Source organism: Gossypium raimondii, chromosome 4, assembly GCF_025698545.1.
Source record: "Gossypium raimondii isolate GPD5lz chromosome 4, ASM2569854v1, whole genome shotgun sequence".
In the NCBI taxonomy this organism is placed as follows: domain Eukaryota; kingdom Viridiplantae; phylum Streptophyta; class Magnoliopsida; order Malvales; family Malvaceae; genus Gossypium; species Gossypium raimondii.
Genome location: NC_068568.1, coordinates 21,918,897 through 21,979,844, shown reverse-complemented (window position 1 = coordinate 21,979,844; position 60,948 = coordinate 21,918,897). Strand labels below are relative to the sequence as shown.

Sequence of the window (60,948 nt, the reverse complement as noted above, 5' to 3'; positions counted from 1 at the left end):
CTCTCCCCCTCCTTACCGCCACTGCACCACCATTGGACCAACATTGTCGCATCGCCACCACCACCACCACCTGTTTTTCATCATTTTTTCTCCTCTCTTCATTTATTCGTTCATAGATGAATCCTTATCACTCTTTTTTCTATTCTTTTCAGTTTATTAAATAATATTCATACTCACTATTTATTTATTTTGATTTCTCAATAGTCGTTCCTCCTCCATCCACTCAAATTTTTATTGTGATCGTAAAATCTCATATATAGCCCGATATAGTGGAAGTGAGGATTAGTTAATCTAATCACTGTTCTTCTTTTTCTTTGTTAGAGTAAAACTTATTTTAATATATCTTATGTATATTACGTTTCCATTGAGGGATTCCTTTCGGATCGCTCAAAATTGCGATAGCACAAAAGGATTATTTGGATCTCAGTTGAAAGAGTGTTAGAGTAAGTTATTATTCTTTTGATTTCATAAGAGAATTAATTTGGACTGTAAAAATGAAAATAACATATAGGTGCGATTCCCTATATTTTAAATCCAGAATCTTCGTTAAAGGAGTGTTAGACACCAGAGTTAGTGAAATCAAAATTTCAATTGAATGTGTGGGTTCTAACCGGATTAACATGGATGTTTTATCCTTAAAGTATTATAAGTGTATATTTATCAATATTCATTCAAATCTCTAATAAATCCATGACTATACAAATATATAAGCATTATCGTTGAAGTAAAGAATGACTATAAATCCTTTAATAGGATTGTCCTCAAGTAAGTACCCCTAAACTAAGGAAATTGTGTTATCAAAAGTGGTTGAAACATCATTATAAGATTTGGTAATGTTTTTTTTGTGTTTTTTGATGTTTAAATTGATTACATGCTTAAGACATGTCAATTGATATTTGATACTGTCATTGTTTGGTTATTGCCATTGATAGCATGAGAAATCATGTTTACTGAAATCGAAAAATTTGAAAACATGTTAAACACATGTCCATTTTTTCTATTTAAATCAATTACATGATGAAATCATGTTTATTGATACTGAAGTATTGAATGCATGTTAATTCATGCCACTGGTTCTGACACTAATTGCATGTTTTAAATCATGCCTATTGTACTACTCTGTTATTCTTAAAAACATGTCATAATGCATTGGGGTTGCGGCAATTATGTAAGGAAGAAGTACTAGTGTAACAATTCGTTTTTCAGTGGTGTCAGGAACAGTGGTTCCGAGGCCACAAATTCAACAAGCGAGTTTGTAAATATGAAATTTTCGAGTCAAATATGATATTAAAATAAATTTTGAATTGGCAATTTATGCTGTTTGAACGAATAATTAGGTTTAAGTGGCATGACCCTAAAGTCAACTAGTCTTAGAAAATGAGGTATCGGGACCTCGTTTCTAGAAACCGAGCCGTAAATATTTTTATAAATATTTACGAAGTGTTATTAAGGTCATATTAAAGTTTGATTATGAAATTTTGACGTTTAAATGGTTAATTAAGTAAAAAGGACTAAACTGTAAAAGTGTGAAAGTTGAATTCTACTAACTAAAGGTGTTTAATAGCTACGAAAAAGCAAATTCATGGACTTAAATGGTAAATAAACCATTTAAGTATTTAGTGGACAAATATGGACATGGGTTTGATGTTTTGTTTAATTTGTAACCAAGGTTAAAATGGTAATTAGGTAAATTAAATTAAATTAAATAAAACATAAGCAAAAGATTAATGGTTGTCATCTTCTTTCCCACTTTTACAACTAATTCTTCCATGGAAACTAAGCTAGGTTTGGCCAAAGATTATTTCTTTATGCATGGTAAGTAATTCTTACCCGTTTTTCATAAATTTGATGTTTTGGTTATCATATTATCTTAATCTAGCTAACCCGGGGGTCAATTTGATAAATTGATAAATTTTTAGAATTTTACCATGGATGAATTTGAGATGTTTTGAAAGTTTATGGTAGAATATTAAGCTTGGTTGCTAGATAAGACTATTTTGTAAAGTGATTTTGGTAATTTTAATGTTTAAGGACTAAAATGTGAAAATAGTAAAAGTACAAGGATTTAATGTGCAATAACAAAAATATGAGTTTTAGTAAGGTTCTAATAAATTGCTAAGCTTAAATTTGAGTAAAATGGTCAATTTGTATGTTTTAAGTTTAGGGACTAAATTAAATAAAAGTATAATGCTGGAAGTAATTTTGTAAAAATGTCAAATAGGACTTAATTGTATAAAATGGAATGGTTTTGCTATCTGAAATAATGAATTGAATGAAATTATTAATTTAGATCAATAACGAGTGAAAAATCGAGGAGAAGAGAAAATTACCAAATAGCCCCTGTACTTAGTCATTGCTGCAATTTAGCCAGGTAAGTTCATATGAACCGTAATCATTTTAATATTATATACATTGAATGCTTGTTATGTCATTTTAATGCAATTCAATTATTTTATAAATGTACTAATGCTATGATGAATTGACGGCTATTAAGTCTCATTGAACCTTAGGAATTCGTAGGATGCAAATGATATGTCATTAGGGTTTTCATGTTTCGAGTGTTGGTCTTGAATGTCCTACCAATGACTGAGGTCCTGTATTTGTTGTGGATACTCCACAGCTCGTGTGAGTAGCATCATGTAGCTTACATTTCGACGCACAGCTCGTGTGAGCAGGCCCATTTCACAGTTCACGTGAGCAACAATGTAAAGGAAATGTTACAGTTATATGTTTAAGCACACTTTGTGTGAGCTTTCTCGAGTATCGATGATATTCTAAGTTGTTCAATGGGCATGAAAAGGAAAGGAATGGTAAGTGTTCAAATGAACTATATCATGTATTAATGAAAAGGATTGAAATGGTAATCTTTAATGAAAATATGCTTATGTTCATGAAAAGGTTGTATGAATAAAATGATGTATTTTCTCATGTAATGGCTTCTCATGTGGTTGATCCCAAAAAGGGTTACGTATAAATGCACTAACTTGTGTATAGATGATGATGTTTAGGCTTGTGTCAAGCTTTTGGTTATGGTTGATGTTTATGCTTATGCTTTGTACTATGCAAATGAAACAGGTAAGAAAAGGGAATGAAACGGTAAGTTCATAACTGGGATATAATATAATGATATAAAAGAATTGATGAGTTAAATGATGTACTTATATGTGAGCAATATGCTTATGCTATGGATGAATCTACCTATATCATGGATAAATACACTAACTCGTGAATTGATAATGTTTTCTAGGCTTATGTTAAACATTTGGAATGGAATGGAAAGTAAGTAAAGAGAACGGTTCATAATCTTATAAAAAGTTGATGATTGTGTATTATGTCTAATAAAATCTTATTATGTTATGAATGAAAAACATATCTGAGTTGATGGTTATATAGATTTATAAATCTTATGGCATTTGTATAGGTTTATATTTATTCTATAAAGTTCATCATTGAAATGGAATATGATGTTTAAAGTTTATATGAACTTACTAAGCATTATGTGCTTACGTAGTTTTCTTTCCTATGTTTTATAGATAATATGAAACTTGATCGGTTTGGAAGCTCGTCAGAGATTTATCACACTATCTAGCATAAATTTCGATAGTTTTTGAAGTTTTGGCCAAGGTTATAATGGCATGTATAGGTGGACTTGTGTTTAATGTTAGTTAAATGTTAGTTGATGATTCTGGCATGTATAAGTTATTTTGGCACCATGTGATGTTAGTTGGTTTGTATCATCTTGGTACTTTGATGCCTATTTAAGTATGGTTAATGTAGCAATGGTTTGATGCATGTTTCAATGGCCAATATGGTATGTGATGAATTAGTTTTAATATGGTCAAGATAGGGTATGTTTTGAAAAGGTATTGGACTTGATGTGCATGATTGAAATGTGGTATGTATACATGTTTAGGTAAGATTTGAATGAATGCATTTGAGGTGTCTTGTTTGGCATATTGGTTGAATGAATTTGGTCTATTGAGTTGGTCATTTCATGCATGTTTTGGTAAGGTTTTGATGCATTAAGTATGTACACAAAATGCTTCTAGGTACATGTTTGATTTAGGGATGGCAATGGCTTGAATTTGGTCAATTTCATGTCCACACGGCCTGGCGACACGACCGTGTGTTCCCTATAGGTTTTAATGCATACAAGTCAGGCTATTACACGACCTATCACACGACTTGGTACATAGGTGTATGAGGCTATTTCGAGAGTTACACGGCCTGGCACACGAGCATGTGACTTGGCCGTGTGACCCAACTCAGAGAGTTAAATGGGTGTGGACACGACCTAAGATACAGACGTGTGTCTCAGTCGTGTGAGTCACACGGTCGTCTAACCCCTACAGTCTAAATTTTCTAACTTTTTCTTAAACTTTCCAAATGTTTCCAATTTAGTCTCGGATTGTTTCTATAGTTTTTTAAGGCCTCGAGGGTTCGATTAAGGGACGATAGGTATGTGGATGAATGGTTTATATCATGTTTATGTCAATGTTTGAAATGTATATATAATTTTCAGTTTGTACGGTAATGCTCTGTAACCCTATTTTGGCGACGGATACGGGTTAGGGGTGTTACAACTAGTAGTTTGTCTGTAATACTGGGTATTTATTTACATTACAGGTGGCATGTCCACATTAATTGTAGCTTGTCTTCAATTCTGGTGGCTTGTCCACATTTCTGGTGGTTTATCAGCATTACTGGTGGCTTGTCCACAAACTATTGTGTTATTAGCAAGTTGAGTTCTTGCGAACTCTTATTATTGTGTGTAGCGGAGTTGGGTAGGACCTTTTTCTGAAAGCTATGCATTGAAATGTTCATGCATACTAATATTGAGATTTTTTACTATTTTAAAATTCTCTATTATTGAATACTGTTATTTTCACTGTTTATTATTGTATATTTTAGTTTACACTCATACTGACCTTTTTAGTTCACCCCCTTAGTTTACTGTCTTTACTAATCTCGGATGTTTTTATTTTTAAGTTCTTTAAACTTTATTTTAATAATTGTCTATAGATTGTAATAATTTTTATATGGATTGTGGCATGGGACTTTAGTTTGAGGATTTTATTTTGATTTGCATGACTTTAAATTTTAAACTATTTATTTGATATTTAAATGGTTATGCATGAAAATGGTTCTTTAACTAAAATCATTATTAGCACTAATTTTCGTTGCAATGTTGAAAATATTTTTTAATAAAATACAACTTACTTTTTGAAATGATTAATCTTTACAAATGAAATTCTAAAGACAATTGATTTTTTTGAAATTATCATGTTTTCCCGAAATTATGACAAATAACCAAGTTCGCTAGTTTTGAATGAAAAGGAATATGGTATAAAAAACGTTTGAAATTTTAAAAAAATATATTTGTGTCATTCCGCTGGCTAATGTAGCCTTCAGAATTTGGCCATAATGTCTAGGCCGAATTTGAAAGGTTATAGTTGGTAAGTTGCCTGAACATTCAGACAATCCTCCTTATGATTCGTATGAGATGCCTTCATGTGAAACCATTAAGATGTCCAACTCTGAGGTAAACATGTCAGACATTATGGTACAAATGATGAAAGCGCTTCAAGAAATATCTGAAATGCTATCCCCAAGGGAAGAGATTGTGCCTAATGTTCACAACTTTGATCATAAGGACCCCTATACTATCATCCACCATGATAAGATTAATGGTGAAATTCAACGAGAGCTTGAAACCGGAGACCATGGGGATAAGTTGAATCTAGTTGAAGCGGTTTCTAATCCAATTGACATAGCAACAGATGTAACCGAAGATGTAGAAGTGAAAGATGATCTAACAACCGACATAGAGCTTCAACTTAAGTGAAAGTGTAAAAGAGCCGATACACTTTCTGGCCATAGCTGAGAAGGTGACAACTAAAAAGGTCGAAGAGTTCGTCTCATTCTCATTCAACGATAGTGGCAAAGCTTGAGTAACCAAAGCTTCACGCGACATGGAGGTGAGGAAGCTCGAGGCAATAATACCTCTGAAAATGATTTGATCTTGGTTTAGATTTGGTACCAAATGGTTTGTAATGTGGATGTCGCATTGGTAGAAAATATGGCAACATCATTGGGATCGACTGAAGAGGCTAGTTCATATACATGGATAGAAGAACAAACATTGGATCAAAGTGTCAGAAACCATTTGGAAGTTCTTCTATGGTGGTGACATGGACCATCCTAGTTTCTTTTAAGAACAACTATAATTTTCTTTACTTTCTGGTTGTTTTTTAATTTCTAGTGTTTGTTTATTTCGTCTTTATTTTTAGCATTACCCTTATTTGTGTTTAGTTTTTTCTCTTTCAATCCCATAGTAGGTGTAGATACCAGGGAGTAACAAAGCCAAAAATTGAGTAAGCAAGAAACTGAGCTCAATATCGCGACATCGCACCTTAATGTCACGACATCTGAGACAACATGCCACATTGCACTCTAAAGATGATCGAGCCGATAGCTGGTATGTTGGATACATGACTTGTGTATGGCATGGTTTTACTAGCAATAATGTAATCCATAGCTCAATTAAAGAGTTAATTATATCCTCTTATTGGCATTGTGCAGATTGATAAATATGGAACGTGGCCACGGGTTGCTTGTTCTCGAACGAACAATTTATCACAGTCATTTGTTGACAATGATCATATTAATCATTAAGAAGACACAATGGTGACAATTAGATAAAATAGGATTGTATTGAGTGAATAAATTTAACTCAGAGGAATCAAGGATATCATATGAGGGTAACACACACATGACGAGGTCATTGGACAAAGCAGTTGGATGAATTGCTTTCGTAAAGAGTATATAATAAAGAGTTTTCTATCATGGTACTTCTTGTGAACTGACTCTATGATTAAGTATTTACAAATTATCGAAAAAATTCTTCTCGACATAATTGTAATTACTAGAGCCTAATTGTATATGTCTGATTGGTCTCTCTGCTAGCTTAACAAAAGCTCGATTTGACTACTTTTGAATTAGAAGAAAATTCTACGATTTTGGAAATAATTCAATTGAGTTGATTTATTCGATGTGGAATCAAATTGGGCAGTCGTAAGAATTGTTCAACTAGAGAATTTGATTAAAGAATTTTCTTGAAAATTTAATTTGGAAAATCTAATTGATTTTTTGGAAATTTAATTTTGATCAAGTAAAATTAAATTAATTAAGATTAATATGATATTTTTGAAAATTAAATTTCAAGTCAGATAATTGGCCCAATGGATAACTGAACTTGAAAATTGGACCTGATATCGTAAATTGAGCCCTAGAGCCCAAAACCGAGACCAAGACCCAAAAACTAGTCAAACCGGGCCTAGTATGTGAAATCAAGCTAATAGTCCAACCGGTGGCTAGACTGGACCAGTCAGGGCGGCAGAAATCAAACTAGCTCGGGGTGCCAATGGCTACGATGACAGCATTTTGGTGACCCACAAATGGTCGGTAGCAGTGGTTCTTCGGTGATTGAGCAATGGAAGAATTACACTCATACTCAGACTCTACTAGAAAATTTGATTTCAAATTAACTATTCTAAAAATAATATTATTTTAATAGATTTAATATTTAATTTAATTTAATACTTATCTGAATAGTATTTTATTAATTTAATATTAAAATGATTGTCTTAATATATTATTTAATTTAATGTTTATCTTGTAGATAAATATTCTATTAATTTAATATGATTGAATATTAAATTTAATCTAATATTTATCAATTAAAGTGATTAAGTTTAATCATAGTTGAACACTCTAAACTCTTATAAAGAGTGCATTGGGTCATTATTTACACAAACTTGAATTCAAGAGAACGTTGTACAGAGAAATTCTCTCAAGAAATTATTTTAGAAAATTTCTTGAGATATTTTTCTTATTTACGACTTGGCCCAAAATTTTAGAGAAATTACGAAATTACCCCATTGGTAATTTTCGTGCAAAATTTTCTGATTCGAAGCGAGCCCACACTCGGCAAACGTGAGCTTGAGGATAGCGGAGAAGAATACTCGGTCTAAGCATTCATCCTAGACGAATAAGAAATGTGCAATTTTGATTAAGTGTTTATTAATTTAGATATCACAACAAAGTTATTGTTTTGGAAAAAAAATTTAAAACTCCAGTTTTTCCCTAAATTTATTTTTCATTGCATTTTCCAAACCCAATTTTCCAATAATAGCTAATGTGACGCATAAGTTATAACCTTTCCCTTCTGCGTGAACACACATCCTAACCCATTCAAAGATGATCAATGTAAATTCTATACTCTGTCCCAGACTCTGGTTGTGCTAACATTGGAGATTCAGTCAAAACTGTCTTTAATTTCTCAAAATTCTGCTCAAACTTTTCTTTCGTTTTCAATAACCGAGTTAGAGGTGATGCTATTATAGGAAAACTCATCACAAATCCCAGAAACTTGCGAAGTTTAGATATTTTTTTTGGGGGCATTTCATTTGAGCATTGATTTTATCTTTGTAGGGTCAAATTTAATACCACCAGTAGAGATAAAATGCCCCAGAAAATGTACCTCTCTAAACCAAAACTCGCATTATGACTCAAAGTTCTTAGCACAATTCTCAAATGTTCTTCATCATCAGTCTCATTCTTAGAGTAAACTAATATTTCATCGATAAAAACTACAACAAACTAATCTAAATATAGTTGAAATACCTTGTTCATCAAATCCATAAATATAGTAGGCGCATTTCCCAATCCAAAAGGCATTACCAAAAATTAATAGTTACCATTCCTTGATCGAAAAGTTGTCTTAGGTACATCATCACACTTAATCCTTACTTGGTAATATCCAAACCTCAAATCAATTTTGGAGAAAATAATAGCCCCACTTAACTATTCAAATAAATCTTCAATCTTTGGCAGAGGATACTTATACTTTATTGTGACTTTGTTCAACTGATGGTAATCTATACATAGGTGCATAGTTCCATCTTTCTTCTTTACAAACAGAATTGACGCACCCACAGTGACACACTTGGTCTAATAAAACCCTTAGTCAATATATCTTGCAACTGTTCTTTTAACTCATTAATCTCTAATGGTGTCATCCTATATGGAGTATAAGAAATAGGTGGTATTCTAGGTTCTAGTTCAATCGAAAACTCCACCTCTCTTTCAGAAGGCATTCCAAGAAGTTCCCTAGGAAACACATCTACAAATTCTCTTACTACATGAACTTGGCTAACCTCTTTTCTTGATTAAAATGAATCCGTGATATAAGCTAGATAAGCATCTACACTTTGAATAATTCGTTTTTTGGCAGACACTGCAGTAATTATCCTGCTCGCTAATCTAGTTTATAAACCAGGCATAATCACCTTTTTACCATAGGGATTTCTCAGACATACACTTCTAGCTCGACAATCAACCATAGCATTGTGTCTTGTCAACCAATCTAACCCTAAAATTGCACCAAACTTATGAAAACTTAACAACAACAAATCTTTTATAAATGTATGCTTGTCAAAAACTAATGGTCAAATCTAGCACATTCGTTTTAGAGTATACTACCTCAAGATCAAGACCCTCTATAACCTTAGTACAAATATATAAATGAGTAGACCCTAAATCAATCAAAGCATAAATATTTTTTCCAAGAAAAGAAAATTTACCAATTCTTACTTCAGGCAGATCAACATCCTTTATAGCTTTCATCACATAAGCTCTTGTTGATGCTCCAAAACTTGGCTTACTAAGATTTTTTCCTCTATGCTCCCTTTACTAACCAAATTTAGCTTTCATTCCAGATCCACTCTCATGCTAAATCTTTTGAGGACTTCTGACTAATTATTTTGTGCTTACTTTGATCTTAGGTGGGCAATCTTTAACTATATGATCTCTTGACCCACATCCAAAACATGCCCCTAAGTGCTTCCTATATTCACCACCATGATTCGTACCATAATATTCATATTCACTTTTCATCACTCAAGAACCATTAGAAATTTCCATAGAAGCAATTGGTCTACTAAATCCTTTGCGTTTGAAACTTGTGAACTATGAATCTTTTCTCGAAGCTAAAAAAGATTGATCTCTAGGTTTCTTAAAACTTGTTGGTAGTGGAGGACTTGACCTACCTCCCTTCATCCTTTCTCTTTCAAAATTATTGCTTCTATCTCTAATCATCCATTCCATCTTATGGGCTTTTGAAGTCATTGTTACACAATTTTTACGTTCAACTGCTGCAACAATGCACGAATCTCATCCCTTAGTCCCCATTAAAATTTATCCACATTTCTTTTTCAGTCTGAAACTTCTTTTCATAGTGACTAAGTTTGAGAAATCCCTCTTATATTCCATAAATGTCATTCTCCCTTGCCTCAGATATAGGAAATCCTTCTTCATCTGTTCAACTTACATCTGATTAACATATTTTTCTTTAAACTTTTGTAGAAAGAAGTCGCAGCCAATCATTTTCTCTGGAGTCACACTAACCAAGGCTTCCCACCATTGGTAAGCTTCTCCTTCTAACAACGATATAGCACATCGAAGACTATCCTCAGAATTACATTTCAGTTCTTTTATTACCCTATACATACGAGGTAACTACTGCTCAGCCATAGTGGGATCATCACCTTTTTCACTAAAACTCTCCTTGGCACCTCTTTTCTAGATTTCTCTTACAGGGTCAACCTAAGGTGGAGTCACAGTAGGTACTGAAGGAGCAGTGTGTGCTGGATGAACCACCTCAGGCTGTGGTTGTTGTGGCTATTGTGGTTGAGGCTCTTGATTACTTCCCATAAACTGATCGAATAGTTATGTCATCATAATGAAAAACACATACCTAAATGTATTCCTTGCATTTCCCATATTAGTAGCAATAGTAGTTGTTTTTGTGTAGGCATATGACTTTCCATTTCCTCAGCTGTGGCTTCCCAAAAACCGTCAGACATTTTCTTATCTCACTACAAAAGAAAATTTAACTTAGTTAAAAACACTAAAGACTAAACCAGAGGCGTACAATGCATGATGGGGTGTGACATAGCCATTGGTTTTTTGAGAATCAGCTAAACCTTGACTCTTATACCAACTTGTAACACACCAAACCTGATCCTTTCGGAGGATCCGAGTATGTCATGTCACTACATAGAAATATTTATCTTAAAATATTTTTGGCGTATAATTTATAAAACCATAGCTTGAATTATAGCTAATACAGTAAAAGAAGTAAAGTACCAACCAATTGGCATACAAAAAGCAATAACAAAATACACTCTAAACCCTTTGAAACTTTATTGTAACTTTATTAGAAATGTAGTTTATCAAACATAAGTTTTATATACAAATTCTTTCTAAAAAATAAACATCTTGACATCACCCCCTCATGTCATGCATAGTATAAAATAATAAAAGTCTCACAGCAGTAGAGGTCCTCTAGCGTAGTCTAACAGAATTTCTCTTTTTTTTTTTCAATAGCAAGCCTGAGAAAGAAAGGTAACTAAGTAATTCCAAAAGGACTTAGTGAGTTCCAGAAGAAAACATATCAATAGTTACTAGCACTTCAAGCAGATCTTTTCAAAGATTCAAGAACAATCACAAATTCGCCAAATGGCAAGTACCATACACAGAAATCTATACATCGATTTACTTTTTCTTTGGCAAGTACAATACACCCATATGACCATACAGACAAACCTTCTTCATTCAACCACGTACCCAAATCCTTAGCCAAATTCATATCATACATTCCATTCATATTCCTTTGGTTTGTATCCTTTGTCGTGTTCTGCCTGTAACCCCTAATTTTGGCGAATCTTAAGTTCTGGTGAGTAAATTGAAAGTAGTCTGTGAGATGCAGTTCTATCTGCCTAATAGTTATTTTTGGTGTGTATATCGAGCACATAGCAGACGTCATGATATTAAGTAAGGATTTAACTCTGAATATGCGGAGTTGTAAAAAAAAAGAGTTAGGTAAGGGTTTTGAGAGTTTAGAAAAATAGGGTTATCGCTGAAGGTATTGTTCGCCAAGTTCATTGAGTTACTATGCTAGTTACATTATAAATGATTTGGTTAGGAATTAATGGAAAAGATGAACCAAGTATATAAATTTATAGGATTTTTTATTTATGTTCTCTCCACAGTTGTAAACCAGTTATAAAGGTAATTTTGAATGTTTGTGACACGTGTCAAGTTCCAATGGGAACTTAGGTTATATTATTCAGGCTTGAGAAAGAGAGAGTTTTCTTCTTTTGTCTTCAAAAGTGTTGTTATTTAAATTTTAAGGAACCAACAGTATTTCTTTCTCTTTAAAGCTGAAGTTAAAATTCTAGATTTTATCAATGATTACTCCATGTCAAAGTAATTTTTATGACTTTGCATGTTAAATTTATGAAAGATTAAGTTTGTAAGAGTGCATGAATAGTAAAATGAAGAAGTAGTACTTTGCATGAGGGTTATCTAAGTTTGAGATGATAGTAAAGGTTATACAAATGAGTTTTAATAATGTTATTCTATTTTATAAGTAGTGGTTGTTGCAGTTTCTTGTTGGATTTAAATTTGGTGTTCAAGATGCTATCCATGGTTGTCAGGTGAGTCTATATGTTGACTCTTGCATTTTGTTCATACTAGAAGATCTATAGGAAATTGGTTGAAAGGTAATGCTGAGATCTGAAATATTATAGTATGTTATGTATGTGACTATATGAGTTATTACTAAAGGATATTTGTGATTGTGTGAATGTTTGTTAAGGATGGTATATATATTCAGTATAGAGTCTGATGAGTTTGATTTTGTGATGAGTGATGCATGAGTAATGTGATATGTTGTACGATTTTATTTGAAGGTCTAGAATGTTTAGTATATGATGATTGATGTACAAGTATTGAAATATTGAAGTATGGCTGAGTATGTATATGTCTAAAATGTATGTTTTGAGATTTGTGTTCTGCTTGGGTGTATGTTAGTGAAGTAAAAGGTTGAATTTAGATTGTGTCAATGTATGAAGAGACTGTCAAGATAATCTATGTGTGTTCACCGCAGTGGTGTCTAGTAGAGTTCGTTGGGACTGGAAACACAAATTTTGATATGAAATTTGAATGAAAAGTACATGGCCATGGCATCCTCTAAAAAGAACTAAGGAATGGTGGTTACTCAATGGGGTCCTCTGCGTGTCCCAAGAAGATGTTGGGAAAACCTCACGTACTGTGAGTTTAGGAAAATCCATATCGTAAGCGCAACAGGAAAGAATAGTGATAACTGTTGAAAAGAGTTATATTTTCTGCCTTTCAACCTAGCTAATTGTTTGTACTTAGGTATATTTTGTTGCATTTTACGAAATTTTAATTAGCATTTTTTATATTTCATTCGGACTAGGACTATCTTGAGTTATTTGGTTCTTTTAATTAGTTTTTGTGGAAGTTTACTGTGGTGATAGGAAAGGAATAGGTTTTCGAATAAAGGAAATAAATGAGTGAAGTTTTGCTGAGGCAAACTGTAAATGATATGCCAACATGAGTGCCGCAGCAATGTCAGGAAGATTGAGTCAAACATTTCATGCTCAACTGTTTCAGTTTGAAATTTAAACTCGTACCAGATATATCACCCTAGAAAAGAGAAGATTAACATAAATTGATTGGCTAAACTCTATCTATAAAAGGACAATGAAGGAAACCTCAAAAGTCATCCCCGAGAAAAGTAAAACAGTAAGAAAAGAGGAAGTCATCCTCCCAGTCAACATAGGACTATGTTGCTAAAGTGTGGACCAGCAGAAGTTGTTTTCCCAACGTTCTTCCATTATTTCCTTAGTGCTCACTTGTGAACTTATTTGGTTGTAAACGATAGTGATGGTTTGGAAATATATTTTCCAACCGATGAGTTAAATCTCATCACGTTGGGGTTATTTTGATGATACTTAACTATTTTAAGTTTCCATTGTATAAATAAGATTATTTTACTGCCCATTTAATTATTTAAGTGCAATCCTTAAGAATAGTCAATGGCATATTATTCTTGCTAAGTTGATTTAATGTGGAAAAGGTTAGATTACTTAACTAATATTGAATGGCATGAGCAACATTCGAATGATTCTTGCGTTATAAAGAAAGAATTACATAGGTTACTATAATAATACCCTGTATGAGTAGGGACATTGACTTGAGGATTTGTCCTTGAAAGAGGCAGGCCACTCTAGGACTCTTCTACTCAATAAGTTAATCAAGATTTTTCCACAGCATTATTGCCAGTAAGGTCGGTACTGAGTAATCCCAACCTTCCACATAAATATCGTAGACACTATACTTGATTCTCTGCTGAAATATCTTCGCCTTAGCATTCTTAGTTGATTATTTGTTCATTTATATATTATTCATGCAATAGTTCCCATATTTACATTTATGTTATCACCTTTGCCATGGAAATTCTAGTTATTTACCCCTCACAGCATATTTACCATAGTTTTTGCCATAACATTTTATTCAATCATTTTACTATAGCATTAACTTGACCCTACTAAGAAAACTTGACAAATTTTGTACCTCAATTCAATCCTTATGGGAACGATACTTACTTACCTCTTTATTACTTGAATCGATATGTATACATGCACAAAATCACACAACATTTTACACGCGATAAGTTTTTTGCGTCGTTGCCGAGGATTGACAATTTGATGAAATTTGGTTTGGTTATTTTACTTAGTAGTTTTATTTAATGTAGTTTAATTTAATTTTTACAGGTTTGCCATCAGTGCATGAGAAGAGGCATTACTGCTGACACAAAATACTGTTTTGATCCAAAAATTGACAGAACTTTACGAAGGAAGAGAAAAGAATTGAGTAAAATGGCTGGAAACAAGAATGATCACAATGAGAATCCTCACATGGGACATGTGTTGGATGATCGAGACAGGCCAATCAGAAAGCATGTTGTCCCGATGCTAGATCACAATAGTCTAACTGACTATACAAGCACAGCAATCCGAGTTGAACTCGGTAATGTCCTCAATGTTACGAACTATAGGGCAATTTGGTGGTTTACCCAGTGAAGACCCACAACAACATTTAAGAATTTTTCTAGAAGTCTGTGACTCATTCAAACAGCAGGGTGTTCTTGAAGACTCCTTGAAACTTAAGTTATTCCCGTATTCCTTAAGAGATCGTGCCAGGCCATGGTTAAATGCTTTGCTGTCAAGAATAGTTGCATCATGGAATGAACTTTGCCAGATATTTTTGTTAAGGTATAAATCTCCCACCAGAATGCAAGTTAAGAAATGATATTACATCCTTTTGGCAATTTGAAGATGAAACACTATATAAAGCGTGGGAGCGATTTAAGGAGTTAATTAGGAAATGTTCGATGTATGGATTCTAGCACTGGACTCAAATAGAGATGTTTTATAATGGGCTAAATGTGCATACACGAATGGTAGTTGATGCCTCAGCAAATGGTACTTTGTTAGATAAGACATATAATGAAACATACAGAATTTTTGAAAAAATTGCCAGCAATGATTACCAGTATTCGACTACACGAGTTGGGACAAGTAAGAGAGCTAATAGTACCATCGAGCTCGATGCAATCACTTCATTGATGGCCCGGGTATCTTCTCTAGCTAATATAATTAAAATCATGACACCTTCAACTATTGTGCAAGAAATAAAAGCAGTTGAATCATCATGTGTTTATTATGGTAAAAGTCACATGTTTGATGAATGTCCATCCAATCCAGTGTCAATATACTATATGGGGAACTCTAACTAAAACAATAATCCATCCAGTGTCAACATACTATATAGGGAACTCTAACTAAAACAATAATCCATACTGCAATACCTACAATTCGGGGTGGAGACAACATCTGGGTTTTAGTTGCAATAATCAAAGTGCAGGAAATTTCAATACTATCGCAAGGATATGTTCAACCAATGCCCCGACAAAATAATTAGTATGGTCAAGCATCATCATCTACTTCTATGGAAGCTTTGTTAAAGGAGTATATGGCTAAGAATGGTGTTGTGCTCCAGAGTTAGACTGCATCCCTCCTAGTGTTTGATAATCAAGAGGGGCAAATAGCCAACACTTTGAACATAAGATCGTAGCGAGTATTACCCAGCGACACCAAAAATTCGAGGACACAAGGTAAAGAGCAATGGAAGGCTATTACTCTTAGAAGCGAGACTTAGATAGATGATGTTGTTGAAAATGTCACGGATGAAGAGGACGACTCAAGAGGTGACAGGTAAAGATCCCAGAGCCATCTAAAAAAACATATTGCACTTGAAAAGGTTAAGTAGAAGAATGTTGTGGTAGAACAAGATCAGGATACCAACAAAAAAGCCACAGCAAAATTGTATCAGCAACCTGAAGGATGACCACCTCTACCATTTCCTCACCGATTTCATAATTCTAGGCAAGATGCTCAGTTTAAAAGATTTTTAGATGTCTTGAAACAACTACATATCAACATACCGCTAATCGAAGCATTACAGAAAATGCCCAACTACGTAAAATTCATAAAGGATATATTGTCGATGAAATACAGATTGGGAGAATTTAAGACTGTTGCTCTCAGTGAAGTGTGCACAACAATGTCGATTAATAAGTTACCTCTAAATTTAAAGATCCAGGGAGTTTTAGTATCCCATGTTCAATTGGAAATCGCTATGTAGGTAAGGCATTATGTGATTTAGACGCAAGTATAAATCTAATGCCTATGTCTATTTTAAGGAAGCTAAGAATTGGGAAGGCAAAACCTACCATAGTGACGTTGCATTTAGCTGATAGATCTCATCCACATCCGGAAGGTAAAATTGAAAACGTATTGGTAAGGGTAGATAAATTTATCTTTCTCGCATATTTTCTTATTTTAGAATGTGAAGCTAACCATGATGCTCAATTATTCTTAGAAGATCATTTCTTACTACTGGTAGGACTCTAATTGATCTGCAGAAAGGTGAGCTAACTATGAGACTGAATGATCAGTAGGTCACTTTTAATGTGTTTAATGCATTGATGTGTGCGGATGAGAAGGAATGTCACATAGTTGATGTGATAGAAATAACAGTAGATGAATTTCCTAAATTTTTCTACAGTAGTGTTGACTGTGAATATTACTTGATGGAGCTAGGGAAGAAATTTGAGACCCTGGATTTATCCAGAAAATCCTTTAAGCCTCCTAAACCTTTTATAGAGGAATCACCTGTACTAGAGTTAAGGCATCTACCACAACATCTGACATATGCATACTTGGGGAAAAACAGTACTTTGCCAGTTGTAATTTCTACAAAGTTAACACCTAAGCAAGAGAATAGGTTGTTGGAAGTGTTATGACGATCTAAAAGGGCATTGGGATGGACCCATGCTGATATAAAAGGAATTAGCCCAAAATTATGTATGCACAAGATTTTGTTGCAAGATTGCCATAGCAATACCATTGAACAGCAGAGACGACTAAATCCAATTATGAAAGAAGTTGTCAAAAGGGAGATTATCAAGAGTCTTGACGCTGACATTATTTATCCCATTTCTAACAACTCGTAGTTAAGCGTTGTGTAATGCGTACCCTAGAAATGAGGTGTCCTAGTGGTAAGTAATGACAATGATGAGCTCATACCCACTCGCACAGTTACAATAGGGAGGGTGTGTATGGACTATCGCAAGCTTAACAAGGCAACAAGGAAGAAACATTTTCGTTTACCATTCATTGATCAAATGTTGGATAGATTAGCTGGCAAGGCTTTTTATTGTTTTCTAAATGGTTATTTCAATTACAAACAGATTGCCATACCACCAAAATACCAAGAGAAGACCACCTTCACCTGTCCATATGGCACTTTTGCATTTAGACGGATGCCGTTTGAGTTATGTAATGCCCTAACAACTTTCCAACACTGCATGATGGCTATAATTTAAGACATGGTGGAGAATTTCCTTAGAGTTTTTATGAACAACTTCTCCATGTTTGGGAATGATTTTGAGGATTATTTAAAGAAATTAGAGATGATATTATTGTTGTGTCTAAATAACTAATGCAATTGTTCAAGTGTACACGTCATTCAAGTAATAAAGTGATATGTAAGTATGTCTCCACAGGGATCAGAAATTGGTAAGAGATTGATTAAGTTATTACAATCCTATTAACTATACTAAATTGAATAATATGTTGGTATAATGAACTAATGTAATTTAATGCTAAAAACAGAGAATTGATATGGAAAATAAAATGTAGTATCAAATTACAGAGAAAAACAAGAGTAATTCTGTTGTTGAATGAACAGGGGTAGAATTAGTCAGGTGAAATGTTCATATCAAAATAATTTCATTGCAAAATATTGTCTAATCAACTGCTCAGAGAGTTACTACTGAGCCTCTTTCGATAGCTAGATTTGAAGCAAAAAATCTAAGTTATTGCATGTCTACAGAACTCTGGATTAATAACTGCAATGAACGTTCTTCTCTGTACAACTCGCAACATCTATGTCTAGAGTGCTACGAATATTCTGTAAAATATTCGCTTACATCAAACGATTCTAGATTTAGTATATTTAACCCTCTCAAAAATAAAAATACATCTATGAAACAGTGAAACAGTGATATAGACATGATAAATCAAATGAAACAGTGATATAGACAATCTCAAATCATGAGCATTAAAGATGATAAACATCTACCCAAATAACTCCAACCCAAAAAATATTTAGCTCATGGGTGGAAAAGTGAACACCAATTTATACATTTAAAAAAGTTTAAATCACAAAAATCATGAAAACTAAAGGCAAAACTGCAAGATTTCTCACCACACTCCAGCTTTTCTTTTATCTTCCGATCATACGTGAATCCAGGATAGATGTCTCTTCCCCTTCTTCACGTTTGTATTATACTCTATATCGCTGTCGCCCTTTCTTTCTCTAAAATTTTCCGATGGAGTTTTTCTTTGTGCATTGAGAGGATTGCTGTCAATAGTCTCTTTCTCACACAAATTTTCCTCTCTTTTTCTTCTTCTCTATCCTTATTTTATTAGGTAGATCCGTCCCACCTCAGTAGAAATTTTTCATTCCTCTTTTCAGGTTGGTTTTTCTGGTACACGTCTAGCTGGCTGAAAGTGACGTGGATATAGTGTTGAGTCATTTTCCCAGAATTACCATGGCAATTATGTTGGCAGTCAATCTTACAAATGCCATGATAATGTTTCACTTCCCTTATTTTCCCTCTTCATATTCTTGCTCTTCCTACACCTGTATTCACACAAAATCACACATTTCCTCCCCAAGTGCTAAAAGTAACAAATAATGACCATTATATCACAATCCAAGCTTTGTCATGCATTGTTCTAAAAATATCCTAAAAATGCAAATGTATTCACTTAATTACAAAAAATTAATTCTATTTAGAGGCCTTAAATATAACTCTTTTCAAGAGTTATCACACCTCCAAACTTCAATTATTGTTTGTCCTCAAGCAAATGATGTTTGAATATGCATGAATGCATGAAATTACCAAAACAATCAGTCACCAAATGCACTACCCAATCATAATAAGCATATTGTGTACCTCTATTCTCAGCAATCTTCTACTGAAACAAAGAAAAATGCTTACAATTCTTGTAAAACTATTTAGCAAATGCAATGCAGAAAATGGTTCCTAAAGGTAAAATTTTCTAAATATTTCAGCAATTAAAACTATAGCATATCTCTCTAAATAAACTTAGGTTTTCTCTTTCCTAAACTCAATTTTTTTAGGCAATTATTCAATTTTCAACACAAAATTTCTGAGGGAATTCATGTTCTCATATGATTATATACTTGACGACCTTAATGGAGCATACACTAGATTTTCATGTTTTATATCATGTCACAATTTGAATATATATCACTCATGAAACAAAAGCTTTTAACTAAAAAGATGGATGGAGCAAAAAACTACCTTCTTAGCAATTTAGCCTCAAGATTAAGTGGACTGTGCCTAGAATATGTACATATATATATCTTTTAGCCAAACACGCATATTTGAACTCATTTTTCTAGTCAACAATATAATGGAGCAAACAAATATTACTGACCTACTCAACAAGTTCAAACATTAGAGTATTCATATTATTTTACCATGACAAAAATTATACCCTATTACTATACTAAAATTAAGTCAAGAAATCCTAAATTTATTCAAAGAATGCTACTCTAGCCTAATTGCATTTTTATTTCAATTATTCTACTTTTAGAAATCTCATTTCAACCACTGTCCTATATTAAACATGCCTAAACCACTATCTCCATATTTTCTAAATTTACAAAGAAGAGTTATTTTCCTCATTGAACATCATTGATAACCATACCCAAAGGATGTTTTGTCCTCAATGCATGAACATGACAAAATAAAATGAATAAAAGCTACATGAATGCATGAAACAGATAAAAACTAAAATGAAGGATCGTAAAAATATAAAAATCAAAGCTCGGAGGGGAAAGAAATTGTTTCACTTGGGTTGCGTGGATTTCTTTGCAGTTTTGTTGTAACGTTACGACCTGTCCTGGTCATCACTATCAGCTTGAACGATTTTACCAGCAGCTTTCTTAAATCTTTTTCTCTTAAGTTGGTTGATGGAAACCTCATTGGCATCATCAGTATCTGACATCGTGAGTTCATGTTCTTGGTCAATCATTGGTGCCTTGGATTGTGGTGCTTTGGCAGTGGTGGTTGATGTAAAGGTGTGTTGTCGGTCATTTTCCTCCTTGTTAGAGTCAAGGTGTACAAACTTTGTCGATTCTTCATCTCTCCTGGGCTCTTTGGTATGCTTGTGTGTAGTGGCAGGTTCTTCATCGTCTTCTTCATCATCAAATAAAATTTCTTCAAGAAACAAAAGAAAAATACACTGCCTAGGTGAAGTTGTTTTGAAGAGCTTTATTGAGTGCAGCATCGCGTTTCTTTACATATTCCCAATATCAAGTCGTTTTGGCTTTTGCTATGGTAAAATCAATTGAGATTCAGTTTTTCTGCTTTGCCACCATATCTAACTGATGTTAGATTTGCTTGAGAATATTTATTACTTGTTGTTCCAACATATCAGGAAAAGTGTTTGGGGCTTTAGGTAGGAGTGATGATGTAGATGTTGGCCCAGATGGTCGTGGCATATCCTTGCCCAATAAACATAGGATAATTGATTTTGTTATAACACATTTGTTGCTTATGGTCTCCTCATTGTTATGGACAGGGATGTTGGCGTGCTGACAAAGGGTTGTGAGAAGAGACAGGAAATTTAAACTGTCGGCATTCATTTGCGTGCAACGATAAACTTCTTGGAAAATTATTCTTCCAACATTGATTCTTCTACCACACATTATAGGAGCTCCAAAATAACGTGTTATGCGCTAACCATTGACTTTGAAAGTGGATCTTGTTTTTCCATCTTTAACGTCGACAACTCCATGAGGGTATATACACTTGACTTCAAATGGTCCAAACCATCTTGACTTTAAGTCTGGAATTGAAAAGTAAGACTTGTTGTTTAGGTACAAATTGTCCTGGCAAGATTTTCTTATCATGTCAGTGCTGTCTTTTCTTTGTACAGTCTCGCATTCTCATAAGCTTGAGTTTGAAATTCATCCATCTTATTAAGCTCCAGTATGCGATGAGTAGCAGTAACACGCCAATCCATGTTTATTTTCTTGACTGCCCAAAATGCTTTGTGTCCTAGCTCAACTAGCAAATGACATAGTTTACAATAAACAAGCTTGAAAGGACATTCCCAACAGTGTCTTAAAAGCTGTGCGATAAGCCCACAAGGCTTCATCTAACCTTACTAACCAATCCCTACGGTTGGGATTGACAACTTTGTCCAGAATTTGCTTGATTTCTCTATTGGAAATTTTCGCTTTTCTATTTATTTAGGGGTGATATGCCGTGGCAATTTCATGTTTAACCCCATATCTATTCAAAATGTTGGCAACTAATCTGCAATCAAAATGTGAGCCTTCATTACTAGTTAAAGCACGATGGGTACCAAACCTGGTAAAAATATTTGTATGCAAGAATCTCAAAACTGATTTGGCATCATTTGTAGGTAAAGCCACAGCTTCAACCCATTTGGAGACATAATCCATAGCGACAAGAATATAGATTTTTTCCCAGGATGGTGGAAATAGACCCACGAAATCAATTCCCCAAACATCAAATAATTTCACCTCTAAAATATTTTACAGCGGCATCTTGTGTCTTCTTGATAAGTTACCAGTTCTTTGATAGCAATCACAGTTTTTGCAGAACTAATTAGTATCTTTAAACATGGTTTGCTAATAAATACCAGATTGAAGAACCTTTGCAACAATTCTCATGCTTCCAAAATGTCCACCATAAGGTGCGGAATGACAGTGATGCAGGATATTTTAAAATTCATCATCTGGAATACATCTTTGAATTACTTGATCTGCATAATACTTGAATAGAAATGGTTCGTCCTAGTAATATTGCTTAACGTCATGATGATTGAGCACAGGTGGCAGCAACCCGCTGACTAGAAAGTTAACAATATCAGCATACCATGGCAATGCCATAGCCAACAATATCTGCTCACCAGGGAATTCGTCTTTAATTATTTGACTCTCACCATACTCATTCCCTGCTTACAATCGTGTTAAGTGATCAACAACTTGATTTTCAGTGTCTTTCCTATCTTTGATTTCCAAATCAAATTTATGCAGCAGCAATATCCATCTAATGAGTCTAGGTTTGGCCTCTTTTTTTGTCACCAAGTATTTGATGGCAGAATGGTCTGTATGACTTTGGTGCCCATTAAATAAGCTTTAAATTTTTCAAAGGCTAACATCACTGCTAACAATTATTTCTCAATGGTGGTGTAATTGAGCTGTGAATCTATCAATGTGCAACTGGTATAATATATAGCGTGAAACATCTTGGCTTTTCTTTTCCCTAGCACTGCTCTGACAAAAAAGTCACTTGCATCACACATTAGTTCAAATGGTAGAGTCTAGTCTGGTGTAGTAACTATAGGTGTTGTAGTTAATTGTTCCTTAACTCTTCGAATGCCTTTGAGCATAACTCATCAAAATGAAATGGTCTAATTTGAGCCAAAAATTGGCATAGAGGCTTTGATATCTTAGAAAATCCTTGATGAAGCGACTCTAAAATCTAGCATTCCCAAGAAAGCTTCTAATTCCTTTCACTGAAGTGGGTGGTGGCAACTTTTCAATGACTTCTATTTTATCTTTGTTGACGGCAATTCCTTGCTGTGAAATTTTGTGGCCCAAAACAATGCCTTCACAAACCATAAAGTGGCACTTTTTCCAATTCAGCATGTAACACCGCAAGCTCATGTCCGTCGACGAATTAGAGTTACAAGGCATTACCGATCAAAATTTAATATCATAAATCAAGCAATTATCCAAACATTTATTTCATTTCAATTTACTAACTATACTACATATAATACAAATATTATTTTCAAATTAGGCTTAACTATAACTAATTTATACAACTATTAACAAATAAGCTAAACACATCACACTTCCATATAAATAACCGAAATTTTTGCATAACTTTAAACTTCATATAAATATAAATATATATATACCAAATAGATCAAAAACATAAAACCAAACTTAACCAAAATGAATAAGCCATTTTCGCATGGCTCATATTTACACATCCCAAAATTAAACATATTAACTAGACTATACAGGCCATAGGTTCGAATTCAAAATTTATAAAATACCAAAGACAATCGATAGTGTGATAGACTATGCTGGCGATCCCCGAGCTCGTAACGTGACTCCACAATCTATAAAACAGAGGTAAACAAATACAAACACACATTAAGCTATTAAAGCTTAGTAAGTTATAAGCAAAAATTCATTTATATATATATATATACTAATACTTATTCCATCATTAAGATAAAATAAACAAAATATCCTAATATTTGTACCATATAACACTTTAATAAAAATCACCTTGTATTTTCACATAAACAAACCATGTGGCCAAATACACATAAATATTTAGCAAAGCCAAATATTCAATAAATCATTATGCCAAAAATGCTTATACTCAAATGGTAAACTCATACTCTATATTTCATTTGAAACTATTATCAAATTATAACAATCAACTTACCTTAACACTAATTAAGCAAATGGCTAACACATACCGGATAATTTAACTTTCTTAACACATTATTTGCTTTTACTATTGCTCACATAAGATTTATATAACATAGAGCCTTGTATAAAACACCGGCATAAAGCCTGCTAGGCACAAAGCCCGATACATTTCACCAAGACAAAGCCCGCTAGACATAAAGTCAAGTAATTCACCCAAGATCAAGCCTCGCTAGACATAAAGTCTGAAACATTTCATCAAGATCAAGCCTCTTGGTCGTAAAGTCCGAAACATCTTATTTTCAAACTATATATATTATATAAAATCCATGCATAGAGATTCAGCTCAAAATTCATAACTTATATTTTTAAAAGACATGGATATATAAATCTCCATCACCAAATCTAACTTGATAATTCAATAATTCAACCAAAACATATTTATATATATATAACCTCATACTTTTGATTCTACTACTAATATCGTAAGATTGAACTTATAATATACTATGTGCCTTTAGCATTCAAACATATTAAAATAATCTAAGCTAATAATTTCATACCATTTATTCAATACAAAACTTATACATTTGCATATACGTTCACATTTGATTTCATGTATACATATATAATTCCAAACCTAATTTCAATTCAAGAAATTATACATGTACATTTATACATATTCGAATCTACCATATAAATATATAAATTCATACTCAATTTCAAAACAAGAACTTATACATATATATATATATATATATGACATATCTAAATTCAATACACAACACATATATGTGTATTTATATGCTTGTTCAATCTATATATATATACAATTATAACATACATATATCACAAATCAAATCCAAGAGTTTATATATAAATATACTTATATAATCATTCTAACCTTATATATATATATACATATATCTTATCCATATCTTTGATTAATCCAATAATTTATACATGTATATACTTATATCCGGTTATACTTTAACTAAATTTAAAGGTTTATATAAGTATAAACCTATATACATATATTCGAACATTAATAATACATGTATATCATTCATACTATTTTATTTCAATCAATATGCTTTTAAATTAAAGTTCAACAAAAATACAATACATTTACATACCTATATACCGATTTAATAACATTAAATAACTAATAGACTTACCTCGGATATCAGCGGACACAATCGACTACTCGACTACTCGACTACTTTCGTTTTCCCCCGATCCAATTCTGTTTTCTTCGTTTCTTGATCTAAACATATTCAAATTTAACCTTTTTATTCATCAAAATATTCAATTAAATCCAAAAATACATAAATAGACAAATTACCAGTTTGCCCCTGACATTTTACACTTTTTGCAATTTAGTCCTTTTTGCGCCAAAACACAAAATACACAAAATTTGCCCACACTATGCTAGGGCCAAATGTTCCTTGTCTTCATACAAGTCCACACATTTCATTTATTTCACATTTTAGTCCCTCAAAAATTTATTTTCACAATTTAACTCTAATTACTCAAATTCACTAAAAATTCAAAGACAAAACATGTTAATCTAACACATATATTTCATATTTCATCAACTAACATCACAAAAATCAAACAATTCATCAATGAAACATTTCAAAATCATCAACAATTCACAAAATTAATACATGGGTTTTGAAGTATTCGAAGCAACGATCTCAAAAACGTAAAAATTATCAAAAACCGAACAAAGAACTAATCTTAAATTTAAGCACAACAATGGCCGAACCTAGCTAGCTTTCTTCCTTTTTTTTCTTTTGTTCAAATTCGGCTAAAAAAGATGATAAAAATGGCTTTCTTTTTTTTGTGTTTTATTTAGCATATATTATCATTTATTTTAGTTTACTAAAATAACCTTTAATAATTAATAAACAAAACATATATAATAAGGTTATATTAGTCATTTGCCACCCACTATCTATGTTTTAGTCTAATTGCATCATAAATCCCCCATTTTAAAAAGACAACAACAATTAGGTACTTTTAGATTTAACCCCTAAATTTTCATTTTACGTAATTAAACCCTTTTTATCGAATTGAACCTTCAAACGATTAAATTTCCACACGAATTTTTCACACCTATAACTTAACATATAATAAACACTAAAATTAATATTAAAATATTTTTTTCTGACTCGGATTTGTGGTCTCAAAACCACTATTCCAATTAGGGTCAAAATCGGGTTGTTACACAGCATTAGATTTGTTTCTTGACATCGATAAAGTACCGACTCTAAATTTTTTAAGCAATCTTCGAAACTGTCGTCAAACACTGAGAAATCATCCATAAATACTTCAAAGAATTTCTCCACCATGTTAGAAAATATTGCCATCATGCAACTCTGGAATGTTGTTGGGTCATTACATAAACCAAATAGCATTCTTCTGAAAGCAAATGTTCCATAAGGACAGGTGGATGTAGTCTTTTCTTGATCAGTAGAAGATATGGCAATTTGGTTGTACCCTGAGTAGCCATCTAAAAATAGTACAAGGCTTTCCCTGCTAGTTTGTCCAGCATCTGATCTATAAAAGGAAAAGGGAAATAATCCTTCTTCGTTGCTTTTTTGAGCTTTTGATAATCCATACAAACCCTCTAACTTGTGACAGTGCATGTCGAAATGAGTTCGTTGTTAACATTGTTGACTATGGTGCCTCCTCCTTAACACTGAACAGAGCTCACCCAAGAGCTATCAAAAGTTGGGTATATAATCCCAACATCCAGCCATTTGATAATCTCCTTCTTAACTACTTCCTTCATGACAGGATTCAGTATCCTTTGTTGTTCAATAGATTTGCCATGACAATATTCAAGTATTATTTTGTGCATTTAGATTGTTGGGCTAATTCCTTTGATATCCACAATTGCAATCCTAAAGCTTTCTTGGATTTCTTTAAAACCTCTAGTAATTTCATCTCCTAGTCTGTTGTATTCTCAACAGAAATAACTACAAGCAATGTATCATTTTCTCCCAAATAAGTGTACTTCAAATGCACTGGTAATAGCTTCAAATCTAACACCAGTGGATCTTCTATTGATGAGCAATGAGGGTTAAAAGACCAACCTGATAAATCTAATAATTCAAAGCTATTTTTGTATCCATTTTCAAATTGTTGAGTTTCCATCAGTTCTTCAAATTCTTTAGTCACATTTGTTTCATATAATTTGACAGAGTCTGCATTAGAATTTTTATACATATGTCTTGTAAATTCTTCCTGAATTACGATGTCAACAAATTCTATAGCATGGCATTCTTCATCTGGGTCTGCACACTTTAAAGCATCAAACACATTAAAAGTCAACTGTTGATCATTAATTCTCATGGTTAAGTCACCTTTCTATACATCAATCAATGTTTTACCAATTACTAAGAAAGGTTGTCCAAGTATTATAGGTACCTCTTTATCTTCTTCACATTCCAGAATAATAAAATCTGCTGGAAAGATGAACTTGTCGACTCTTACCATTACATCTTCAATTTTACCTTCTAGATGGACATATGATCTATCAACTAGTTGTAGTGTGACTGTACTAGGTCTTGCCTTTCCTATCCCAAGTTTCTTGAAAATAAACATAGACATTATATTGATACTTGCACCTAAATCGCATAATATTTTACCTACATAATGGTTTCCAATCAAACAACGTATAGTGAAACACCCTGGATCTTTTAATTTTGCTGACAGTTTTTTCTTCAACATTGTTGTGCAAATTCCAATAAGTGCAACAGTTTCGAACTCCCCTAACCTTCTCTTCTTGGGTAGGATATCTTTCATGAATTTCACATAGTTAGGCATTTGTTGTAATGCTTCTACTAAAGGCATATTGATGTGTAATTACTTCAAAACCTCCAGAAATTTCTTGAATTAAGCATCTTATTTTGACTTTTGGAAACGTTGGGGAAAAGGTGGCGGTGTCCTTCCTTCCATTTGTTAAGGTTGCCTTGCCATGGCATTTGCATTGGCTCAGCAAGATGAATTTGCTTCTGTATGGTTTTTTCTACTCCCATCTTTTGTAGTTTGTTCCACTTCTATTTTGAAAGTTGTGGTTCTAGGAACTTCGGAACTTTCCTCAAACATGGCATCATTCACAACTCCTGGCAACTGAGTGCCACTCCAAAGTGTTATGGCTTTACATTTTTCTCTTCCTTGAGATCTAGAACTTTCTGTGTCACTAGACAATGCTCCTTATTGTCTGGAACTTAATGTAGTGGCAATTTGTCCCACTTGATTCTCCAAAGCTTTTAAAGAAGTTGCATGGCTTTGAATAATTGCATCATTCTTAGCCATATACTCTTTTAATAACGCTTCCATAGCTGATGTTGAAGATGACGAACTTTGTTGCACATTTTATCGCGGCATTGGTTGACTATGTCCAGGTGCTACACCAGCCACATCCTATCTATTAATAGTGTTGGTATTTCCCATTCCTTGATTACTCCAGCTGAAATTTAGGTGTTGCTTCCACCCTAGATTGTAGGTGTCGGAGTAGGGATTGTTAATGCTATGATTAAAATTTCACATGTAATACGCAGAGGCTGGATTGGATGGGCATTCATCAAAAACATGATCTTCTCCACAGTATACACATGCTAGTTCTACAGCCTTCATCTCTTGCACTACAGAGGGTCTTTTTAGAGTTTTAATCATATTCATTAAATATGATACCTAAGCTGTTAACAATATAATCGCATCAAGTTTCATTGCTCCAGAAACTCTTCTACCAGTACCAACTCTTGTAGTGGGGTACTGATAATCATTATTTTCTATTCTTTTTAGAATTTCGTATGCTTCATTGTAGGATTTTTCAAGCAACGCCCCATTAGCAGATGCATCCACCACCTTTCGTGTATGTGCATTTAATCCATTGCAGAACATTTCTATTTGTGTCTAATTCTGGAAACCATACATTGGGAATTTTCTAATTAATTCCTTGAAACACTCCCATGCTTCATATAAAGTCTCATCTTCAGATTACCTGAACGATGTAATGTTATTCCTCAACTTGGCATTCATGTTGGGAGGATTGTACCTAAGCAAAAATATCTGACATAGTTCATTCCAAGATGCCACCATACCTGATGGTAATGCATTCAACCATTATCTCACATGATCTAGCAATGAATAAGGGAATATTTTTAATTTAAGGGCATCTTCAGGAACACCCTGTTGCTTGAATGAGTCACGGACTTCAAGAAAAAGTCTCAAGTGCAATATGGGATCTTCAGTTAGTAAACCACTAAGCTTCCCTACCGTTTGCAGATTTTGAAACATTACCGGTTTAAATTCAAAGTGTTGAGCTTTAATATGTGGCCTAACAATTCCCAGACTTAGATCACTCAAAGTAGACACTACATGTTCTATGATTGGTCTATCTCTGTCATCTAAGGTTCAAGGAATATCAGCATTCGTTTCACTCTAGAGTACCTAACCTTCTCTGATTGGATCATTTATCATCCTCTCCATTTCTCTTAATGCTTTCCTTCTTCACCTTAGTGTCCTTTCAATCTCAGGATCAAAATAGTATTTTGTATCCTCTTGAATACTTCTTCTAATTCACTAGTGTAAAACCTGAAAAATCAAATAAAATACTAATTAATTATCCTAAAAAAATAAAAAGAATAATAACAAATCAACTTTTCACCAATGTTGTCGATCCCCGGCAACGGCGCTAAAAACTTGTTGCGTGTAAATAACTAATACAATTGTGCAAGTGTACACGTCATTCAAGTAATAAAGTGATAAGTAAGTATCGTCTCCACAGATATCGGAAATTGGTAAGAGATTGATTAAGTTATTATAATCCTATTAACTATACTAAATAGCAAGAAATACTCTTAAATTGAATAAGACGTTGGTATAATGAATTAGTGTAATTTAATACTAGAAACAGAGAATTGATATGGAAAATAAAATATAGTGGCAAATTACAGAGAAAAGCAAGAGTAATTCTGTTGTTGAATGAATAGGGCTGAAATTGTTCAGCTGAAATGCTCATACCAAAATAATGTCATGGCAAAATATTGTCTAATTAACTGCTCAGACAGTTACTATTGTAACCTACCTATTTTGATAGCTAGATTTTCAGCTAAAAAATCTAAGTTACTGTATGTCTTCAAAACTTTGGATTAATAACTGCAATGAACATTCTTCTCTTCACAACTCGCAACATCTATGTCTAGAATGCTACGAATATTCTATCAAATAATGATTCTAGAGCCAGTATATTTAACCTTTCCAGAAATAAAAATACATCTATGAACACAACATACAATCAGCTATGTCTAGAGCTTGCATGCATGTATTTAAAATAGGCATAAATTGAATGAAATAGTGATATTTTAACACCCCTAACCCGTAACCATCGCCGGATTGGGGCTACAGAGTATTACCAGAAGACAACATCATACAACGAATATTTTATTACCATAAATAAATCACAACATAAATCATAACAATATCATCCAAAATCATACATAAGGTCCCTTTTGTGAATCCTCAATGCCCTAAAAAGACATTAGAAACGAATCGAGAATAAATCAAAAACTTATGGAATTTTTCGAAAAAAGATAAAATTTTTCAAACTGCAAGGGTCACACGGCCAAGAGACACACCTGTGTCTGAGGCCGTGTGGACATTCGAAGTAGGGACACATGCCCATGTCTGTGCCCGTGTAACTCCTTGACTTGGGTCACGCATCCAAGCCACACGCTCGTGTGCCAGGCAATGTGCTAGGTCGTGTAATAGCCTAACTTGCAACCCTTTTAAAGCTACAGGGGACACATGGTCGTGTCACCTGGCCGTGTGTCACACACGGCTGAGACACACCCTCGTGTCACTGGCCGTGTGGATGAAAAATAGGTCATTTCCAAGCCATTTTTCTCTCCCAAAAACTAGCCACTTGTACAACCCAATTGCACCTATCATCATGCACTCAAAACACACCTAATATATGCATATACAAGCTTTAACAATTATAAAAACTAACCATTCAACCAATATGCCAATATGGAACCTTAATCTCAACAATCAAACTTGACTAAATACCTACCAAATTCATTCATGATACAACCAACCAATTATACACTTCAATGTCACATTTGCCATAATGTTCATATACCAAATGTATGCACAACAAATACCATTAAGACCATTTCCACATATACCATTAATCTTAATAACTATATCAAATGCCAATATACATTCAAGGCTACCTAAACTAACCATTAACACTCCAAGGCACTATCTGCATCATACCAAAAACAACATCTCATAGCATACCTTAATATTCATCCATTCAACTACCATCATTATGTACTTAGATGCCAAAATGACAACCACTTTAAAAACCATATATGTACATGATATCATATCAACTATATCATTAACCAAAATAACATATATACAAGTCACACATAATGGCTAATGTCATCAAACAAAAACATCTATACATGTAATTATAACCATGACTCAAAATTAACAAAATCTACTGATATAGCCAATGGATAGTGTGATGGATCTCCGACAAGCTTCCAAACTGAATGAACTTCCGATTATCTAAAAGCATAAGAGAAATAACACGAAGTAAGCTCATAATGCTTAGTAAGTTCGTAATTCAAAAACAAAGCTTACCATTTCAATATAAAAAACCTTAAAAGAAATTTATGAGATAATCCAACCTAGCTTGGCACCAGCCTAAGAAACAACAACCTTTCAAGTTAGATAATCACATAACTTAGCAACTCATAACAAAACATAATAGCTTTTATCCACATAACTTATAAGCATTCATACTTTCATGAATATGGCTAAGCATATTTAAAGCATCATCATTTAATACTTGTTTCATACTTTTATAACATTACTTAACAAAATATCAGTTGATTCTTCCCTTTTGTATACCCATTTAACCACTAGAATAATATCGAATACATGAGAATCTCGTACACTATGTGCTGACATATGGTTGAAACCATTACTTTCTCTTATCTCATATAAATGCTCTCTCTCGAGCCATAAGTGGGTCTGCTAACACAAGCTATCAGTCAGGACATAGCTACGCGGTACTACTCACACAAGCTATCAAGTAACCGCAACACATGCTAAAAACTTAGCCACTAGTAGGACATACAAGATCAGCACCCGAAACACGGTAACCCATAATGACATGTCATTTGTATCCTATATATTCCTAAGGTTCAAACGAGATCCAAAAGTCGACGAAACTTCGTTGGATATTTCGTAGAGACATAATACCATAATATAATTTAAAAGCATGTAAATCGAGCATAATAATCGCAAACGAAGAAATAAGATCGATGAATCCAACATTTTTTCCTTTCCCCGATCTAAATCCGTATGTTGCTTTTCTTGATCTAAATAATCAAACTTAACACATTCAAATTTAATTCTATTCAATTCAATCCAAAAATCATGTTTTGGTAAAATTATGCTTTTGCCCTTATAATTTTGAATTTATTACAATTTAGTCCTTAAGCTTGTAAAATGAAATTCATGTAATTTGGTACCAACCCACTATAGCCGAATTTTACTTACACCCCTAGGAAGCCCTACATTCTATTTATTTCACAATTCACAATGAGAATTTTTATATTTTTCAATCTAATCCCTAATTGACAAATTCATCAAAATTCTCTTTACAAAAGTTGTTCCACTATCATCAAACATTCATTTTCATCCATTAAACATAAAAAAACTAATATACATTCATGGTAAAACCTTATACTTTTAACAGTTTTGTAAATTAGTCCTCAGTCTAGCTAGATTAAACTACAATGACACCAAAAACATAGAAACCATTAAAAACGGGACAAAAATGCACTTACATGCACACACCAAGGTTGGTCGAATGCTTCAAGCCCTAACTATGGCTTCCTATCTTCAATTTTCGATGGTGTTTCACATTAAGGAAGATGACACCTTTATTTTCTTTTTTTTATTTTACTTATTAACTTAATTACTAATTTAACCTTGATTTTAGCCTTTACAAATTACATTAATGATGTCCACCTTTGTCCACAAAATATATTAATGGTCTAATTACCATTTAAGGCCACTCATATTCAAATTTCATAGCAATCTGACACTTTTACTTGTAGAACTCTAATTTTGTACCTCATGCAATTTAGTCTTTTTTATCAAATTAAGCATGTTAACGATAAAATTTCTTAACGAAATTTTTATAAGGTTCTACTATCATGCTGTAGACAATAAAATAATAATAAAATAAATATTTCAATTCCAGATTTGTGGTCACAAAACCACTATTTCGATTTCACTGAAAACGGGCTATTACAAATATAGGCAATCTCAAATCATGGGCATTAAAGATGATAAACATCCACCCAAATAATCCCAACCTAGAAAAGATTTAGTTCATAGGTGGAAAAGAAAACACCAAATTTAAATCATTCATCAAAATTTAAAGAAGATTGAATCACAGAAATCAAGAAAACTAAAGGCAGAACTGTAGGATTTCTCGCCACACTCCAGCTTCTCTTTTATCTTTCGATCGTACATGAATCCAAGATAGATGTCTCTTTCCTTTCTTCACATCTATATTCTGCTCTCTATAGTTACTACCCTTTTTTTCTCTAAAATTCTCTAATGGAGTTTTTCTCTATCCAGAGAGATGATTGTTGTCACCAGTCTTTTTCTCACACAAATTCTCCTCTCTCTTTTTCTTCTTCTCTCTCCTTCTTTTATTGGGTAGATCTGTCCCACCTCAGCATACATTTTTCGTTCCTCGTTTCAGGTTGGTTTTTCTGGTACACGTCCAGCTCACTAAAAGTGACATGGATAAAGTGCTGCGTCATCTTCCCGAAATTACCATAGCAATTTTGTTGGCAACCAACCTTACCAATTGCCATGGCAATGTTTCACTTCCCTTATTTTCCCTCTTCATCTTCTTGCTCTTCCTACACTTGTATTCATGCAAAACTGCACCTTTCCTCCTCAAGTAATAAAAGTAACAAATAATAACCATTATATCACATCCCAAGCTTTGTTATGCAATGTTCTAAAAATATCCTAAAAATTCAAATGTATTCACTTAATTACAACCAATTAATTCTATTTAGAGGCCTTAAATATAACTCTTTTCAAGAGTATCAAATATGCCGCTGTGAAGAAACAAATCTTGTGTTAAATTAGGAGAAATGCCACTTCATGGGCTGTGAAGGCATTGTCTTGGGGAATAAGGTGCCAGAGAGAGAGATTGAGGTGGACCGATCAAAAATAGAAGTGATTGAAAAACCGTCATCTCCCAAGGGTATTCGAAGTTTCCTACGACATGCAAGATTTTACAGAAGATTTATCAAGGACTTCTCAAAAATATCTAAATCCTTATGTACTCTACTAGAAACAAATAAACCTTTTAATTTTGATGATCAATGTTTACAGGCTTTCGAGGTACTCAAGGAGCGACTAGTGTCACGGGCCGCAGTTCAAAGTTGTGACCATCGCACCAAATGCATCCAATGGAGTTCTATTGTTTAAATGGGGATCATTTGGGCCGCAAGAACGCCCGATTCAAGAAGTTGTTGGAGAAGCCTGTCAGATTTAAGCCTGGTTGGCCCGATAATAATGATATGGCAACTTAGGCTAATTGGGTAACTAATCTTCGAAGATTGAGGGAATCATATCTTGTAAAGATTAGATTAAATTTGATATGGCATATCTTGTAAATCCCTAAAATTAAGGGATATGGTTAATCTCGTCGTCGATGTAAACGTATCTTGACTGTCGATTTTGGGAGAGCTCAACTATCAATAGGGACCCTCCCCCTCATTTGTACTCACTCCATTCATTATTTCATTATTCTTTGTGAATAAGAGAATATTGAGAGCATTTACTCCAACACTTTGTGTGCGCCTTTTTTGTTGTTCATTGTACCTTCTTTTGGCATAAATCGCTTCCGCTCTTTAACTTGGTGCCTTGGAGGAGTTCTTAAGGAATCCTCATTTGAGTAAAGGCTGACATAGGTGAGTTTGGATGAACGGGTCACCTAAGGCCATACGGATCGCGAGACGAAAGATCTAGCCCCATGACACTAGTAGCAGCACCAATTGTAGTTACTCCAGAATGGTCATTTCCCTTTAAACTCATGTGCAACACCAGTGATTTTACCGTGGGAGCAGTGTTGGGGAAAAGAAAGGACAAGGTATTACATGCAATAAACTATGCTAGTAGGACGCTGATAAAAGCTTAGCTTAATTGCACCGCCACAGAGAAATAATTGTTGGCAGTAGTCTTTACGTTCGACAAATTTTGATCTTACTTAGTGGGGACAAAAGCTATAGTTTACATAGATCGTTCGACAATCAAATATTTGATACGGAAGAAAGATGTCAAGCCGAGATTAATTAGTTGGATACTTTTACTACAAGAGTTTGATTTGGAAATTAGAGATAGGAAGGGAACTGAAAATCAAGTGGCTGATCATTTATTAATGATAGAATCTGGAAATGAAGATGGTCGCACAAAATGCATTAAGGAGGATTTCCCAAATGAATAGTTACTCATTTCTAACGTACTACCTTCGTATACAAACAGAGTAAACTTTTTGGTGAGTGGTGTAATGCCACCTAACTTTAATACGCACAAGAAAAAGAAATTTCTTCATGATGTAAAACAGTACTATTGGGATTAACCTTTCCTATTTAAGCATTGTGCAAACCAGATAATTCGGAAGTGTGTCCCTAATAAGGAGATGTTTAGCATTTTACAACATTTCCATTTAGATCCTTATGAAGGATATTTTGGAGGAATGAAGACAACTGCCAAGGTACTCTAGTCAGGATTCTATAGGCCGACCCTATTTAAAGACACTCATGAATTTTACAAGTCATGTGGACATTTTCAGAGAACAGGAAATGTCTCAAGAAGACAGGAAACGTCGTTGCATAGTATCTTAGAAATTGAGTTATTTGATGTATGGGGAATAGACTTTATGGGTCCATTTCCACCATCCGCAGGCAAGCTATACATACTTTTGGCAGTAGAATATGTCTCTAAATGGGTAGAACCAGTAGCTTTAGCCCCTAATAATGCTAAGTCGGTATTGAAACTTTTACATATGAACATTTTCACAAGATTTGGGACATTGAAAGCAATCATCAGTAACGAAGAATCTCATTTTTATTGCAAATTAATGGCCAACGCTTATCACAGATATGGGGTGAAACACAGAATTGCCACGTCATATCATCCCCAGACCAATGGCCAAGTCGAAAACTCTAATAGAGAAATTAAGTAAATTTTGGAAAATGTAGTAAATCCTTTTCAAGAATGCTAGTCTACCAGATTAGATAAAGCTCTATGGGCATACTGAGCAACATTTAAAATACCATTAGGGATGTCACCTTTAAGGCTTGTTTATGGTAAGCCATGTCATTTGCCTGTTGAACTTGAGCATAAGGCATTTTGGGCAATGAAGAGGTTGAATATGGACTGGGCCGCTACTGGCAGCAAAAGATTATTAGAGTTGAATAAGATGGAAGAATTTTCGGTTCAAGAATATGAAAATGCTTGTTTATATAAAGAAAAGACCAAGCGATGGCATGATAGCAAAAATTTATCAAGGCAACTTGAACTTGGACAACATGTGATGTTGTTTAAATCTAGGTTCAAGTTATTCCCTGGTAAATTAAGATCTCAATGGTTAGGACCTTTTAAAGTATTTCAAGTGTTTTCGCAAGGAGTTGTTACTGTTAAAAATTTAAAAACAGGAGCAACATTCAAAGTTAACGGACAACGCCTGAAGCATTATTGGGGTGCTCATGTTGAACGTGATAAGCAAACCATTAATCTTCGTAACATTTAATTTAGCAATTTTTCTTTTAATTTCTGTATTTTAAATAATAATAAAATTTTTCATTATTTTCTTGTTATTAATATTTAATTATTTAATTTTAAATCAAAACAAAATAAAAGGATCAGGATTTGCTAGTAAGCGCTGAGCAGTAATGTCGCATCATTAGAGAGGAGTATGATACCACAACAAACTGGGTAATGAGGTGTCAATACTTGATCAGTTGGAAAACTTCAAAAGTAAGATTTGTTGGCAAACCCTTTTGGGAAACTCAAATAAAAGCCCTAAATAGAGGGCCCGAATATTTCATTTCCCCCTAAAACTTCGTTTCTTTTTTATTTTTCCCCACGTCATAACCCCTTTCCTCACGTTTCCCATTACCTAAAAACCGCCATCACTATCCCCTTTTAATTCCTTTTTCTTCCAACTGCTCATGTCTCTTACCTCTCATAAAGTTTTCATTTTTACACTAATTCATTCTTTAACTCCTCTGTTACTCTCTTCACATTCGGGTACTTTTCCCTAATTTCTTTTCAAAATTCCTTTATGGCCCATGCGAATAGTACTTCAAAGATGGTAGAATCTCCTTATGCTAAGGGTTCTCAACTGAAGATATTCTTCAATGTTGTTGTCACTACGAGGTACACATCTAACATTCTCAAACGATCATTTTGCTTTGAGTAGGGATTTCTATTGAAAGATAAACCCCATTTTGGATATGATGAATCGGTGGCGTCAGTTATCAGAAAACACAACTGGAGTAAGCTTTGTTTGAATCCAGGAGATGTTTTGGGCAAAGTGGTGCAAGATTTTTATGCTCATGTTAACTCCCTAGATTCCCCATTCATCTACATGAGGGGTAAATCTATTTCGTTTTATGAAGACCAAATAAATACCCATTTCGGTCTCAGGGAGGTTGAAGATGAACATTCAGAGTTTTTTGACAATATTACACTAGCGAAATTATCACGAGTTTTGAATGATTTGTATGTTGAAGGAACACAATGGACAATTCAAGCCACGACTATTACACCGTTAAGCATGCTACGTTGAAGCCAGTAGGGAAGGTCTAGTATCACTTCCTGAGAAGTAGACTAATGCCATCAACACATAATACGACGGTGTCAAAGGAGAAAATGTTGTTGTTGCATTCTATTATTCAAGGCTGAAGGATAAATATTGGGAGAATTATATTCCAAGAAGTTCACAAGTGTGTAGAGAAGAATGCTGGAAGTTTAAACTTCCCCTCTCTTATCTTGGCCCTGTGTGAAGCAGCAAATGTAGCATTGAGTGATGCTGAGGATGTTATCCCTACTAAGGGTGGGATAACATGAGTTATTTTTGTCAAACTTAGAGGATCTGAGTTTGCTGCGGCATCACAACACCATCAAGCTTCACCTGCCAAGTAAATTACCACAGCAACATCTCTTGACTCTCGTGATTCCCTTAACTAGAAAATCTTACATTCTTTGACACAACTAGATCAAAGGTTGTCCCTTTTTAAGTCTAGTAGTACCACCTCATTGAAGAGTTGGGACAACTCAATGCATGCCAGGCTCAGTATTTGGCGTATGCTAAAAATCGAGACTTGGCCTTATGAAGATCCCTTTAGAAGAATTTTTCAAAACCCATACCACCATTTCCTGTGTTTCTATCGACCTTGCTGTCACCTGATGACTCTGAAGAGAAGCCAAATCAGCCTGCTACTAGAAGTGATTCCATGGAAGAAGAAGCCACTCCTAAGGAGAAAGCTGCTGAGGATAAGTTGGGAAAATTTGCATTTAAAGGCCCTAGAGAAGAATGATAGAAAGATGAGCAAGTCACTACCATTGCTGCTGCCACTACCACTACCACTTATGCTGATAAGGGTAAAAAAATTTTACCCATGTCTTCACTGACTTCAGCAACTGAGCAAGACAAAGCAATCGATCAATTGATAGATGATCTTATGAAAACCGATAAGGAAGGTGGAGAGAGAGCACTACTTTGAAACAAAAAATGAGGTACAAAGTCAAAGCCCGCAAGATCATAAGACGACTTGGATGATGCACCTACAGTCCAGTCTAAGTTCGATAAGTTTTTTCTTTCCTTATTTCTTTACTCGATGCCTTCCATATTATTTTTTTCTATATCCATGCATATACTTATGTTTGTGTTGTTTCATGCATTGGGGACAAGGCATCCCTTAGATTTAGGGGTGTATTGGGCCTCTAGGTTGCGTTTTGTATTTAGGATATATCCATATTGTTGCATATCAAAGTATTTTGACATGCAATTATGACTATTGATATATTGTTTGTCTATACGAACTACAGATTTTATTCATGATGTTCAATGATAATTATAAATATTATTTTTTGATTTTCCTGAATTTGTAAAAATGGATTTGGTAAGTTTTGTTGAGGCCAAATTGCCTGGAAATTAATTTCTAAAAATAGGAACACTTTAGTTTTTTGAATTATAGTGAGTATCTTTTAATGTCTTAAGGATTCTACAACCTAGTATTATTAACAATGCTACGACATATTATTGAAATAAAAGATAGTAGACATTCTAATGATTCAGCATCATTAAGTAGGTTAGCACCACTTTGTTTACTACATCATGTTGTTGATTAGAAAGGTAAGTCCAAGTATAAGTGTGTAAAAAAAATTGTTAGGGACATTCCACTGTAGCTAAAGACTGAGTAGCTAAGGAGGTAGTTGTATTCTCCATCCATCTTTTTAGTCAAACACCCTAGCTTCATGAATGCTTCGTTGTTTAAATTGTGACATATGTAATGCCTCGACAATTCGGTGTACGATCCACTGTAATTGTCAGGGCAGAAAAATGTTGTGATATGCCAAATTCCCTAACCCATTCCAAAAAAATAGAGAAAATCTAGAATAATAATAATAATAAATTGATGTTAGGTGGCAAATGAAGTAAGTGGGTTAGAAGATATTTGTTATACGACGGAAGGAGAGAGTGGATGAGTATTTAGGAGTTTTTTGTTTTTAGGAGATATTTCTGCACTACCTTCGCTAGATAAACCTTAGCCATCTGAATAGACTTTAGGACAGAGAAAATTTCTGAAAACTGAGATAGACATTGTTTTTCAAACAGATAAGCAGTATGAAAAGGTTTCACACCAGGGAAAAATATTTGCATTAGTTCATATAGGAAACTTTTACTTGCGGACAAGCAATAGCTTAGGTTTGGGGGTGTGATAACTCTTGAAAAGAGTTATATTTTCTGCCTTTTGACCTATCTAATTGTTTGTACTTAGGTATATTTTATTGCATTTTATGGCATTTTAATTAGCATTTGTTATATTGCATTCAGACTTGGACTATGTTGAGTTACTTTGTGCTTTTAATTGGTTTTTGTGGAAGTTTTGTATGATAGTAGGAAAGGAACAGATTTTCGAAGAAAGAAAATAAAAGAGTGAAGTTTTGCTGGGTGATAGCACTAGAAAGAACATAGGTTTTCCCCCTTACTTATTAGTTAAATTGTTCCCATTTAGTTATCCTTAGCGTACATTTTAGCTTTTTCAGTTTAGCAAATTGCATTTTATAACTCAGTGAATCCTACCCTATTTTATCTTTAATTTTGCTATCTTATTGGATTAATGTTGCTGCATGAGTTAATTCCAGATTGCATCTAGAATTTTCGCCGCACTTGACAGCTACTCGGATAAGAACTAAAATTGCACGAGCTATCCAGTCTAGTATAACCAACCTATACATAAAAGGACAGAATAATTCTGGGGAAAGGACACATGTACTGTGAAAGATGACATAAAAGGTAGACGTGAGAAGAAAAAGAAGCTACTTGAGTTTCTTTTCCATTATCATCTTCATCATCCTACCTTGAAGCTTGTAGCCATGGCAGCTTAAGCCTCTCATGGGTGAGCCAACATGAAAACCAGATGCAGACTAGCTCCTGATGAGGAGATCTAAGTGTGTGACAAGAGGGAATAGAGAGATTCAGTGAACTTGTCTAGGGATAGTATTATTCATTCGATTCTTTCTTATTTCTCTCTAAATTCTGGTGATTACTCTCTGATTTCTGATTGTATCGAAGAACTGATTAATTTTTGGTGAAATGTTATCTTCTTTAATCTTGTTTTTATTGTTTAATATAGGGTTTGAATTTTTTTAACACAAATGTGTTATTACAGTCATTGACACTGGAAAATACAGTGACAGTTTGAGCCAACAAGCATTTCAATGGAAGTTGAGTGAGGATTAGAGGAATTTAGTTCACTTGTTCTTAATAGTGTCGTATTGTCCTCATCGGAAGGTGAGGTTAATATGCATGTCTAAGTCTTAGATTAAATAGAGGAGTAACACTGAGTAAGATATACATTGAATTTTATTGCCTTGACAATCACCTACACTTTTGTACCTTGTGAGCACTTAGTATTCTGCTGAAGATTCATGTTGGGGATCCCAGTTTATCATCATAATATTTTATTTTATTTTTTTTAAAATTTACTGCATTGAGAACTATCCTCACAATTTATCTCGTTTATATCCAGTTATTGCACTAACATTAATAGACAAAATACTACCATCCCTGTGGGATCGATATTCGATAGACTCACATCTATCTATTATACTTACATCGACAGTGTACGCTTGCACATTATAACTGTGACGTTAACAGCCGATCACTGGGGGAAAGTGCAGATATATGCCAATAGGAGTTCCGCAACAATGTTGTGAAGACTGAGTCAAACATTTCACGTACAACTGTTTCAGTTTGAAATTTAAACTCGTACCAGATAAATCACCCTAGAAAAGAGGAGAAGATTAACGCAAATTGATTGGCTGAACTCTATCTATAAAAAGATGATGAAAGGAACCTCAAAAGGCATCCCGAAGAGAAGTAGAAGAGTAAAAGATATCAAGTGGAAGAGGAAGTCATCCTCTCGATCAACATAGGACTGTGCTGCTAAATTCTGGACTTGTAGAAACTATTTTCCCAACGTTCTTCCGTTATTTTCTTAGTTCTCTCTTGTGAATTTATTTCGTTATAAATGATGGTGATGGTTTGGAATTATATTTTCCAACCGATGAGTTAAATCTCATCGGGTTAGGGTTATTTTGATGATACTTAACTTTTTAAGTTTCCATGGTATAAATCTAATTATTTTACTGCCCATTCAATTATTTAAGTGCAATCCCTAGGAATAGTCGGTGGCATATTATTCTTGTTAAGTTGATTTAATGTGGAAAAGGTTAGATTTCTTAGCTAATATTGGATGGCATGAGCAACATTCGAATGATGTTTGCATCATAAAGAAGGAATTACATAGGTTACTATAATAATACCCTTTATGAGCAGGGACATTGACTTGAGGTTTTTCCCCTGAAAGAGTCGGGCCACCCTAGGACTCTTCTGCACAATAAGTTAATTAAGATTTTGCCAGACATTATTGCCAGTAAGGTTGATTCTGAGTAATCCCTACCTTCCACATAAATATTGTAGACATTATACTTGATTCTCTGCCAAAATATCTTCACCTTAGCATTCTTAGTTGATTATTTGATCATTTATATATTATTCACGCAATAGCTCCCATACTTACATTTCTATTATCACCTTTGCCATAGCAATTCTAGTAATTTACCCATCATCGCATATTTACCTTAGTTTTTGCCATATCGTTTCCTTCAATCATTTTACTATAGCATTAACTTAACCCTATTAAGATAACTTGACCAATTTGTGCCTCAGTCTGATCCGTGGGAACAATACTCAGTTACCTCTTTATTACTTAAACTGATGTGTATACTTGCACAAATATTGCACCCCATTTTACACGCGACAAATAGCCTTTTTGGTAAATAATGAAAGAATAACCTTTATGATGGTATTGATACCGTTTTGAGGTTCGGTGTTTTAAAAATTCAAGAAAATTTCAAAAGTATCGATACCCAACCCCATGGTATCAATACCTCCTGTTAAATTTGTAGAAATCTTCATTTCTGTACGTATTTCATACCAACTAAAATTTATACAATTAGTGTATAAATGCACACTTATACTTGCACCAAACTAATCCAAAAACATACCTAAACAATCAATTTGAATCATTTAACCCAAAATGCCAAAATTTGGCACCAAAACAAACCATTCAACATATGCCAATTCTAGCTATACAATTTCAACTAAGTCAATCATACATTTAATCATTAAATACCATCATTCCACCATACCATTTCAAGTTCAAACATACCCTTTGAGAGTCATTCAAAATCACAACAATTTACCAAATACATATACACATAAGCACTAGCCTTTCCAAAATCAAGCATTAAGTAAGGTTCAACTAAGTTAACATTCCAAGCTAACACATATAAATACATATGTACATGCCACATAACCAACTTAAAATTATCAACAGACTATTGAGTTAGAGCTAGATAGTGTGAGCTTTGAGGCGATCCAATTGACACATTCCGCAAATCAACAATCTATAAGAAAGAGGGAAAACATCGAAAAGCATAACGAAAATGCTTAGTAAGTCCATATGAAATTTACTCAACTTACCTTGATAATTCAACGATTAAACAACTAAACAAATCAGAAATAAGCATGGCAATCCTTTGGCATCCTATTATTCTCATATGCACATCAACAAATACTTTCACTAGTTAGTTCATTTACAAGATATTAACTTATAACACAATCATATGGGTATATATAACAATCTATCTTATAGCATATACAATCCCAATCATTTTCACATTTACAAACATGTATAATTCCATTCACAAGTGTTCTCTTCAATAGTTTATTTACCATTTAATATCGTTTTACCATTTAATATTGTTTTCATTTTTGTTTTTGCCTAAAGAACCCTAGTAAATTAAACTTAGATACACGGGACTAATTTGCTCTCACAAACTGACATATTCGGGCTACTAACACTAGCTTTAGACAGGGTTGCTATCATGAGCTTAGTTCAATGTTGCTAACACCAGCTTTAGAGAATTCGCAACATATTTTGGATCTCAATCCATCACATTAATCCTGATCAAACACCCTTTTTCATTCTTATTGATTGAACCATTTCCTTCTTCCGTTTGGACCCTAATGACATGTCATTCATATCCTAATCGTTTACTAAGTTCACACAGGCACTGTTATCGTTTCTGTATCATTTCAAACTTTGTAAAATCATCATATACATATCATTCAATCATATAATAATTCCACATCCATCCAATACATTGCATCTATTCATAATAAACATATTTCCTATATTTTATGATTTAGTCCTTTAGATGCTAACATTATAAAATTACAATTAACTTAAGCTAATATTATAATATATTTCAAACATAATACAAAAAACATACACTACACCAAAACAGGCTTTTAGCGGCGTTTTTAGTGGCCTTCGGATAAAAAACGCAGCTAAAAATCAGGCATTACCGGCGCTTCTAAGAAAACGCCGCTAAAGATCGAGTATTAGCGGCGCTTTTAAGAAAACGCCGCTAAAAAGGAGCATTAGCGGCGTTTTCCAAAAGGCGCCGCAAAAAACCTAAGCCCAACGACGTCGTTTTTTGAGTTTTCGGGGCTTTAGCGGTGTTTTTAAGAAGCGCTGCTAATGCTCAAGTCTTTAGCGGCATTTTTGAAGAAGTGCCGCTAATGCTCAGGTCTTTAGCGGCATTTTTGAAGAAGCGCCGCTAATGCTCTGGTCTTTAGCGTCGTTTTTGAAGAAGCGTTGCTAATGCTCGGGTCTTTAGCGGTGTTTTTGAAGTAGCGCCGTGAATGCTCGTGTCTTTAGCAGCGTTTTTGAAGAAGCACTGCTAATGCCTGGGTCTTTAGCGGTATTTTTTAAGAAGCACCGCTAATTCTCGTGTATTTAGCAGCGTTTTTGAAGAAGCGCCGCTAATTCTCGGGTCTTTAGCAGCGTTTTTTAAAAAACACCGTAAAAATATTTTATTATTTATTATTTTTCCCCTTTCTTTTCCCAAAATCGATTCCCCCTACTCTTTTTCCCCCCAATTCCTTTCTCCCTACCCCGATTCCCTTTATTTTTCCCCCTAATTTCCCCAAATCGGCAGCCCTCTGCATCTCCTCATCTTCTTCTTCACATTTCATTCGTCCCAAAAAACATTCCTATTCCTCTTTTATACAAACAAAAAACAATGGCTACACCGTTGCTTCATCTTCTTCCTTTATCATGCTTCATTTAGCTTCATTGTTCTCCATTTTCGTATTAGTTAACGCAAGAATCCCTGGTGTTTACACTGGTGGATCCTGGGAAACTGCTCATGTCACTTTCTATGGAGGCATTTTCACATCTAGGGAAAATCAAAATCAAAGAACCTAGAACCAGGAAACCAAGGAAACGATGAGAAAAAGAGCAAAAAAGGATTGGAAATTGAAGGGTACCGAGTGGAAGGGTTGTCAATAGGAGGGCATGAAACTTTTAGCTCAATCGAAATGTTTCTGAAATATTCCTTGTTTTGTGCATAATCTTAAATAATACTTCTAAATTGTGGAAGTTCATGAAAAACAGTTCTGTTTTAGTTGTTCTGAAATATTCCTTGTTTTGTGCATAATCTGTTTTTTTTTACACTTTTAGCTCAGTCGAAATGTTTCTAATATGTGCTTGAAGTTGCTGTGTATTCCAGCGGCTTTGGGATGTAGAAAGTGACAATGATGGCCAACAATTAATGGTCTTTATCATCATTTGTCTGAGGTAATTCTTCTTATTCTGTATTGATGAACAAAGTTCTGAGGCAGATTATGAGGTGAATAATAAATTGTGAATATATAATATGCATTTGTTTTACTTAAATCAAGTTATGCTCCATAGTTTATCATTGTTTCTTTTGCTTTGCTCTTTCTTTATTTTCTTTTCCATGCTGTTGAACTAATAGAAAAACATATTTATGTCTGCAGATTGTGGTATTTTTAACACGTGGAGTTGGTATGTTTATGATTTCTTTAAAATCTTATGAATATGATTTTGTTTTAATTACTTGTATTTGCAACAAGGGATTTTTACAATATGTTAGAATCTCTTCTCTTCTTTTCTTTTCTTTAAAAAATCAATATATTTTCAAGTGTCAAAAGAAATGTGATAGCTTCCTTCTCCGGAAAATGGAAACCTTCTAGTCAAAAAGCAACAGATAAGTTGGAGTGTGTTTCAAATAATTCAAATATCAAATTCTTTAGGATTGATCTACAAAATAGTTCTCGTGTCACCTTATATCCTGGATTCCAAAAGTGTTAACATGGATTTTCTTTCTTGATGTTATAAATATATATTTTATTCAATAATTTTTAAAGGACTGGATTTATGGTATATCTTTCCTTTCCAATCGTTCTCATTTTCAATACTGGATTTATGATATATTTATTTATGTTATAAATATATATGTTATTCAATAATTTTTACGTTCTTCAACTGTTCGATTAAATGTGTCTTAGAACCCCTGTCTTCTAAAGTTACATATGTTTCCTTACACATCTATTGTTTCATTTAAAAGCAATACATGCATATATATCCTAGTTCGTCTATTTTTCTTAGTTTGGAGTTATTTTAACAAAAAGGGAAATGGAAATTTAACATAGTTTTTTGTCATTAAGTGCGCAGTAGCAAAAGTTTATAGCTATTGCTGGTATAAATTGAATGTATGATCTAGATTCCTTTAATGGATAGGTACGTAGATGAGCAGCCTTTGTCTGGTTAAAAGGATGGTGAAGTTTTCAGCTTATTCTTTGATGATATCGTCATTTACACCTTTTCATTCTATTATCCTGAAAAACCCTCGCAGATTTTCTAGAAATATACCTATCAACCATTCAACTAAATCAAGGGTCACTTCTTATGCCCAAAACGTTCAATTACATACAGAAGACATGATGGGTGATAGTCACTATCTTCCTCCCCTATTTAGGTACGTAATAACATCTATGGCTTCCCCCCACCTTGTTTTCTTTTCTTCTTTTTTTTTTGCTTCAAACACCCTACGAATGAGAATGTATTTTTATTGCACGTTTGCAGCGTAGCTCCCATGATGGAATGGACTGATAATCATTATAGGACTCTTGCGCTTTATCTCCAAACATGCGTGGCTTTACGAGAGATGCTTGTCTTTGAAACTATTGTTTATCAACAAGGAATCCGTAAGTTAGTGAAAGAACATTTACATTTGGTAAGAGTATTATTTTTTAACCATGTTTTCATATATCAGTTAACAATCAAATGATAATTGGTAAATTTTAGCCACTCACATGACTTGTTTTGGGGAACGAGAAGGAAAATATTTTACTTATTTGAAGAGGTATTACTTTTTACAAGTGTTTTTACTCATTTTTATAATTTCAAGTTTAGATTTGTACTAAATATGCTTTATTTTATGTCTAACTATTGTAATAGATGTGTATTAAATAAACTTTTTTCTCATGCTATTACACTAGTAACCACACGAGGCATTCATGTCAGTAGTTGCAAACCTGGCATTGGCGAATCTTGAATCGAAAGCCCTTAGATAAAATTAGAACACCAATAAAGATGGAAAGAAAGCAGTGGAAATCTTAGATGTATATTGGAAATCTTAGATGTATATTAAAAGAAGCTAGAAATCAACGATAACGACAAACTGAAAGTTTTCTTGCTTATCTCTTTATATATTATATGCTTATCTTTCAATTTTCTTTAGCTTTATTTTGGAACTTGAAGTTGGCATGCTTTAAGTGAAGGTATGTGTTGAACCAATAAAGATAATAAAGACCTTTTGTAACATATTGATATGGTTTATATTGCTTAAACTTTTTTTGCATAGGCATTTCTTTCCTGGATAATTGAAATGTTTTATTCCAAAAATAATCAGCATTTGTAGCCAATTTTTTAGCATACTAGTGTGTTAGGCTATTTCTGTAACTGACACAAAGAACCCCCTTTTTTTCCATTTGATTTAATTACTATATGAGGAGAACTAGCTTGAACAGTAGAACCAATTTGCCTAAGAAGCTCATTTGTGTTTCTTTATGCTTTCTAAAGTTCAATAGGTGGTGTAGCTAATAGTTGTAACTCATGATTTGTTAATTACAATGTTTGAGTTTGAGCTGGGCAATGACGTTTTGAATATAATTTATTATGAACTTGTAATTTGTGTTTAATGTGGTGTAATGGAAAAAATTTCTTCTTATATTTTTCTATGATTTTTTTGTGTTTTTTGTTTAGAAGGAAAAAGTTAGTTTGTCCCTTATTTGCATTGCAAGTATGTGCTGGTCTATATAGTAAAAATATGTAAAAAAAATTATGATTAGATTTGTAAAAATATATAAATATAAAAAATACATTAAATTTAAATTATAAAATTATAAAAAATTTGAAGGTAATCCATTGAAAGGGGTGGAGTCCCTGTATTTCGTGAAATACAAATTGGGCATCCATGTATGTATTGGTGTTTATTACTTGAAAAGCAAGGTGTTTAGAAGGGTTAGTTTATTTATTAATACAAATTTATTCAATTACAGGATGGTACTGAAGGAATAAATCTCAGAATTTGTGCTGCTAATGCTCTATAATTTCTTAATAATATTTCAGGAAATGGTACTTAGAATAATAGTGCATAATGGTCACGTTCTGTCTTTTCTAGGTTACTTGTGTTGAAGAAGAAGCTGTGTTGTCCCAGGAAGCCTTTAGATTCATGGAAAAACTTGGAAAAATTGAATCTCTTCAAACTGGAAAAGCCAAGGCTTAGCACTTTTTCAAGTAGAGTGTTATTTAATGTTGTATTCCATGGTCGTTTATCTTAGTCGGAACTTGAATTAGGTGTTATTGAAACAGGATTTTGTAGCTACCTTATGTACTAGCTTCTTTAATCATGATTGTTAATTATTACGTGTTTTGTAGCTTCTTTTATATTTGTCCGAGTTAATATAGATCAGATGAGCTGTGAGGTAGATTGCTCATTTATTTAAATATAATATTTTAATTCTAAATTTAAATTCATTAATTTTTATATTTACCTTTAAAGTTAAAATTTTAATAGAAAATTTAATTTAATTACATTTTTATCCTTAAAATTATATAGTTTAAAGTTTAAATTTCAAAAATAAAATATAATAAAATATTTATTATAGAAATAGTCAATTATTTAATTAATTTTTTTAAAAGTTATGTTTTTAGTGGCATTTGTGAAAAAGCATCGCTAAAAGTCAATGTTATAGCGGCATTTTTAATAGAAGCGTCGCTAAAGGTCATGATCTTTAGCGGCGTTTGTGGGGAAAGAGCCGCTATAGGTCATGTTCTTTAGCGGCGTTTTTGAGAAAAGCGCCGCTAAAGGTCCTGGTCTTTAGCGGCATTTGTGGGAGAAACGCCGCTAAAGGTCCTGGTCTTTAGCGGCGTTTGTGGGAAAAGCGCCGCTAAAGGTCTTGTTAGCGACGCAGTCTTTAGCGGCAGTATTTGCGGCGCAAAAAAGTGCCGCTAAATGCCTAAAAAAGCGCCGCTAAAAGTCTGTTTTGGTGTAGTGATAGTAAGTTCTATATGAACTTTTCTAACAAAAACAATAACAAACAAGACGTCGAGGACTAATCTGAAATTTTGTCTTTTCCTCAATTATTCTCCAATTGATTCAATTCCGATTTAAAGCTTGATTTTACTCTTTAGCTTCCTAGATAAGGAGAAATGATGGAGGAAGAATAAATGGGAAATGTTTTCTCTTTCTTTCCATGTTCTCCACTTTATTTGTTTGTTTATTTTACTTTATTTTCATTTTATAACTTTAATTGTAATATAAATTTTATAAAATCCATGCTAATTATCGTACTAACCATCCACCATACTTAAAATGGTTTATTTATCACTTTTAACTTTGATTTAATTACTATCTAATCCCTTTAGTAAATAAAATCTATAGCAATTAACTTTTACCACTTTCATGATTTAATCCTTGTATCGTAATTAATTATCGATTCTAAAAATTACTGACCACAATTTAATATAATACTAGATTATATTCATAAATATTATTATAATATTAAATAATAATATTTGAGGACTCGGTTATCAAAAACGGGATTTCGAAACCACCGTTTTTTAGCACCATTTCCAGCATCACTAAAAAATAGGCTATTACAATTCACGCCATTTTCATAATTGCTATCTAGGTCCCCAAGCATTTTCTCAATTAAAACTCAATAGCGATTAAACTTTTACAATTTAGTCCCTAAGCTTTAATTAACAATTTTCTTGGAAAATTACTTAACCGATCTTTAATATATTTTTCATATTAACTCCAATAATCTTTCTATTTTATCCTTACAAATTCAATTTACAGAAATGAGATTCGAAAACCAAATTTTTCGACACCTACAAAAATTAGTCATTACAATCTCTATATTTAATACAATGAAAAAAATGAACAACAAGGGAAAACAAAACAACCCAGATTTTGAAATATAGCCAATCCAATTACTTGAAAATAAGAATACTCATTTCGTTAATTCAATCCAATTGTAAGTCTAACAACTTAAAATTATTTTTTTAGCTTTGATTTGCTTCATCAATAGTTGCCATTTCAAGTTATCAAAAATTGAATTACTTATCATTGAGAGATATCATGTTCTTAAGTCATTTGAAGTATAAGGAAAACAATATATTTTAGGATTGTGTAGTTTAATAATAAACGGAAACTTTTTTAAAATATATTTTGCTTTTACTTCTAATTTTGAAATTAAGTATTAAATTATATTTTCATGTAAAAGATAGGACAAAATTAGGTCAAGAGCTAAAATTTTTAATTTTAAGACTAAATTAAGACAATGTATAAAAAAAATTATTATTATGCTAATTTGAAAATTATCAAGTCATCTTTCCGTTAACCATTTAACATCTTGTAACTAAAAATGAAAAGACTTTAAAGGACAAAGAAAAAATTTAGTGACAATTGGATGGCTACCAATGTAATTTAGAGTTGAATTGATTTTTTAAATGAATGGGACATCTTTCCCTAAGAATGCAGATATTTTGATAGAAACAGATAATTAATCAGAAATATTTTACATAAATCACTCATGGAACCAAAAATAGCACCAAAATTTCCGAAAAATCATTCTCAATTCACTACACCAAAACAAGTTTTTAGCGGCATTTTTTTAGGCCTTTAGCGGCGCTTTTTAGCGCCACTAAAAGCGCTGCAAAAAATGCCGTTATCGACAATGTTGCTAACGTTTGCAGCGTTTACAGAAATAAACGCTGCTAAAGGTTATATTCTTTAGCGGCGCTGAAAAAAACGCCGCTAAAGATCATGTTCTGTAGCGGCGCTTCAAAAAAAAGTCGCTAAAGGTCATGTTCTTTAGCAGCGCTTTTACAAAAAACGCTGCTAAAGAACATGACCTATAGCGGCGCCTACCAACAAACGCCACTAAAGCTCATGTTCTTTAGTGACGCTTTATTCACAAATGCCGCTCAAAGTAATGTTCTTTAGCGGCGTTTTTTTTCCACAAACGCCGCTAAAGGTCATGCTCTTTAGCGGCGATTTTCCACAAACGCCGCTAATTTTGGGATTTTTGTAAAATAAAATTTCCCATTTTTTCAGCCCTCCTGTAGCAACAAATCAAAAGCAACCAAATCTAAACCAGCCAAAAGTAATAAATTTATATAATATTTCAAATTAAACGAATAAAATAATATTAATATAAATAAATAAAATAGAATTCATATTATTTTTACAAAAATGTTAAAAGTTAAAATGATAAAAATATTTATGCAATACACTATGACGGCGGAAGTTATGATCTTGAAACATCTTCATCATATTCTCAAGTCATGTTGGAGTTCGTTTTTTTTACTCTACTTCTTTCGATGCCGCATCTGCTTTAAGTTGTAGCTGGAGTTCTTCATATTTCTTTTGAACCTCTGCTTCTCTTGCTGCAGCCTCTGCTTCCCTCGCTGCCGCCTCTGCTTTAAGTTGTAGCTGGAGTTCTTCATATTTCCTTTGAACCTCAACTGTGGTCGCTTGCATTGAGCCATCTAGTCTTTTAACCTCTGAACTTCAGCTTGAGCCTGACTCCCCGAAGGCATGTATTGCTGCGAGCTGGATCCAAAATATTGGGTTGGGCTAACAAAAGATCCTTGAAATCGAAACCGACCATACCTTTCAGGACCCAAAACTTCAGTAATAATCCGGTTATCAATGTCTTCAAGATGAACAGAACTATCACTAGAAGCAATTGCTTCGTACTCCACCTTTTTATCCTTTAGTTTTTCCTAATAAATAAATCACATAGTTAGGAACGCAATATATATTAAAAAAAACAAATGCAACATAACAATAGTCGCATTACAAGCAATGAATTAAACCATTAGAAAATAAACACTATAAATAACTAAAACAAGTCAAATCGTATTAAGTAAGCGTACCATAATTTCACCAGCTTCAGGAGTCATAGAAGATCCATCTTTCTTCCTATGTGTAATTTCAAAAAGCTGAAGGCGTCCAACTTTTTGACTGGACGATAGTTCTTACAATATAGTAGTAAAAATATTATTTAATGGAAAGTTATACATATTTGACAGTATTAAAAAATTAAAAATACCTCCGCTTGGTACACATGCAAAACTTTTCAATCTTACCGTGTGAGTGAATTTTTGTTTCGTCACGCTTTTTCCAACTCGTTCACGATCCTACGTTATGAAATTTTTAGTACGTAAATAGTAAATACTATAAACCAAAATAATTACAAGAGTTTGGAAGTACGTCATACCTCGCCTTTCTTCGAATGCCAAAATCTAACTGTATCTTCCTATTGGAACCTCAGCATACCTGGCGGGACATTTTGCAATTTCTCATCGAGGGTTGTTTTTGTCTTATAATAATATTTCTTCAAAGTACTTTTATGGTCTCTCCATCTTTTCCCCAATGCCTTCTTTACATAAGTATCCGAGACCTCTAAAGCAAACCTCGCCTACAAAAACACAAGTTAAGAAAGTAAATATAAATGAAACTAATTCCTAAGTATTACAGATGACATTAACATTTTGTTACCTTAATATTATCGAGGGCTTGGTTTTTGTTACTATCGGGCATTTGATGCCATGACTCATAGTTGATAGGCAACATATTCGCATTTCGTGCTAAAATGCCTATGTATCCTGCTAAAAGTCGAGCTTCTGATCCAACAGGCTGACCAAAATTGTTTCTGCATACCTTGACACGCTCGACTGGATCTAACTCGTATAAATCTCTAAGTAGCGTACATCCTCAACCTTTACGCGTCCCACCATTTTCAGCTGAAAAATGGTATATTATAATATAAGAATTTGAAAAATAAATCAATTATAAGTCAACACGCATGTAAATTAAATGTAAAATTATTTTCAACTTCCGTAGGATCCTCAGGTGTAATCGAAACATTCGAAGATCCAATTACTGTCTGTTGTTCACTATTTGTTTCTGCCGAGTTTGGATCATTTTGAACAATGCTTAGAACTCGCATTTTTCTTCTAGGCATTTTATCTGCAATACACATAAAATAGTTGAAAACTTGATAACTAATTACAATAATAACATCACATATAAAATAGTTGAAATATATAATAAGACCAAGATTTAAATTATGATATTACATATAATTAAACAATTGTAAAATCTTACTACATCATTATTCGTAAATATCTTCATCCGTATCCTGACGAACCTATTGAAATTGTGTACTAGTACTAGGGATATTATCGTTTAAGTTTTGTTCTGGAAAGGGCAAAGTTTCTGATCTGTCGTCGATGTTATCTCTACTTCCAGTGCTCATGTCAAACAAGTCTCTAGGGATGTTACAGAGTACAACGTATCAACCCTCATCAGTTGGATCTTTTGAGTAAAAACCTTGTTTGACTTGAGATGAGAATACATACGGCTCATCTATCAGTTGTTGTCCTGTGTGAATCAATCGAGCGAAGTTCACCATTGTAAAACCAAATTGATCTTGCTTAATTCCACGAGCAGTATTAACATCGGCCCAATCACCTCGAAATAAGAAAACTTTCCATTTGCCGTAGTAATCCAACTCAATTATGTCAGTGAGAAGTCTGAAATATTCCACATTTCCCTCGACAGGATTATTGTCCCTAGCACTAGCATAACTTGTAATTGAGGAATTAACAACTATTCCACAATTTTGCGTTCTCCTCAATCTCTCGCGATATTTTGTATGAAATCTGAATCCGTTGATGAGGAACGCACTATATCTTTTAACCACTCGATTTGGACCTTGGGAAAGCCATTTAACTTCGTTGTTGACGTTTTTCCCACTCCAAACCTATTGAATGGAAAGTAAACTGAGTAATTAAAAATTTTATGAGAAAACATTATTATTTGTCGATGAAAGCTCCAATTGCATACCCTTTGGCTTAACAATTCATGAAAAGATTCTGTGAACAACTTATTGATATCTCGATGTTGTGTTCTTCGGGAGCGCGAACGAGATCTCAATATTTGTTTGTACTCACTATGTTAAAAAAATGTTCACTTTGTTAGAAGATAAACAATTTTTAATTTGATAAATATTTATCAAATTTGTAGAATTTACTTCCGTAAAGGTTCCATTGATTCGTGGTGAAACAAAACATATCGATGTGCTTGTACCCATGATAAATGATCTAATTCTGCAATTTCAACTTTGCTGATTGGTTCTCCAAAACTTTGGAACAAATAAGTATCGGCGAAGTTATGGTCTGTGAGTCCAGCATTTCTATTTGGTCTGGTCAACCTTGTTTCAACATCTTCCAAATATCTTGAACAGAAGGTCATACATTCCTCTGCCAAGTAGCATTCAGCAATTGATCCTTCTGGATAACGCTTGTTGCAGCAGTAAGACTTTAATTTGGATAGGAACCTAAACACGATATACAACATTATCAAAAGTTGTAACTAAAGGCATAAAGGTGAATGAAGGAAAATTTTAAAAATTTTAATTAACACCTTTCTATGGGATACATCCATCGATAGAAAACGGGTCCGCCAAGAATTTCTTCATGCGGGAGATGGATTATCAAGTGAACCATAATGGTGAAGAAGGAAGGTGGGAAGATTTTCTCCATGTTGCATAAAGTCAAAGCGGCTCGATCCTGTACCTTCTGAAGTTCTTGAACATCCAAAACTTTGCTACAAATGGCTTTCATTATATTGGATAGTTCAATTATACAAGATGTCACCTTTTTGGACATACAACATCGTAGAGCAACTGGCAGTAAATTTTGCATCAAGATGTGATAGTCATGTGATTTTAGCGAATATAATCTTCGATCTTTAACACTAACACATCGAGATATATTTGATGCATATGCATCTGGAACCTTTATATCCTTCAACACCGTGTAGAACACTTCTTTCTCCGTCTTCGACATTGAAAAAATAGAAGGCGGCAACCGATATTTCCCATTCGAAAGTGGATTGGGATGAAGATCAGGCCGAATTCCCATTTGGACTAAATCAAGTCGACTCTGAAGATTGTCTTTTGATTTTTCGTCGACATTCAAAATTGTACCCACAATGTTCTCGCAGACATTTTTCTCAATGTGCATAACATCAAGATTGTGTCGTAAAAGGTGATGCTCCCAATAAGGCAACTCAAAAAAAATACTTTTTTTCCACCAGTCTGCCTCATTAGGATCGTCCTCTTCATCAGAGTCACCATCAGCTTCATCATTTGATCTTCTATTTCTTTGCGTGTTTGGCAGTTGGTTATTTCCTTTTTAATTAATTTAATGTCATAAGCAAATGTTAATTGCCTCTAAATCCACGCCCTTACCAATAAATCCACAAAATTTAGTCTCTGAATTAAACAAAATTTCCTTGAATTTTAGTTTCTTTAATAATGTATCACTTTGATATTATCTCATTTCATCACTTATATATATATATATATCTATAAGACAGTAAATGACAGTTCCCAATCCAATCTACTTTATATAATCCAACATGACAACCAAAAAATGGATGAAAGACAATTATAACAAACAAACAAAGGGTATATATATCGAACTTAAAAATAATACTTAAAAACAACATGGCGTAATAGAAATAAACTTCAAAATCCAATTCATTACCTGGAAACGTATTCGGCTGCACCACATGTAACAGAACATTCTTATCAATTAATAAATTAAACCCTAAACTACACATCAAAATTTCATACTAAAAAAAAGTACCAGATGATTTCACCGACACCAACAGAGAATAAAATTTCACTTAACATTTAGTCCAAGCCATTTAACCCATTACAGTGATAATGAAAGCAATGAAATTAAATGAAAGCATGAGTTCTGTACCTTCAGAACGATGAAGAAAACAGGCTGACCAAATCAATGAAATGGATTGAAATGAAAACCTATACAGAAACAACATAAAATCAGTTCCTAACCACTAAACCATACACAAAATAAATGAACAATCGAAGCAGTAAAGTACCTTCAGGAGGACTCACAAAATAGTAGAAGACCGAAAACCCTAAACACAGAGAATAATTTTTTTTTTAATTCTAGTATCACCAACCAATAACAAAACAACATCAAATTAACAAATACCACAAAACCCAATGTATAAATACGCAGAATCGGACATTCGAACATTAAATGATGTTCCTCAACGTTCTCCGTCTTCTTTGCCGCAAATAATGTTAAAACGTACCAACAAATCGAATGTATGAAGCTTTTTTTATTGGTTTTTTTTGCAAGAAATCGAAAGAAACAAACAGAAATATGAAAGACATGAAAAAATTGGATGAGGGGAATTCGGAGACCATTCATGAAACACTTAGGAATTTGAGTGGAGAAGGGATTTGAAATGGGTCAAAAGGGATATACCCCAAAATTGATATACATACAAAACGACGCCGTTTAATTTTAATATTTTTGTGGCGCTTAAAGGAAAACGCCACTAATGTTACAGATTTTGCGGCGTTTTGAGAAAAAACGCCATTACCCAATAAACTCGTCAACAATACGGCGCCGTTTTGTTCAATTTTAATTGTGTAATTGCGGCGTTTTGCGTAGAAACGCCACTAGATATTTTGATTTCTAATAGATTTTTAAATTGGATAAATGTTATGACATTATTTTAAATTTTAATATTTTATAATGAAATTATCCATTTTATTTTAATAATATTATTTAAAAATATGATACAGATTTAAGATATTATTTTTAATTATACAAATTTAATAAATTTCTAAATATTCAAATTTATAAATACTATCAATTTAAATACTATCAATATTCAAATTTATAAATATGTTTGCGGCGTTTATCTAAAAGCGCCACTAAAGCAATATACTGAAAGAAAAATGAGCTTTTTCGGCTAAGGGTTGGGATGAAATACAGGAATTAAAAAACGACAGCGTCTTACCAGAATGCAAACTTGCAGCGTTTTTACCCTAGCACCACTAATGCCGTTAATAGATAAGATAAAACGAAACCGTTTTGTTTATACCAGAAAGAAACTTTGCAGCGCTTCTACCACAGTGCCGCTAATGCCTAGCTTTAGTGGCATTTTTAAAAAACGCCACAACTTATATATAAAAAACGGCACCGTTTTGTGTAAAACTTAAAACATATTTGCGGCGCTTTAAGGAAAGCGCCACTATAGACAATGCCAAACGACGCAGTTTCTTAACTCATAATACACTTTTTGCGGCGTTTACAAAAAAGCGCCACCAAAAGCAAAGAACAAAACAGCCATGTTTTGCTAACATTTGAATAAAATTTGTGGCGTTTTTATAAAAACGCCGCTAATGCCTCACTTTTTGCGGCGTTTTCATATAAACGCCGCTAATGTTTATAATTTCTTTTAAATTAGAGAGAAAATAGTAACTAATAAAAAATGAGAGTAACGCATTTTTAAAAAATAATTACACATTTTAAAAAATAAATACATCAATATATTTATATATTGAATAAATTTAAATATTTATGTATACAATATAAATAAAAATTATTTTAATTATATCAATATTTATGTTACTATTTTACAATATATGGATCAAACTAATTAAAAGTTAATGTATACAATTGAACAATAAAACATTGTTCATGTGTGCTTTTGGATTTAACCCATTTTAATATATTTTTAAATATTAATTTATATTTATATTATTTACATTTATATTCTAAAATATCCAAGATTAAACACAAAGCCCCAAACCCCAAAGTACAAACCCTAAAACCGTCAACCATATAAAATATTAAACCATCAAACCCCAAAATCTAATCCCCACTATACTGTAAGCCTTAACTGTAAATCTTAAACCCTAAACTATAAACCCTAAACCTCAAACCCCAACCCGTAAACCCTAAATCTTCCAATTAACCATGAAACCCCAAACCACCAAACACCAAAATCCAATCCACACTATATCGTAAACATTAACCGTGAATCTTAAACCCTAAACCATAAATATTAAACCCGTAAACCACAAACAATCACCACCAAATCATAAAATTTAAACCCTAAAACTAGCCAAACCCTAAACTCAAAACCGTAAATCCTAAACCATATCTTTGGGAATTCGGGTGGCCAATGTTAGTTTAGTACAAAACATATATTTTATATTATTAATTATATTATAATAATATAGGTGTGCTACAAAGTGGCATGAATCCCAGTAAAATTCAAATGTTATTCTTTAATTAGTTTTCAAATAGTATCTTTAAACCTTGAACATCAAACCTTCAATCCCTAACCCAAAATAAAAAATAGTATACCATAAACCCTAAAACTCTATACCATTAACATTAATTCTTAAATTCTAAATCCTAAAATGGAAAAATAAATTAATTTTATTGCGGCATTTTTACCTAAAACGCCACTGAAGTACTAAAAACGGCGCGGTTTTGGTTAACAATTTAGCGGCGCTTTCCCTAAAGCACCACTAAAAATTGTTCTATAGCGGCGTTTTCAAATAAGCGCCACTAGTGCATCTATAGGTCAAGCCAGAACGATGCGTTTTGGTCAAAACTTTTGCGGCGCTTCAGTAGAAGCGCCACTAATAGCTGATATATAGTGGCGTTTTCTGGTAAGCGCCGCTAACGGAGCTATAGCTCAAGATGAAACGTTGCGTTTCGGTTTAAAATTTTTCGGTGTTTTTTAGTTAATCGCCGCTAATTTCGGTAAATAGCGGCGTTTTCAACAACCGCTGCTATTGGCTCTATACCTCAAGACCAAACGCTACGTTTTGGTTAAGATATTTTGTGGCGCTTTTTATAATGTGCCGCTAATTATGTGCTTTAGCGGCGTTTCTTCATAAGCGTCACTAATTCTAATATACCTCAAGACCAAACGCTGCGTTTTGGTTAAGATATTTTGGGGCGCTTTTTATAATGTGCCGCTAATTCTGTGATTTAGCGGCGTTTTTTCATAAGCACCACTAATTCTAATATACCTCAAGACCAAATGCTGCGTTTTGGTTAAGATATTTTGCGACGCTTACAAATAAACGCCGTTAATTGTGCTATTTAATGGCGTTTTTATAGTGCGCCGCTACTGCCGCTATTCCTGAAGATTAAACGATGCGTTTTGTCAGCATTTTTACGGCGTTTTTGTTTAAAAACACCACTAATGATGTTTTTTTACGGCGTTTTTTAAAAAACGCCACTACAGGTTCGACTTTTTGCGGCGTTTTACAAAGAGCGCCGCTAATGCTCGATTATTAGCGGCGTTTGTTGTTCAAACGCCACAAAAGATGCCGCTAAAAGCCTGTTTTGGTGTAGTGATTACTATTGTAATTGTAAATGTAATTGATAATTTTTTTGGCATAAAAAAAAAAAACCCTTAGATTGGCGAACTTGGCATGCGCAAATGAGGACAAGACAAACATAGCAACAATTAAGAAACCAAACTGCTTATTTCCTAGAGGGTCAATGGCAGCTCTCGACTTAAAATGAAGCTAGGGAGGAGAATTGGGCCACGCCACACTACTTGTAAGCCGAAGAGCCAACAGACAAAGACCAGACTGGCTCCTTAACTCTCAGTTTCATCAGCAACATTCTTCCCTGCATCCACAAGTATGCACTTCATATTATCAACCAGCTCCTGCATTTGTTCCCTTGAATGCAACGGCGAAGGATAAACGCAAATGCAATCCAGTCGCCCATCTCGTATGGTGTCGAATATCGCGATGGACGGCGCGATGCCATGAGCGGAAGCGCATCCCATATAGTCCTCTACGCCGACTTGATTTTGCTGGTTACTAGACTCATCTATCACCGTATCCTCGAAGACCGATATCAAACATGTCCTCAATGAGGCAGATGGAGTCAAGCCAGGGTTCTCCATGGCCCTGCACATTAAGAAATTCAGGTCTGCCATGTCTGACAAGTGCTTGTTGCAGCTCTTGTAGTGTGTAAATACGGTGTACACTTTCTCTGCTAGCTCCCAAAGCTTCTCTCCTCCTTTGATGGCGTGCGTGTTCAGAATAGCTGAGTGGTAAAAACCTAGAAAAAAAAAAGAAGATTTTAAAGAAATGGTATCAAGTAAGACGCTTTCCTTGTTTGGCATGGAATTTAAGACATGGAACTTTGGTTGGGTGTTGGGTCTTTTTCTCCTTCAAATAAAGAAAGTTACTTACACCATTGAAAATGGCAGGGTCAGGCAGCATCGTCTTACTGGTTTTATATCAGAGAAATAAGGAAAAGAAAGATTGTACGTGGGTGGGGTCAAGTATGAATTAGCCATCATAAAAATAGATTCCAGGACCAAAGTCTTTAATAAAAGAGATATGTAAGAAAGATATTATCAATAGTCAATGATAATTGATAATACGACCGATAACATGAGAACTTTGATTTAGACAAGTTGAAAACAAGAGGTTTATAAGGAACTTAATTACCGAAATGGTGATTGGAGAGCGGAGGTTCAAGAATTGAGCGGCAATCTGTGAGTGTTACAACGCCATATTTCTTCTTTTGATGATCTGAACGGCTTTTAGAACTGTGTGCAGCAATCAGCCCGGCAGCTCCTAATGCTCCACATAACTTAATCCCTCTTGCC

The 60,948-nt window shown here is 33.6% G+C and overlaps 1 protein-coding gene and 2 non-coding genes across 3 annotated transcripts in view; 1 reads left to right on the top strand and 2 right to left on the bottom strand.

Moving 5' to 3' along the window:
- Positions 1-15,229: 15,229 nt before the first annotated feature.
- On the bottom strand, positions 15,230-15,336 carry LOC128040844 (small nucleolar RNA R71). The gene has a single exon (XR_008195650.1). It is a non-coding gene; the product is annotated as a small nucleolar RNA R71 (small nucleolar RNA).
- Positions 15,337-29,017: 13,681 nt separating this feature from the next.
- On the top strand, positions 29,018-29,124 carry LOC128040775 (small nucleolar RNA R71). The gene has a single exon (XR_008195581.1). It is a non-coding gene; the product is annotated as a small nucleolar RNA R71 (small nucleolar RNA).
- A 30,571-nt stretch (positions 29,125-59,695) lies between these two features.
- LOC105766645 (uncharacterized) overlaps positions 59,696-60,948 on the bottom strand; it is a 2,199-nt gene continuing 946 nt past the window's right edge. Inside the window, exons 2-3 of the mRNA XM_012586179.2 lie at positions 60,788-60,948; positions 59,696-60,392 (exon numbers count right to left, since the gene is read on the bottom strand). The exon at positions 60,788-60,948 is cut by the window's right edge and continues 8 nt beyond it. Of these exons, the coding sequence (XP_012441633.1) occupies positions 59,920-60,392; positions 60,788-60,948 (634 nt within the window). The 3' untranslated portion in view covers positions 59,696-59,919. The remainder of the gene's footprint in view (positions 60,393-60,787) is intronic.